The sequence below is a fragment of the Parambassis ranga genome, chromosome 10 (genome assembly GCF_900634625.1).
Source record: "Parambassis ranga chromosome 10, fParRan2.1, whole genome shotgun sequence".
NCBI classification, from domain to species: domain Eukaryota; kingdom Metazoa; phylum Chordata; class Actinopteri; family Ambassidae; genus Parambassis; species Parambassis ranga.
The window spans coordinates 19,143,386-19,194,416 of NC_041031.1; the positions used below are offsets into that span (position 1 = coordinate 19,143,386).

At 38.7% G+C, this 51,031-nt stretch overlaps 2 protein-coding genes across 2 annotated transcripts; one reads left to right on the forward strand and one right to left on the reverse strand.

Moving 5' to 3' along the window:
• Positions 1-11,792: 11,792 nt before the first annotated feature.
• aga (aspartylglucosaminidase) lies at positions 11,793-20,825 on the forward strand. Its single transcript, XM_028416560.1, has 9 exons — positions 11,793-12,057; positions 13,847-14,000; positions 14,859-14,971; positions 15,593-15,705; positions 17,643-17,751; positions 17,857-17,932; positions 18,023-18,130; positions 19,571-19,704; positions 20,641-20,825. Exons 1-9 carry the CDS (start codon positions 11,949-11,951, stop codon positions 20,739-20,741), a joined length of 1,017 nt encoding a protein of 338 aa, XP_028272361.1. The 5' UTR covers positions 11,793-11,948; the 3' UTR covers positions 20,742-20,825.
• A 98-nt stretch (positions 20,826-20,923) lies between these two features.
• neil3 (nei-like DNA glycosylase 3) lies at positions 20,924-28,891 on the reverse strand. The gene is made up of 10 exons (XM_028416559.1): positions 28,714-28,891; positions 28,513-28,628; positions 27,612-27,746; positions 27,033-27,246; positions 26,056-26,130; positions 25,636-25,802; positions 23,730-23,893; positions 21,841-22,255; positions 21,371-21,551; positions 20,924-21,196 (listed from the first exon to the last, which is right to left on the reverse strand). The coding sequence occupies exons 1-10, from the start codon at positions 28,816-28,818 to the stop codon at positions 21,014-21,016; spliced, it is 1,755 nt and encodes a 584-aa protein (XP_028272360.1). The 5' UTR covers positions 28,819-28,891; the 3' UTR covers positions 20,924-21,013.
• Positions 28,892-51,031: the final 22,140 nt, after the last annotated feature.

Here is a 51,031-nt window from a genome sequence, read left to right on the forward strand (position 1 = left end):
TTTTTTATGTAGAGAATAGCAGTAAATCAAAAAGGGATGTTTTCAATTTGTTTGCTGATGCTGCTGGCTGGGTAACACGATAAAATAATAATGCTACAATTCATAGATTTAATTCATTTTGAACTCAAGATGAATTAATGCATTCATTAATGAAATATACATGAATTGCTATGGATCACTATGAACTATTAATTCATACAATTACTGATGATGAGTTGAGCATTCAACTGTACCATTATTACAAAGTCTTATCGAGGTCTGTTATTTTTAATGGGTTGTTGCTATGAATAACAGACTGTTGCTATAGATATGGTTGTGATCTGATAAAGTACCACCAAATAAATTACATTTAAAATGAATACACTGTGCAACATTGTTTATATCTTCATTAAAAAGCTACACAATAAGTAATGTAAATAAGTAAGTTTTAATATGATATAATTACTGATGCATTATTCCTGTGCAGTTGCCTTACATACTGTTAATTGGCTAATCTGTGCGATATGAAGAATGTGATAATTAATTATGTAAGTCCCCAGTGCACAGACTGAAAGGTTGTAACAAAATATACATTTTAATCTCACACAATATTGACAATAAACAATAACATACCTGGTATAAAGACAATCATCTATTCCATGATTAAGTGTAGAAGCACAACTCAATATGAAGACAAAAATAATGTCTTCACATCAGTGCAGTGTAACAAAGATACCAGCTTCATGAAAAAATAATAATTGATTTGCAATGTATCAATCACATGTCAGACCAAGAAGACAAGTTATTGATTTGAAACTGAAAGAGGAATCGCTTAGCAAAATGCCACAAAGGTTGTGTTCAGATTTCAAACAACATGATATGAGTTACTAGAATTACCTATTCTCTCTGTTATTGATAATAATTTGAGCCTGGGGACTATTAAAGAAAAAAAATCATTTGACAAGAGTTTTTGTTGTGTTGTTTGTATAACATCATTGCCATAAATTAGTTTTTCAATGAACTCAATACACCATTCATAAGAAAGTGAAAACAAACAAAGGTTAGAGAAATAATGGTGAAATGATTGAGCCAGAAGTTTAATTTATCTGTTTGTACAAGTTCTAGAAAGATATTTAAATTGGATGTACTTTTCCAATTATTTGATAACAATCCCTTGTCAAAGAGTCTTTAGACAATTCTTAAAATCCTTAAGGAATCAAATGGGAATTTATCTTATTTTGGAACAAATCCTCCAAGATTTGTTGCCCAAAGAAAGATCTTTGGGCCAAATTCTCCTCTGCTCCAAATTTACTTTGGCACTCCGAGGGTTCAAGAGTAATTTTGAGATAACTTTCCATATTAATAAAAGACATGATGACATAAGACCTAAGAAGCAATTATTTACTCATTAAATGGGTTAGCAGGTTGGCCTAAAGCTGCAAAGGCTAATTAATAAGGTAGTTGGCTCAATCCCTAAAGGGAGCTTGTATTCCCTCTGTGAGCCAGTGACTGAGGTCTTCCAACAGTTACTCCTTTATAGTGCAGAACAACACAGATACAAAGTCACAAAGGCAGACAAAGGCCCTTGACCCCAAACTCATCAGTCATGAAGCATATCACGGATACTATACGCTGAGTGACTTTCACCACCAAAAAGGATTATGCAGGCGACAAGTAATAGTTTGATTCCATAATATCCCATTGCTACCAAATATGGTAGCCAAAGTTAGGACGTGTCTGTTTTTTCCACAGATTTCTACACTTGTTGATCTTTACTCTGTAGATTAGTGGATAGGGCTACCAAAGACCATCCTCTTTTACATTTATACCTATATGAACAATATAGAATCATCAGCTAAACATAATTGTCTTACTGTGCTGCTCTGTCTTCCTAACAATGTCTCTCTCTTGCAGGTTCGGGGGTGTCATTCTCTGGCTGGAGGTTTTAAGTAAATGTTCAGACTTGCACAGTTCAAGTCCTCATTGTCTGCAACCACCAATTGCTCTCCCTTCACCCTCTGTCTCAAAAGCACCATGCTGTGCTGTGATATGATATGATAGTGGCAGCTCATAATAGGTCATGTAGGTTATTTTCCTTCTCCTTAAGAATATGGTTGTTAGCCAGTTTAGTCTGTATTTATGTGTTGCTGTTTTTGCTTGTTAGGATATTTTATTGTCTGTAAATAAAAATGGACAACGTGAAAACTCCCCAGAAGTGAGGCCAAAATATCTTGATTGCCCCCTGATGGCTGGTTGCAGCATAGCACCTCTGACATGTTAGTGGATGGAACACGGATGCTACTTCATCTCTCAAATTCCACTCCACAGACTCTGGTTTATAGATCATCTTCATCTAGAATGACTGCACCCCAAGCCCTTTTGTACAAAGGGGGCGGAAGTGGATCCACATTGTCCATCCTTTATATATGGTCTATGGATTATTTAGAAACGAGATTCAGCAGTGTTTTTCCTAACCTCATAGTCTTTTCTATCCTGGTTTTACATTTAAATATATGTTTTGATTTGGAAAAGAGAGGTATCAACCTTTATGTTTTGCTCAGGTTTTTCCTCTGCCACTACACATGTCTTCGGACTGTGGAAGGAGGTCAGAGCACCTGAAGAAAATCAAAGCAGAGCAAAGGGCGAACACGCAACCTCCACAGAGAAAGGCCAACTAGCAGTGTATGACCTAGAATCTTTTGGCCGTGAGGCGCACATTGGTAGTACACGTGTGTGCTATTAACAAATCCTGTGAAAGGACCAGAATCAATAACTAATGACACTGCTCACAGAAAAGCTGTATAGGTTTTTTTGTCTGTGTCCTTGCATCACATCAAATGAGTCAATGACATATGTTTTCAGGGCTGTAATGAAAATACCACTGACAGTCGAGGTCTTGGGAAGGCTTGGATGTTTTAACACAGCTTGATCAAGAAGGACAAAGACCACTATACAAGTGAACACTTGAACTGCCGCCCTGTAATGAAGGACTTCTCACAGCATGGCGAATTCATAATAATATCTTAATAAATCGGGTCCAAAGTCTGTCTGAAAAGTTAGAGTTAACATCAAGCAAATCAGACTTTGGACACCTTTGTACAGAGTAAATCCTACTAAATGGGGTGTAGAAAATACAGCAAACCCCTTTAGATGTCCACAAACACTGCACTTCAGTATTAGTCGCCAACAGTGTCAGTAAAAATACTCCCATGTGTGAGGAAAGGCTGCCAAACCATCACAGTTTCTTGCTTTTTTTAAAAAAACAATGTGCAGTGTGCCCCAGTACGCTTTGGGTCATAGACAAGGGAAAAGAAAACGATAAGAAAAATGTAAAAACTGACTGCAGGGTTAGTTGCGATCAGCAGGGAGCAATATGAATGAAGGGTTTCATCACAGGGACGTAGATGTTTTTGGGGGCTGGATTCTTATTTGGTCTTCCACAGAATCAGATTTGGTCACAAAAGTCTTAAAACCAGGATGGTGCTATTTTATGAGTTTCCTCCATTTTCATAACGTCTCATAGGCATGATGGTAAAAAATACATACAAACATTGTTTCGTGGAAATAATAATGGAAAACAGAAGAAGCCTTCAAATCCAAATAATAAGTTTGTGTCTTATTTTTCTGTAGTTTTACAGCTAGAAGACTTAAATCCAATTTAAAGAGTGGTCCTTATTTGTCTTTTTTAGTAAAATAATTCTTCTTAAATTTTGGAGTCAGTTGGTCATATGACTTGGAGGTTATTGAAAAAAATATTGATATTACAAATTACAAAATACAAAGGAAAGGACAGAAAAATGACATTTCCTGTAACCACTAGGTGGCGATGTGAGTATTAGTTGTCATTAGTCTTGCGGTGTGTTTAGGAAAAGCATTTAGGTCACACATCACTAATGTCTTAAAAGCAAGCGGACAAGACCTTATCTTATTTTCCTTAGAGGAATTTGTTCAAATATGTTTGCAAAAAGCCAAATTTATTTATGTACTGTTTAGGATGTTCCAAGAGAAGTTGATGATGACCTACACATCTGTACTGATTTTCAGGCATATACTAGGTCAAATGTGGAGCCAAGGGGCCTTGCTGAGACATATGGCCATCCCCATTAATGGGAACAGTAAAATATGAAAAAAGGGACATTTTGGGGCAAGTTTGGTGTCTTTGTGAATATGGCACAGCACTTAAAATGACAGTAGTCCTTTGTGAGAATAAAGTGAATAATAATAAAAATTCCTTGAGTTTCATACCACATTCAGTGCTGAGGCAGTGCACTAAAAATAAAATATCAGCAGACTTTTCCTTGATTTTTTTTTCATCACATACAGCAGTCTTCACCAATGAAAGAATTGTTCATCCATCCATTTTCTTAACCTGCTTTGGGGGAGCACTAGCAGGGCTAACATAGAGAGACAAACAACTGGTCACATTCACAGCTACGGCCAATTTAGAGCCCCCAGTTAACCGCACACATCTTTGGTATGTGGGAGAAAGCCGGAGAAAACCCATGCAGGCACAGGAAGAATGTGCAAACTCCACACAGAAAGACCCCCAACGGCGCACTTGCTGTGAGGCGGCAGTGTTAACCACCCTGTGCCACCCTGAATGCAACATTAATTATTGCATTTTTCTGAGCTCAATCATCCCATTTTGCATTGAAACCTACACAAAAATACTTGATTACACAATAGTTTAATGACTGTTCTCTGACAGGTGCTTTTGGGTGCTGATATTTCAAGACACTTCTTTCCCTCCCACAGTGGCTTAATAGAAAATACCAGCAGCACTGTCACCACCTCAAAAGCTGCCTGTCCCATAGCAACACCTGGGAGTTAAAAAATAAAACCAGCTAATCAGTCACTCCATCAAACAATTTAAATCCCACCTCAGCATGCTAAGGTTAGTCCTCCCCAGATACTAGTGTGTCTTATCAGGACATTTCAGGCAGCAGGGAATAGAGAGAGAGAGAGAAAGAAAAGACAGATGTGTCCCTGCCAGAGCTGGGAAAAAGTGCCTCTTCTTGCTCTCTTATGCGTGAAGAGGAATTTAATTCTCCAGAGTAATACCTGTGGTTTTGTGATACATTTACCAAGATGGTTTTCCCACTAAAGATATCTCAAAACCCCCTTAAAACATCTTTTGAAGATGTTTAGGGATCAGGTTTGTGCTGCAGTTGGATCCCAGTGCAATGGAAGAACCCCAGTTTTCTCTGAAGCAGTAGTGTATACCCAAGGGAATAGGGCAACATCCACCTCATTTTCTTTCTCTATAATGCTTTTATAGTTGCTTTATTATTCAAACACTTCAACAGGCTGTCGGCTAGACTTTAACAGCTTGAAAATCTGATTTGAAAGTATCTAGTGGTCTTCAGCCTTCTTATGTGTGTGTAGACTCGCAGCTTTATTATTAGAGTGTGTTATAAACAGAATAGCAGAATACTACTGTGTGGTTAATGCTTCAGCCCCATCCTCTGGATCACAGGCACAATTACATTGTGATTGACTTAGCTGGATCACTAAAGCTACTGATGAGCACTGCTCTGTCACTTCCTTTTGTCTAAACAGCATTTTCACCTCCCAGCAGAGTGACCTTAATAGGCCTGCTGTATGTGAGGTGCATCCAAAACCTTCACAGAGGTGTTTAAATTTATCACTTGTGACAACAAAAGGAGAAGTGAGAGTGATTTCAATAAATGGAAAGAGCACCACAGAAATCTATGTAATAGAATTAAGGAGCTCCTGTCCCAGGTGTACCTTTGTGAGAGACTTTTAATGTATGTTTTTTCTAACCTGATCTGCAAGTCCTTTTTTTCCATTGATGTGTTTGATGGTCTTCCTGTTTAACTTTATTCAAATGGACTGCATAGAGATGAATGAATACTAATATGAGTAATACTTAATTTCCTGATGCCATTTTTCATATTTTCACAGCAAATAACCTGCAACTTATTGTATCATTTGTCACAAAACTGCTGCATACCAAATAGAGTGCATCCCACTTTATTATATTAGCGAGTACAGTGTGGGATGGTAATACATACTGATTATGCTTATGCAACTAAGTTGCAGGTAGGGTTGTAAATTAATCATCTACACGGCATGACTTTCAGTGGTGAAGAGTTTGTTACCATCACAGTGCTAAGAATAACTAATGTTGGAAAAGATCTGCTCTAAAATATAACATATAAAAGACATTCACATTTGCAGCTAAGAAAATACTGGAATGAAAAATTTAGGATCAGGAAAGCTTTCAAACTCATAACATGAGCAACAATGACATCAACAGAAATGTTTCCTGGGGACTACAAATAGTGCTGCACCTGGCTGGTACATGCTTTGTAACTTTTTATGTTGTTGAAGTCACTTGCTAGTGGTTTTGTTTTGTCTGTTGTAACATCCTGATTACCCTTTAGCCTTTCATTAAACCACATTTTAGAGTCCCATAATAATCTTTTCTTTAACGCTAAGAAGACTAAGGAGATGATTATTGACCCAAAGAAGAGGAGAGACCAGCACACCCCACTTAACATCAACAAGGCTCAAGTAGAGAGGGTGAAGACCTTCAAACTCCTTGGTACCTACATCTGTGAAGATCTCACCTGGATTCACAACATGCGGCAGATCATCAAGAAGGCTCAACAGAGACTCTTCTTTCTCAGGAAGCTGAGGAAATATGGATTATCCTCCAAACTTCTCAGCAATTTCTACAGATGCACAGTGGAGAGCATCCTGACAAACTCCATCACAGTCTGGTATGGGAACTGCACCATTCAGGACAGGAAGGCTCTCCAGTGTGTCATTAAAACGGCTCAATTAATCTGTGGAGCAGCCTTCCTACCACTACAGGACACCTACAATGCCCAGGTCACAAAGAGGGCACACAACATTATCAAGGACCGCACTCAATCACAGCACACACTGTTCACACTCCTGCCGTCAGGCAGACGCTTCAGGAGTGTGAAAGCAAGGACAACCAGACGAAAAAACTATCCACTATCCACAGGCAATCAGGCTGCTGAACCACTGACTGAACTTTTAACATTTGTCATGTAAAACTTGCACATATTTGTTTTTGCATGTTTGTACAAAGTAAACAAAAAAGTAAAAGTAAATGACAAGTTTGACAATAATGCATAAATAATGCACCTTAAACACTGATAACACTTTTCTCTCTGTACATAGAATTATACAGATGGTATTATTTTGCTTATTTTATGTATTCTTTATATGCTTAAAGTATTTTTTTGACTATTACTACATGTTAGGCTGACCAGGTGTGAGTGTAACTGGTTGTTTGTCACTCCATGTTAGACATACTAGCGATCTCTCCAGGGTGTACTTGGCACCAGGTTAAGAAATTGGATTGACTCGCACTGTGTTAAAAACAACCACTTAAGTGTACCTGATCATAATTTTTGCAGAAGAGACAATGAATAGTATAAGTGTAAGTTTCTTCCTCAAGCCTTTCATCCACCCACAGACATGGCTAGCTTATCACAACAGACCATAATGTGGCCCACACTGTGCGATTTTCTCTGCTATGAAACTGTTTTTTCCACAGTGAACATGACATCTAACTGGCCATTGTCTTCTTGCTACTTAAAAGTCTGACTGTCAGCTAGAAGTGCATGCACGGATTTATCATTAATCCGGCATGTCTGACAGTCTGTTCGGCAAGCTTCAACTAAATGAAAAAGCAAACACTGAATGGCCTCAAATTCCAGTTTGTAGGAGACTCAAACATTCAATCACAAATAATACAGCTGTATCTAAGCTCCTGGAGCCTCTGTAGATGGCTGACTGACTATGCAGATTTGCTAACATGATCTGAAGAGCTGACATGGTTGGATGTTTAAATAAAATGGTTTATTCAATGGATTGGCTCAAATGATGTCTTGTTATTGAATGACATTGGCTTTTCTTAACATATGTGCATAGTATGTAAAACTGCATAGGGTACTGACAAGACAGGTCTATCATGCAGAAAGATGCTATGTAGGCGTATGTGTGATTTCTTTTAAAGATGCATGAAAACATGAGAATAATGAAAAAACCAGCATCTGCTTCAAACAATAAAAGGGGGGACTTGTCAATGTTTTTGAGCAGTTTCTGACAAAGATGCATGCAATTCAAAAGTAGAGCTTTGCTTATTGTTTAGTTCTCTTGCATAAAAAAACTGTGTCTTAATGGTGTGTTTACAATGGGACAACACAACTGTACAAAGTGTGTATACTGAATATACAGTTGGCCAGAATTACCTTGACTTGATTGTATGTAAAAAAAAAAAAATTTGCAATAAACTTGGGAATAATTAGGATTTCTTGGCTAAGTTTTAAAGGGGAAAAATTGGATAAATCCTCTACCTTTTTTTTTAACGTAATGAACAAAAACTTTTCTGCTGGGAGTACTTTATTGATTGATGTTGGTTGATAGACTTGGGATAAATTTCCTCTGAAGACAGATCTGTTCCGAGGGAAAATCCGACCTGTGCCAGCCGAGAAATGTTTTTTCTTGATCTTGTGTCAGCTCACCTAACTGGCATTTTACCCCTTATATTGCCTTTGAAAGTTGAGTTGGTTTTTTAGCAGACCTGTCAATTCTACCATCAGAACTTCTCCATTGGCAACTATGTTACAAAGCTAAGTCTCTGGACAAACCTACGAACCATCTGTTTGGATAGAAGAGTGTAAAAAAAAACGAGATAATAGACAAAGATGACACAAAAAATAAAAAATAATATGATTTCCTTTGTTTCATATTTGTTTTTACAATCTTTGTGTTGTTTTTGCATCTGACCAAAAATCATTTTACTGATACTGATAGCCCCTTAGATATCCAACAAATATTTCAGAGCACTGGCAGCTAACAGGCCCACTGAAGAAACTCATGTTCTGTAACAAATTAATAATAAATCAAAAAATGTTGCAATGTCCCAAAACTTTCCCAAATGACAAAATCGCTACTGTGTGTGCAGAAAAATATCAGTTTAAAAGAATAACATTGTTTATACCAAAGAAACATTCATATTCATAAACTACAAACTACAAACAAAATCTCTAGCATTACACATGGATCTTAGGTTGGTTATTTTGAAAAGTTGGACCACCACAATAGATGGTCAAAACCTCCAGTGTTACATGTTAAAATATGTCACTATTGAAAAAACACTGAGCAATCACTGAAATATATTGCTACAATATTCGTCAGTAGCTTTCAATCAGTCCATCAGTGCATTGTATAATGGTATACGCATATATACATCTTTTTAACATGCCATTGCAATGACTCTCTTCCAGACATTGTTTGTACTGTACCTCCTATGAAGGACATCAAGAAAATACTTCAAGAATTTTGGTGATGGATGAACTTATTATCAAACAAAGATTCTTTTAGGTGCTGTTCTCTAATTTGGATCAATAACACAGGTGAAAGCAATAGTACTCTCTTTCTCTCTCATCCATTTTCCTTCCATCAGATACTTGTCAAATCACAATAAGACCTCCCATTGTTTAAGGAAAACCAATGAATAAAATATAAGTGAAAATTGTATTTTTCATATGAATAATGTAAAAGAGGGCACGGCGCTGGCGTCCACGCCTCAAGGTTAGACTATATTGTTAGTTTCCCCCACATGCTTTTGTTCTTGTTTGGTACAAAATGAGAGGATCCAGTTCTATCAAGTTGTCTGCTCTGAGGGACACTTTGCCTCCTCTGCCAGGATATGTTATTCCTGGAACTTGAAAGAAAAACCCAGCATGAGGTATGTAGTGTCAAGGCAGTGCCATATGGTATTACTTGGACAGAATACCAAAACTTTTCACCACAGTCTGTTTCCTTCACTCTGTCACAATCAAGTGCTTCCTACCAGGAGGTAAATTGAAGGAGGCGAGGAAAGGACTGATGGAATGTTGGGGTAGATTTATATGCTTAAATGATCAAAGATGACACTTAACTGATGACTTCATGCCAAAACTGTACTCCTGGGGAGTTTTAGTTTGATGAGTGACTTATAATCAAAATCTAAAGCATTAAATCTAAAGGTTTACATTCATCATTTGTTCCCCCTTCGATAGGCCAATAATCTCTCCATTGAGCAGCAGGTACAGTATGAGTAACACTGTCTGCGACCATCTGCAATTTATTTTTATGAACAGAATCCAGCAGGTAAACAAGGATTTTACAAAGGCGCCATCCTCTGTTCCCTGTGTTACTCCATTAAAAAAAAAACTTGTTTTCAGTGCAACATTTTTAGGCTCTGCTATGACAGAAGATGATTTATATTTATCTAAAATATTGAGTCACACAGTGGAGCCACATTTTGGAGTTGATAAGATGAGGAACAATAAATATTACTTTCCCCAGCTAGATATTTGTCCTATTTTTCTGTTAAGAGCTGAAGCTGTATCTGACAAAAGGCTGGTATACATTGATTAAATACATTACATTAAGATTCTTTTCCTGAATGTACTAATACAGCAAGGGACTATTAAGTTTTTGGTCTTATTTCTTCTTTTATTTTTGCTGAGATGCTGGATTACATAAGAATTTTAGAGGGAAAATCCCCCATTTGGTAGTCTGGCCAGCCTATCTAATTCTTTGTAGTCTACACAAAGAATTAGTGTAGTCCCTGTGGATTCAAGTGGATTTCCAAGGGGCAGTACCAACAGACGCAGAGTAAGATCCCTCTAGAAGCATTTGGATAGCCAGAGTGACAGCTAATATCAACAAAAAACATTGGAAATGGCATGCGATGGAGACAGTATGCCAGTGAATGACTATTGTCGGTTTTGTTTAAAGCCTTGAAAATCCGAAGTGTTACTGGCAATTGTGCAAATATTTTTGAACAAGGCAAGCATGGTTTCCATTGGTGCAATAGAGTGAGTGAGAACCTCTATTCACAGAGTGAAATTTTCTGGAGTGAATGGACCAGGCTACCCATTTGGTGAAAGGGGTAGATATCTAAAACGTGACCCTAACTACACTGCAAAAATCACTGTGAGGGTGGGGTGGGGGTCCCTGGTAAGGTGCATTGCATTCATAGATCCAAAAGCGCCAGAAGCGCCTCTGTATAGAAGCATTGCGAGTAACATTTGCCTCATCGGTGGCTCAAATGATGTGGGTCAAGAGAGCCTGCAGGGTTCTCTGCTGGAGGTGGTGTTTGGGTGAGTAGGTGGATCCCCTCCCCATGAGAGGGCCAGAAGAGGCTTTTAGGTAGGTGGTGGGACAACGGCACCTAACCTGAGGTGCTAGATGGTTTGTTCCAGGGAACCATCTGAAGAGGCACTTTCAAAATAATACTTAGCAGACAGTAGATGAACTGTCTAACAGACACAGTCTATCACAAGCTAAAACATGCTTGCTTGGTGTGAATCAAAGTTGCTGCAAGTTTGTCTGCAGATGGAGTGCAGTCACACGCCTGGTTTAACAGAAGGAAGAGGAAGCCTGTCAGATTTTCTTTATTGAGCTTTTATTTTGGTACTTTCACAGACTGCCAGTCTGAGACTGAGAGTGAGAATTTGGAAACAGAAAATTTAGATTTTAGATTTAACACTTGGATTTACAACTTAATATTTTAGCTTAGATTTAATATTTGGATTTGATACTTAGATGTGATATTTAATAGTGACATTTTACATTTAGGCTATATTTATTCATTTGAAAAAAGTTTTTTTTTGTGATTTTAAAATTTTTTAACATTGATTGGAGCTAGATATGCCAAACCTGTGCTCCAAAAAACATTGCCTGCACAACCACAAGTGTATGAGTGACTTCTCTGAAAAATGTGTACTGTCCCTTTAACAAAGCTCCCAACACGTGACACAACAAGGAAGTTTCGTTTCATTAAATCGAACCTTTACTCTTAACAGCTTGCTCTTATTTCATTCTAGTCTAGACGGGACATAAAGAAGAATTCCTGTCACTGTAACAATGGAATAATTGTGTCTTTGTAGCGTCCATGCGCCCACGGGACAAAAATGTTTCTATCGCTCCTTGTTTACTCTCTAATGTTCTTTCTTCCACTGGGACGCTCGTCGTTACCGCTTGTTATCAATACGTGGCCATTTAAGAATGCAGCGAGTTCAGGTAAGACTTTCTCTCTTTCCTGAAGAAATACCAATACATTGTGGACCTAAAGCTATTACAACAGCCTACTAAAACTGATTATACTGGGCATAATTACTTATAATCTTATTTTGTAATTATATGTGGGCCTGAGTCCAGGATGACCCCATGATTTTTGGCCTCTTGTTATTTTTATTGTTAGTGACTAAAGGTGAACAGCGTTATGTACAGTTGTGATAATTTGATCGTTTGTGAGTGACTTGCTAAACAAAATTGTCTTTAAATGTGATAGTTAAACTTGAAAATTAGGAGTATTGGGTCTTTAAAACGCACACATTTTTCATTATTATTCATCACTGATAACAAAAAAATGATTTCCTATTCTCGTATTACCTTAAAAACTAAATAATTAATCAGTTACTTAAAAAAAAATTGAAAGTGATTGAAAGTCCCCCACTAATTTATTTTGTGCAAGAATGAAGTAAGTTAAGAAAAAACTCCATCATGAAAACAGTAGGAAGAGAAGGTGTGTGTGTGTGTGTGTGTGTGTGTGTGTGTGTTGTACCGTATGTGGGTGGAGTGCAGTCCCCGGCAGGTTTAATATCCAGTATTTGCAGAATTTCCCATTCACACAATTATACATTTTTTGCACTAGTGACTTAACTGGAGCTCATCTCTACAAGTGTGTACGACTATATGAGTGTTAGATGCGGATATGAAATGGGCACAGCCCACTAGGCTTCATAAGTGCTGTTGCCAGGTCTGCCCTCACTCTATTTGATTTCCTTCAGGATGATACATTGGACATGTTCAAATTGAAACTGAAAATATTTCAGCGTTGCTTGTGACTTATCCGTCAAGTGGATTTCCACCAGGTGCACCGCTCGACATGGAGAAGTGATGAGAGAAATGGCATTCAGGACATCTCAACCAGCAGCTGAGACCTGTCTGTGATTACATTTACTTAAATTTCACAATTTGATAGATGGATGCCCTTTAATTTATCAGATGTGTGTCATTTCATTTCCCTGAGGTGGCTATGAAAATGAAAAATTGTACCCACCTATCTGTTTTGTAGGGGCGATATTTAAAGGTGTAGTCTGCGTGAGCCACAACTATTGATCCACCCATGCAGATCTCTTTTCCTTTGGGGGGCTTACAGAAGCAGCTGACAATAGCATGCCTAATCTCTTCTTCCATTCTGCAGAAAAAGAGAAAGACTGGAATGCTGAGTTTATATAAAGAAAGAAAAAATATACTCTGAGACAAGAGCACTTACATGAGTAGAATTTATGAGTGGATTAATAAAAAAAAAAAGACATAAAAGGAGAAATGTATGTTCGCTTCTTGCTAAACACAGTGTAATGGTCTTTGAATTAAGTGGCAAGCTGGTGGCAGTGGTGCCAGTTGGTATTTTGATCCTCTTGGGGGGCACTTGGGGGATCAGTGACCAAATGCTTATCAACGCTTTGTTTAAAAGGAAGTCAATGTGCTGGTCATCTTACTCTTCATCCAGAACATTCAGCCAAGATTTGTAAATTTGGCAGCAATTTAATGAATTCAATTGTATGTGCCCCACATATTGAATACAAGCAAATATTATATATATATAATACTGCAAAAGAATGGTGTTATTATTATGATATTCTGTTCAGTGTCACTTTTATATGAACTCAAACTGATTTTTGTCAAACAGAGATTTACTGACCCTACTCTTCCACTACAATAATGTGTCTGGCAGAGGTCATGTTTCCTGTCATGGCCATTTGTTTCATTGTATATCTCACGCTGAATGAATAATTGTGTGCAGCGTGGAGTGTCCTGCAGTCCAGTGGCTCTGTGCTGGATGCAGTGGAGAAAGGCTGTGCCCGCTGTGAAACGGAGCAGTGTGATGGCAGCGTAGGCTATGGTGGCAGCCCAGATGAGTCTGGAGAGACCACGCTGGATGCCATGATCATGAACGGGTAAACAATGCACATACACAGCACTGTTGTTAAGAATCAAAATAGAAAATGACAAGGATTTATTTATTTTTTGTTTGTTTTTGGATTTTAGCAGCTTACAATTACAATTTAGCTGCCATTTTTGAAGCTTTAAAGCAGCTATGAAGATCAACAAATCTTATGTTTTTGGAAGAAATTAATGTAATCTATAAATCCAAAATAACTGACATATATTAATTTGCATATGCAGCTGTAACAATTTGTGGTGTTGTGTTATATCCCGTATCTTTTAACATTTACTAGTTGACCTTTCCTGCAAGCCTTTCTTCAATAAAGCACTAATTAAGAGTCTCATTAGGATCTGAAAGGCTGCCAGTTATTAAGTCCTTAAATACAAACAATTACACATTCTGAAGTTATTAGGGGAAGTAAATGTCATCTCATAACAAAAGACAAGCAGTAAGCTGTTTAATTCTCTGTGGAATGTTCAGAATTGACTATGGGGGGGGGGGGGTAGCTATCACCAGCAGACATATTGTACACTTGTACATTTCAGGAATCTAAACAACTGTACCCTTGAATCCAATAGAAGTCTTTGCTTCGTAAAACAACATTTTAAGTATTTATTGTAAATTAAGAATTGTGTACTACTATGTGTGTGTGCTTACACCCCTTCTCCATGAAAGAAAATCAGTTTTTGTTAATGACTTTCCATCTATTTAAGGCTGCACAGAGGGGTTATAACAAGACAAAGGGAGCATCACCTGATGTTTCAGCTTGTACTTCCCCCAATCTCTGGCATATGATGGAGAGAGATTACTTCCACATACTATTTGTGCCCAGTAAACCAGTCTGAATGTGTATCATGTGTGTGTGCAGTGACACAATGGAGGTGGGTGCAGTTGCAGACCTGAGAAGAATCAAAAATGCCATTGGAGTTGCAAGAGCTGTGATGGAGTACACTGACCACACACTGCTTGTGGGAGAGTCAGGTATGTGTGGGAGTGTTGTCCATAAAAATCAAGGTTGGAATCCGGTCATTTAAGAGGAACAACAAAGAGCATGTGGATTCTTTTTTTTTTCTCTGCACTTCTGCAAAGGTTGAGAGAAAGGGGTCATCACATTATATTGCACAGGTTTAAAAAAAAAAAAAAAATTAGCATAAGTGATGAATGCAGTGGCCAGAGCTACAGTATGTAAACAGAATGAAAATAATACATCTTGTCTGCTTCTTTTCACTTATTATTATTAGCCCTTTTTTCACAAGAGCAGCAAATGAGGGGAGAAGAATAGCACGCCCCGCTGCAAGTCATTTAAATGAAACTGAAGGCCGATATTGAAAGATCATTTTTCATTCTTTTAAATCTAATCATTTGGCTTGTATGTCAACCAATCCAAAGAACAACTTATTCATCTCAGACATTCTGCAGGGAGCGGTAAGGTCACTGCTATTCAGAGCAGCAGCGATGTAAGGTTTGTCCTCCTCCCTTAAATGAGATGAGATTGCCTCCAGTCCTGTCTTTGTTTGTGACCCTTTGTTTTTCTCCTAACCCAAGGTTAGAGTGGTCCAGAGTGTGCAACTTGACCTGAAAGTATTACTTCTCTCTTTATAGCTTCTCTCTTTGCTGAAAACATGGGCTTCATCGCAGAAGACCTGACTACCAACAAATCTCTGAATATTTTCTCACAGTGGCTGAAGGGCAACTGCCAACCTAATTATCGAAAGGTGTGTGTGTGTGTGTGTGTATACACGCTTCCATGTGTTTTTCCCTCACTTGTGTTGGCTACAGGCGGGCTGCTTCTGAAAGATTGATATTAAACAGGGAAATTGACAGGCATACTAAAGTAGTTCACAAAAAGACATTTTTTTTGTGAAAACTCTCCTGTTCTCTCCGGCAGTAGCATCCCAAAAACTCCAGACCATATCAACTGCTGTCTTTTCAGATGCTATCCAGCACTCTATTGATCACAGCTGTGTTGACTACTAATAGGTTTTCTCTGTGTAAAGTGAAAACAGTGTCAGCCCAGACAAGTGTATTAAGCACAACACTACTCCAACAAAAAACATATGGGGCTCACGCATACACAGGGCTTTTACCTCCCGTGCATGTAGGCAATTTGTTGGACAGAACCAACATGCCCTACTTACTTTGACATGAGTACGGATGTAGACTTCTGCTTGATGCCATTTTACTGACGAGTACAAGGACAGACTGACAATAAAGTGTTCATAGTGTTTAACGGCAGAGCATCAAAAATTGTCATACAGCAGGGGTGAATTAGTTGAAAGAAATAATAACTGTAGCCTATATACCACACTATACCATAAATTGTATGGCCTGTATATGATAATAGCAATGGCAGTCCAATATGTGATAATTTAAAAATTCACAACCTTGCACCTCTAGAAAATGTCCTATTTCCATTTTTTTACATTGACAAAAAATGTTTCTGTGGCAGGCTGAAATTATAAAACTTCAAATTATTTGAGGTCACAGGAGGGAAAACTGTACCTGCATTACTTATAACTTAAAAGTATGTTTTCAGAGGTTTTACTTTCACCTTCATGAAAGGGAATATAACAGGCTTCGCTTTATGAATAATGCAGAGCCACTTTGAGAATGAAGGCAAGCAAAATCCAACTTTGGCATGATAGATGCCTTGTAAAAATTTAATGGTGTTATTGATACATTCCCTCTATTAAAATACCTTAAAGTAGACCATTTGGTCCACTTTAAATATATAATATATATGAAATATAACTTACGCCAAAAGTTTAAATTTTATCAGAGGGGTTGCAGCTACTTGGCAGGTTGTAGCAGAATTTCACCTACCTGTAAGAATCAAAGGCGTAGAATGAACCTTTCACCCTTACTTTCAGTTGAAGCTGCGGCACTCAGTCACTGTAAGAGCAGAGAAGACACCTTGAAGTATAGAGTAACCCTTTGTCTATGCAGATTTGCAGACTGTCTGAAAAATGCAGTTATTAGGTAGCTGACCATGCATTCTTAGTATGGCCTGCAGGGGGCATTTCTAAAGTTGAAAGGCAATTGTGTAGCATTATGAGTTCATTACCTCAAATGTTAGTTTTGACTTGTCTATAAAAATAACAAAATGTTTATTTTGTAAAATTTGGTTGCTTTCTGAGTAAAACAGAAGATAAAGCAGCATACAGGTGACAATTCTCTGATTGATAAGTGCATAGCCTTTGGTAGAAGATGAGTTATACAGCTTATTTTAACATATGTGTGTACTTCGACTGCTGAATTTTGCAGAAGATCATGTTAAATATAAATGTACTTGGCCAAAACCTTAGCAGTTGTTGCTCTATTCCAGCTCCACCCTCCGATCCAAATATGCCTCCTAAGTTCGTTACCAAAAAGATGCTGATGGCCAAAATGCCTGTTTACATTCACACCCTTTATCTGGCCACATACTGTTCAGAACAGGTTAGAATGAATGAGGATGTACAGTAGTTATATTTGACTCTCTCTACTGTATATCATTAATATCATTCTATATTACTGTAGGTATCACGTGGTGCCAATAGTGCTGATAGGTTTATTTCATCAAATGACCATAAATCAAAGTGCCTACAGCATGTCTTGCTTGTGTGCTATTATAATAATTGAGTCTCAGGATATTTAATTCTCTTGTCCACAGAATGTGAGCCCAGATTCTTCTCAGTCCTGTGGACCCTACAGACCCAAGGGGACACTAAGGCGGAGCAGGAGAGCACAGCATGCCAATTTACATTCCCATGACACCATAGGTAGGGTGTTTCTAACTGACATTGAGGTCAGCCAAGATTTTACAATAAAAAAAAAAATGTGATGTTGTTCATGGCTGGTCTCATTTTTTTTTCTATTTGTGCCAGGGATGATTGCTCTTGATCAGCATGGCCACATGGCTGCCGGTACATCAACCAATGGCCTAACTCACAAGGTTCCAGGGTATGCTGATTATATATTCCTCATACTCATATTTTTTCCACTTCCCATTTTTCATTTATATGCAACATTTTCATGATTACTGTCTTGCAGTCGTGTTGGGGACTCTCCTATTGTGGGTGCTGGGGCCTATGCAGACAGTTCAGCTGGCGGAGCTGCTGCTACTGGGGATGGAGACGTCATGATGCGCTTTCTACCCAGGTTTTCTTATTGAATTCAAAATATCTTGTTGTTAACTTGTGTACTATAATTGGCAACATCACTGCATGGAAGAAATTGAATGCTGCAAAATGATATATTTAAAAAAGTGAATCTTTAAAACTACATAATTATTTTGTGTTACGCAAAGACTCTAGTAACAAATAAGTAGCAAGACGGGTTATTTTTTACCATCTATGCTGTGATTTTCTTCCATTTTTAGACATATAGAAAATATTTTCCAATCCTAAATATGCATTTATCTTGATTGAATCCCCGCTCCCTTATGCAGCCTAACCTCAGTTTCATTTCCCAGCTACCTTTTTGAATAATAGGGCTGTTAGGTGGCTTTTTTCCTTGACAGCAAAATTGTTCAGAGAAAACCCAATGTTTGTGACGTGTGTAGATTTTAAACTTCTGGTGTGAGCCTCTGGCTCCAAGTGCATAAATAGTATTATAAAAAGTAGAGGCATGACTACGTTGCCCCAAAACTGTCATTTGTACCTTTCACAGAAGTAAGATTCAGCTAAAGCGGCTGTTTGTTTCCAGGCAGTGAAAATATGGCAGTCTCAAAAGGGGTTATTTTTTTTTTAAAGCTTTATTTATCCAGGGTAGTTGAGCACACATATCATTCTTTTAAGTTGCACTCAGCTTAACATTCGTAGTCTAGTTGCACACAGCACACCCGAGGGCTGTCTTGTTTCAATTATAGTTCTCTGACTCACTTCCTGGAACTATTGGGAGTTGTTTTTCCAAGAAAACCTTGTTACTAGTGGATTGAAGTTTATGTATCCATGCAAACATTTCAACCAGTTAATCGCGATTACAAATCCCCCTCTCTGGTCTTCAATGTCAAAATGTGGCAGTGACCCATCATCACCAGCAGGAGAAGATTTAAAAAAAAAAAATTCTGTCAGGAAAGTTGGAGTGGTGCTGCTGGTCTAAAAATCCTGAATCTTAAGTGTTTCATGTGACATATTTGAGTGTAAGAGGTGGATTTTTACTCTTAACTGATTGGTGTGCTATGTCATCTGGAAATAGCACATCTCCTGTCAAAAATATTCACTAAGGGAACAAGGTTCGTACATATTTTCAATTTTAAAAACCTTTCCTTTCACAAAGGTAGGAAATTGCAGATGTGTCACTCATTGTTTTATACAAATGACCTCAAGCTAATGGAGGTAATGACACCAGTGTCTGCAGGGAGCAGCTAAATTAAAAGTAAATGTAGTAAATGACTACATTTTCTTCCCATTTGCAGACTTTGTACACTTTGTACAAGTAGTGGCATACTTGTCAGGTATGCCATCCTCCCCACATTATTTTGCATCAGATTTATCTGACGTCATAATTTCAAGCACATCACTATCATCATCCCAGTTGGTGGCCTTGATAGCACTTGTTAGTTTGCCTCATGTGTACACCATGTAATTCTGCCAACAGTTACTTGGCCGTGGAGCTGATGAGAGCCGGGGCCGATCCCATGGCAGCCTGCAAGTCGGCCATTTCCAGAATCAAGAGGCATTACTCTGAGTTCTTTGGAGCCATCATCTGCGCTAACACAACAGGCCATTATGGTGAGTGCTCGGGTTTGCAAAGACAAACGACACTGCTTTTTGCCAAAGATGACAACATTGGCGGATGTAGGAATAAAACACATTAAAATGTTCTTGATATTTAGATAATAAGAACACAACATTTAAAAGATAATCCAGTGTAATTTCAAGTCTAAATTTGTGATGGCATCACATTTGCTTCAAATCCAGTCAAGCTATACCAAGAGTCATCATGTGCCAGTAATGTTTGGCTGCAAATGGATCTTAAGAAACTGAGGAGTACACTTCAAAACGTTAGTAGTAGCTGCCACAAGTTGCAGAGTACACTACAAACAGGATATCAAAGGATGCTGCCCCTGAATTAAGATGGCAATATATGATGAAAATATAAATGTTTGTTGATATCTAAACAAAATACTATTTTTAATGCTAAGACATAATGCCACTTTGCTGAAATACCACAAAAAACTATCTATTAAATCTCTATAAAATAAAAGTTACATTGAAAACATTTTGCTCAAAGTTCAACTAAATCCTATTTACACTTAAATTTGTCATCCACTCTTCCCTGAGTGCAGAGCTCCAAAATCTGTCATACCGTACCTGTGAATTGTTTTGCTCTCATGGCCAAATCAGTGTGTCAGCTATAGTGGCACACACTTTGTTTCCCTGCTTTTGAAAACTCATAACATTTTCACCTTCAAATAACTTACAATTTGCTCAGTATTATATCTATTTATCCCACATCCTCACAATGTTTCTGTTGCCTCCTGCTGACACACTTCCTACTTTGCACCACAGGAAATGAGATCAGAAAGTAATGAGACACCTGGATTAACAGATGTTAATAGCTGAAAGAAGATTTTTATGCCACAACTAAAATTGGCCTTAACGAGAAAGGCGTATGAAGATTTGTTCTCCCATAACAGTTAATTTTTTCCCCTTTCATCTACCCAGGTGCAGCCTGCAACAAAGTCAGTGGCTTCACACAGTTCCAATTCATGGTGTCAAACGCAGACTCAGACGCACCCGTCCTGAAATCTGTAGATTGTGAATAACTGGGCACACCATTCAATAGAGTGTCTTTTATGTTTTTTGTTTTTTTTCTAAGACTTAAATAAAACAATTAATATCTAAATTAAGGACTTTTTAATTGTCACTCCTTTAATCCGTTTGGCTTCTTTATTGTATTCATTATAGAAATCTTTAAAAGACGAACATACAGAATATAGGACATAATACAAATAAAATGAAATCCCTGTCTCTATATAATTATAAAAACACATAGGGATCAGTTTTCTTTTTAGAAGTAAAGTATGGCTGAAACACATTAGCAGCCAGGGAGAATGGAAACCCCTGGTCCATTCTCTGCCCACTGGAAAAAGTCACACTGTTTACCCTTTTGAAAGCTGCAGGTGTAGAAATTCCGACCGTTGTTGGGTCCTAGTTTCAGAACCGTCCTCATTAAACAGCGTTTCCCATGGTGACAAAAAGGGAAGTTCAAGTCTGCCCACTGCAACAGAGAAAGTTACTTAGTTGTAAAACTCTTATTTCTGTTATATAAACTTGTTGCAAACATATTACAATGTTTGCGAATAAGATGAAATTTAGTTACTTTAATTATTTATAGTTCATTTATGACTTTATTTTCTGACAATAAAGAAGTATGTTACTTTCCACTGCTTACCTCAAAGAAGTTGCACTTGGTCTCTCTGGGTAGTGAGCAGGTGTAGAACTGCCGTCCCTTGTTTTCCCCCTCCTTGTGGACCACTCTGAGGACAGCTGGACGGTGATGGGATGCACAACAAGGGGCACTGGGACTGGAGGAAATGGGGCTTGTGCTGCTTGTTGCTTTAGTTTTGCGCATACTGACAGAAAGAAAGAAAGAGTCTCATTAGGCTGAGATATATTGAAAATAAACACTGGAGTGCCTGTCACATCAACTCTTATTAGTGAGCCAACCTCCTCCTTTTAACTGTATGGTAATAATTGTATGGCCATTTATCAATCTGATTCTTTTTTAACAATGTTGCATTCAAATTCTACAGTCAGTAGTCAGTCAGAGGTTTTTTTCATACAAGCCATCTCCCTGAAGTTGCAAAAAACTTCTCTTATTATAAACTTATTCATGAATAACCAAGTAAGAGATTCACTCACCCTGAGTTGGGGGTTCCATTTTGAGCATTGTTACTGGGAAAGGGACTGTGATCAATTCTCATTTTCTTGGATGGGTGACTGTAGGAGGCCAGTGATTCCCCATTGGAGAGCTCAGCACTTTGCTTCTGCCAGCCACCAGAGGCATAATTGGGGCTTGTTGTCCCTTGGCAGACGCTGTATTTATATAAACCTCGCTCTGCCGCCAAGGAATTCAAATGACTGCCGGCTGGGGAGAGTGGGAAGTTTACAGGCTTTGGCTTCTTGCTTAAGTCAGAGAAAACAAGGGTTGAAGTCCCAAAAGCAGACCTCCAGTTGACTTTGAGCTCCTCTTGTGGTTTCTTGAAGGCAGTGCAGGGGTATTTAATCAAATCAGTTGTGAAGGGTGATGCTTCAGTGCTAATGTCGCCTTTGCGGACTGCGGAGATGGAGCCAGAGTGAGAAACTCAATACATTTTCGGCAGCTGCAGCTCATTCTGATGCACAGGCTGCTCTCATATAATGCTGGTTGCTGTTAGTGTTGTTAGTGTTCAGAGGCAGGGTTGCTACCAGTAAGCAGACTACTGTTGTATTCACCATTTAAATAAAATGTCACACAATCTGTGCTGCTAAGGATGCTTTTTTGCAAAACTCTGTGAAACGAACCCCCAACAGAATATTTGAAATTAAGTAAATGTTTTTAGAGCCTCACATCAGTCATGAACATGAAGCAGTGAGTAATAAATACAGTTTTCTAGCCCCTCAAAAATGCCATTAAACTGCCCTTGAGCAAAGCCCTTAACCCCCAACTGTTTCAGTAGAGCAGCACAGTGGGCCAATGTGGAACATGCAAATACATATATAACTAAACATATGTAAATCAGGGCATTACTGTGAAGAACAAGAGTGCTCAGTCAGCTTTTTATGGAGAAATAAGTGTCCATTATTCATTTCACTGATTTTAAATGTAAAAATACAACCACTATCATTAGTTTCTCAAACTAATGTATGCATACAATGCATATGTATTACAATTTCTAAACTACTTTTATCATACATCAATATAAAGAATTCATCTTATTAGTATAATATAAATTAATAAAACATTGAGGAAGCCCTCAGATCTAATGAATGGAGGCGTGTCATATTTGTCACCTATAATACTACAAAAATGTTTTTATTTCATAGAAATATTCTAAAATATTAAAACTGGCATTATTCTTACATATCGTCAAATATTTTCCTACAACATATTTCACAGAGTGGTACACCCCTCAAAGTCCTCTGAACCATGTATCCTCTCTAGGCTGTTCTTTCAACCCAGTGCATAGTAACGTCATCACTTCTAAGATGTCCCACCAGATGTTCTTTTTTGCCACTGTCCCAACATTTTGTGTTTTGTTTTTTATTGGTTTCAATAAGAAAAGTTGCCTTACTTTCAGTTAAATTAGTATAAATGCAAGTCAAAGGGATCTGTTTATTTGTATATACAGTGTCACTTTTTTAAATTGGTGGTTTTATTTAACTTTTAAATGTGTGAGCCTTGGAAATACATATAAAATCTAAACTATCACTGTGGTTTGACACACAGCAAGGACATTTCTTTCAAACACTAGTTCTGGCAGCGGCTGACACAATGTACTTCAAAACAGACAGCAAAATGGCCAACTGGCAGACATGGTCATTATTTGTGCTGCCAAAGTACAGAGAATTCAACCCACTTGACTGCAGTGTCATTTTTTTTTTTTTTTTGCCATGTTGCTCAAAAGTACCTAAACACCGATGTCAAACCATACCCGTTATCATTCTGCTAAACTTCCAAACTAAATCCACTATTATTTTTATCTCTTGTTCACAAAGACAGTCTCACCCCATTAAATTCAGTGACCATAAGGACAGAACTTTTCACTCACCCTCGGGTTTTGGAGTGAGACAGGCATCACAGGCTTTTGTTCCTGGCTTGTTGATGAGCGTGCAGAGTTGACAGGCCCAGTCCTCTTCCTCTTTCTTGGCCACATTATCACTGGTTCTCTCACTGTAGGCCCAGCTGATCAGTGTGTTTCTGACTGGGAGTTTACTGGATAAAGGAAGCAGTGCATCAGTGGTGATCCTAATAAAACTCTGCTGCTGAAACAGCTTGACACAGTGTTTTGTATCTGCCAGCGAAGCTAGGCAGCCCCAGACTGCATGAAAACGTAACAACTACATAGATCTATGATACATATGGAAAACACCGACTTTGGCTAAGCCCACATCAAAGGCTTAAAAACACGAGAAGCTTACCTACATATTAGCATATAATACCCAAAATGAAAGCACACTTTTAGCATTTATAAGCAGATGTTAAAATCAGTAAAGATGCTTGATTGGGATAGATACATGATTATATTTTAACTATTACACCAATTTATACTACATTTTCACTTTTGCACAATGACAGTTCTATACAACGTAATGTGTGATAAATTACATAAAATGTAAACATAAGAATTTGATAAAGAGCTCTTTTTGTGGATTTAGGTTGAAAATTCAAAATAAGCTCTCAGGTTATTACTGAGATGATAGAAAAGGAGGCTTCACAGCAACTGAGATTTAGATTAGCATCTTATCTTAAATAAATAATAGGAGGTACAAGAGACCAGAAACTTGTATCAGTAATGAGTCAAAAAGGTGATGGTGATGGCTCATTGACTTATTCATGCATCTATTTTCCTGACATTTCAGGTCTGCTTTGTATTAACATTTAACGAACTGACTGCAAGGTCTTTCTTTGTGGAAAGAAAACTTGAATATTGTTAATGTTTGATGTAAAAATGTTCCATAATGCTAAAAGAGCTGGGCTGCAAAATAGCACAGTATTATTTTACTGAAATTGTATTTATTTCTATGCAAAGTGTGCATATCTAAACCAGTACCTGACTACTTGTATTAAAAACACAAAGGGACACTGCAAACCTAAAATGAGTAATAAATATACATGATTCAACAACTAATCTGATTATAAAGCATGCAGACATGGAGAAGACCAACTAGAAAAAAAATTTGGGAGTTGAAGCAGAGGATGAAGATGTGTGAGGATGCAATGTGTTTCATATAATTGCTCCAAGTGTACACGTTAGTGCTCTGACATGAAGCTTGACTATGTTTGACAAGAAGGCAAATCTGCAATGCCAACTATCATGGAGAAGGAAAGTAGCTGCGGCTTTCAGGAAACTTCTCACAGATTGCTTTATCAGCTGTGTAATGTGTTGTAAGGGCTTTAGACTCTAACCCCTTGCAAAGCTTTGCTCAAACACAGCCCAGGAGGTGTTGAGCCTGTGCCCTGGCTGGCAAACACAGCCTTATATGCGCATTAATTTTCCCCCATAACACTTCCCACTCCCTGCCAAGCCCATCTGCCTTGCAAAAATGGCCTCTCTAAATTTGAACATATTATCTAAAGAGCTTTAGAACGTTTTGCAAAGATGAGGTTTTGAAACATGGCACCTAGCTTGTTAGAAAGCTTGGTGTTGTGTAAAGAGTATGTTGTTTTCTGTGTGTTTTTTTTTTTAGCTTTTTAAATTATTTCAGTATTTATGCATTCATTACGGCAACATTTTTATCTAGAAAAAAACAAGAATATTATGTTAACTGATAAAAATCTGAAAAATAAATATCAGCCAAAAAGGACTACAAAAAAAAGTACTTTCCATTTTTAGCTTTTACCACTATTGGTATGAAGCCGTTTTTCAAACAATACCCAAACAAAGGTGTAACCCTCACCAGAATGCAACACAATACTTCCTCAGCAAAAGTGCCATAGTCTACAAGGGTTTCTACCTGATGTCAACCCCGCTGGGATCTCCTTTCTGACAGCACTCACAGAAGTAAGTCATCCTGCCGCCGTCTCCAAGACGACAGACTGTGATGACATGAGAGCACTGGCCACACTGGGGACGCTTGTAGACTTTGTAATGTTTGTAGAGAGGGGAACCAGATTTGCGACACTGATAGAGATGAGGAGGGCAGACAAGAATAAATAGAGGGATGAGGATAAAGAGAACAGACAAAAGAAACACTGCTTTCCTTACTTATCTATTATGTATGGGCATGAATATTTGTTTTACCTATTCTCTGGGTAGAGAGGTTTTGACTTTTGCTCTCTTTTCTTGGCAAAACAGAATTTTAAGTCAACTTTTTCTTGCAAGTAACTCCAAATGAAGTGACGACTAAAAAGCAAATGTCTACAAAAAAACTAACCTTGTAAAAGAGAAGACTGAAATCTCGAGTCATTTTCACCAAGTGGTGCATCTGCTCGGCTGTCAGCTGTTGAACCTAAAAAATGAAGCAGCACAGTTAGTTACAGTTCACAGCCAGAGAGGGAATAAACCTTATTTGTATAGCCCTTCATTTCAAAAAAGACGAAAAACACTACACAGTCAGCAAATCAATAATACAAGCTTCTAAAAACACCAGACATCCAAAAAATGGATTTAAAATGATGCAATGGAGAAAAATCACATACAGTATATTCCATAGACTTCTAACAAAGGTAAAAAAAATCTCATTCTGGCTCAGACAGCACTTGTTGCTCTTTCAGGACACCTACGGGCTGGGTAATGGAGGAGAAGTTCATAGAGATTCAGTGGTCCCAGAAGAAGAAGGGGCCAAAAGTCCTAGATTAATGTTTTGCTCCAGTGTGCTATATTCTTATACCCCATGTAATACTTTCTAAGGGGGGGCAGACATTCTAGCAGAGCAGAGCCTCTGGTAATAGTTGAGTAATAGAAGTATTCATGCTGCAAAGTGTATTTTACCTGCAGTGGATAGGTCACTGTAAAAATTTTTTTAACCTCCAAAGATTGCTTAATAAAAATGTTCCCTGAGAGCTTTGACAAGCAGCGGGTCTTTCAAACATTATGTGACATTATTTTCAGATCAGGCTGAGACATCTTTTATGGATTTTTTTTCATAAACATATGCTATGAATCGAAGGGAAAAAAACATTTTTTGATTCTCAGTAAAAGCCATGAAACAAAAGATTTCTCAAGCTAAAAGCGAGGGGAAAATGTGACTGTGCTGCAATGCGCTTGTTTATTTTTTTCGGATTTCACCCTCCTCATTGCAATGCATCACTCAATAACACAAGGGCTTACACTTTTTTTCAGGAATTGTCTTGCATTTTTACCCTCTTTTTTTATTCCTCTGCTGAACACAATCTATCATCTTTTCCATACCTTCACGGCTGGGTGGAGGCCAGAGTCAAACAGGGCTTCGTTTTTAATGATGTTGCCTACTCCCGGCATGACGGCTTGGTCTAAAAGAACGTCACAGAGCATCCTGCTACTTTGACTTCTCACTGCTTCCTCAGAGCGAGAGAAACTGAACTTGGAGGAGCACACATCCAGACTCTCCATGGCCTTCACCCTCTGCTCACAGTTGTCTGTCAACCTGCAAACACAGTTTTTTTAGAGCTGGAAGAATGTAGAAAATATACAGCTAGTTTTATTTCATATGTGCCATGAGGTCAACTGGTGCTCCTAAGGTTACACATTTCAGAATCGTATATTCGGTTTTGCTGTGTTTGTTATTAAATGGGAAAGCATAGGTGAAATAAATGAGCGTCTGACTACTGAACAGGACCTTCTGGGCAATGATCAGGACAAATGTCGAGCAAAAAAAAGGCAGCATTTTTCATACAATAGCCACTGTCTTCAGTCAGCCTAATGTAGGACATTCTCACTGAATGAGACTCATACCCCAAGGTGAACTTCTGTCACCTCAATCTATCTAGGCTACGCTGGTGTCCCCGTTACCTTATTTCTACTGTGCTGTCAAAGAAGCACACAGTGTCGTTGGTAAGGTGTATTTCCAGCACCGGTGAAGAGCCCGTTCTATCCTTCCTCTCAGCAGGGTTTATACGCATTGATCCATTCATACCAAAGTGGACTCTAGAGGATGAATAACAGAAAGAAAAGACAAAGTCTGTTTAAGGATAGCACATCTCAATTCATATAAAACCTGAAAAAAAGGGCAGAAAGGTGGCCTGCTGGATGAAGACTCTCCTGTGTATTGTGTTTTCATATGGCTTTTGTATCCATACGATTCGATATCTGTATTTACTGGGAATTTGTTACACTAAGCAACAAACAGACATTTCTCTAGTTATCTTGTGCACAAACAGTTTCTCAGTTGAATTTCTAGATAATAGAATAGAACAGAATAGAATACATTAATCCACTTCACTTCAGGTACCAGCAGCAATACACACCGACAGTCAGAGCAAGAATTAAGTAGAATAAACTAGAATACAGTATAATAAAAATAAGAGATGAGAGGAATTATGTAAAAACATTGCGCACCAGCATGGTTATTGATACACAGATGGGATATTGCATATAAGTTACTGCACATATTTAAATTATTGCACGTGTTGAATCTGGAGGGCTGTACTCCTCCCTCCTTCTCCTTTATTCTCCCCCTCCTGCCAGGCCAACATGCTACTTTTATACAGAATTTTATCAATATCAGCCAACATTTGTGCCTACAATTATGAAGGATATTAAAAAAACTGAAGCTGTTGGAGCAGTTATGAAACTAATTATAATATCAGAATTTTATTATAGACATTCATAATAATTAGATAAGCAGCTATGACCAGCTTTACTCTCTAGTAACTGAGACTAAGCTAATGGCTGCTGCTGACAGGTACGTTACCTCAAAGCTCTTGGACCAAAATACATGAAGAGCTCTTTGCCCAGGGTTTCAACGCCAGTATACTGACTGCCGTAAAAGCACTGGAAGGCATTTGAAACTGACACGGAGCAGTTTTTCTGTAAAGGGATGCAAACAGATGAGCAGAATCAAACAAACAAAACTGCGCAACAAACTTGTATGACATAACAGAAGATAACTTACAGCTGATGTTGTCAAACTGCCTCGGATTTCTTTCACTTTCTGTCCTTTCTGAACTTTAGCGCGGATTTTCTCTCCGTTCAATGTGCACCCAGGACCTTCAACCATGTTCTTGTTGAAGATATAAAACCTAAACAAACTCTCAAAATGTTGTTGTCGTTTTCTTCCTTTCCCCGCCACAAGTGTTTCAACTTGGAGCATGCGCACGGCATGGTCTATACCCGGAAATGGGCGTGGTCAGATCATTCTGACTTAAAGGGACATGAACACATTTATCTGCAAGATTTGATCTGCGCTTAAAATTAATTTTTACTGTATTAGGGGCTGTGATCCAGAATCGTATATACGTACATATTTACAGAAATAAGAAAACAAGAAATAAAATATTACACTATGTAAATATCTATGCACTGTAGACCCTTGTATTAATATCCTTTCTTACTTCTCTTCATCTTTTAAACGTAGAACCAGATATAATTATACAAAAATGTTTCAATAATGATATGTGCGGTCAGACATTGTGGAGAGGAAATAAAATTTCAAGATTCATTTTCTTCTTCGCATCAAAATGTTCTTCCTTTCTGCCTGTGTCTATGCATATATTAAAGAATATTAGGAGGGGAATGAAAGTAAATAATAACCAAGCAAAATATGAGAAGATAAATTAGAAAACAGATTCAAAGCAGTCTAATAATACACCAAGCTGTGGGTGAGTCTGCCGACTTATTTTATGATTTTATATCATCAAGCAGCAAATATACTACATGCACTTATAGTTGGTCACCTATTAAGGCCTACATATAGTATAGTATTGATTTTGCAAAAAGCACAGACTGGCATTAATTTCTGTAGGATTCTCAAGGTCAAGCTATTGAAATTTAAATTCTATATAGGTTATATATATTATAGTTTTTTTATCCTATTAATCTAAAGAGATTGGTCTGTGTGCAATGCTTTTTATTTTTCACTTGAGGGCGCCAGAGTACAAGTGTTGGTCCTTGGCCTGCAACCAGCATAGATAGATAGATAGATAGATAGATAGATAGATAGATAGATAGATAGATAGATAGATAGATAGATAGATAGATAGATAGATAGATAGATAGATAGATAGATAGATAGATAGATTGTGTGATAAATAGATAGATTGTGTGATAGATTGTGTGATAGATAGATTGTGTGATAGATAGAGTGGGTGATAGATAGAGTGGTCATGCATATAAACACTCATACATGTTTTTGTAACATTCAAATGTTCTTAATTGTTTAATTGTATATTAGAGTTTGTCAGTATTATAATTTGCGACCCCTTCTCACAAAATCTGAGAGTTCTCTTAAGTAGAGTCATTATTATTCCACATTAAAATTAACTACCAGATGTGCGTGTAATGGCCTACCGTCTCTACCTTGCCCAGTTTAGGTGTCCCATCTGGCTGACAACAATTCAAACGAATTATAATTTTCATTATTGTCAAAAGATTTTCTGCATGGCTTACCTGCATAATTGCAACAACTTGTTTGCTCTGCAGTTTTACCACCCAGAAACCCTTCTGTTGGCCCAGATAAAAATAGATTGAAGTCCATGTTCTCCAGCCAAGTGTACAGCCATGCCCTCCTTTAAAAAAGGCAGTACTCAGCAATAATATGTATTAAAATCTGGTGCAGCTCTCTCACATTGTCTCCAAGGGAAGCAGATACATGAAGCCGGGTCTCACTCAAAGCTAATACTATATACTGGCTCCTACCACAGGAGTTATACAAGCAGCAGGTACCTGCAGAGTTTTGCTCCCCTGCAGACTGAGGCATATAAAAGATTAGAGGGAAACAAGTCCAATTCATGTCAGGTGATTAGGCTCTAATTGTTCAAGTTTGAATGTTTTCTTTTGAGGAAAAGACTTAACACAACAACTTCAAAATAAAAAGCAGCATATATTAATAATTGCTTGTTTTATTTTCCCCTCATTTAAGCAGGTTAAAACTCTTTGAGATTAAAAAATCTCTTTTACAGGGGCAACCTGGTGCTGTAAAAGAATGTATTCACATGGAAAAACAAATTAACACACTGAATAAAATCACATCTTGTAATGTTATAGTGCTGTTTTTTCAATATTTAACTTTTTTTAACTGCAGAGTCTTCACAGGTCCTGAATCAGTCTATGCATCATAATATATGTATGGCATCTGCACTGTTTGTCACTGCTTCAAAGCATAAATAGATAAATAGTGCATGGAATACTGATCTGTCCTGTGATATTTACCCTACTTTGTACTGCATGTCCTTCACTTTCCCCTTGCACTGTGTGTTTCTGTTTTCACATGCTTTGCTGTATTTCCCTTGCTTTGCTTTGTGCACCACAGTGTTTGTCCATATTGGCAATGTTAAAGATATTCTCTCTCTCTCTTTTTTTGTACTGCAATACAAAGGCTGTGACATCTGCTTTGTGTGAGCATGCTGTGGGATCAACACAGGGCCTGCAGTTTGTCAGCTAAACTATAAAAAGTACTGCTACAGAGGTTAAGGACTCCGGGAGCTAAATGATCATCCAGGTATGGACAGGAAACTGATGACTACTGGGAATAAAAATGTCAAGGTGTGTCAGCATCAGTGGACCCACAGAACAGGAAGATGTGCTCATGTTTATATGTTCTTGCATGTGTGCTGATGAGCTACAATTTGATGCAAGTTTCTCATTTAACTCTAGTTTTGATCATTCAGTATGGCCAAATACTGCTTAATATCTGATAACTATAAGAGAAAAATATAAATTTGACACATCTAATAATGATCCGGGGCCTTGCTTGCTTCAGTATCCCAGGAATGTATTCCTGTTATAAGCTGAAATAAGAAACATGGCCACTGCTCAGCCTATTCTGACAGCAGTATTTAGTCTTGAGACACAAAGCTGTGTGCGGACTGTAATCTGTATGCACAGGTGTAAGATATTATAAATGCAAGTGTGACATGCTTGCACAGCATCTCCAATCCACAAATTTCATTAAACCATTATTACACTCCTAATAGAGGAAGTAAATTGTCTTGAGCCGTGCAGCAGTCTCCTCCTAATTGCTTAAATGAGTCCTCTAATTGTTAAATAAAATTTGGGGATTGCAGTTGGTGCACAGCTGTTTAAAGATTCATAAAAACATGCAAATATATATTCAAATAGCATGTGTTTTTATTTATGGGCAGTTTGTGTGTATATATGCATACACACAAATGATACATCAAGGATATTCAATAAGATTAGTGAACAAAAAGGTTGGGTGTCACTGTGATGAATACCTGATGAGGTCTGAAGTGAAATGAGATATTATTCATTAAAAAGGAATCAAAAGCCTATTCAAAGGCTGAGCAATGAGGCATGAAGTCATGAGCTGACTGCTCACTCACAGGACATAATTAATTAGTTTAATGTTAAGATAATTGTTCTCCTACTTCTGTGCTCATATCACACCTTGTATTTCTAGTTTTTTTTTTTAAAGAAACACTTTTTTATTTGGATTCTTCTTTCAGTTGAAGCGAGTATTCACTGCCAGACAGCATCAAATCCGTGGGTGTTAATTGCCTGCAGTAGAAAGGATGAGTGCAAATGGCACGATCTATTCAAAGTGTAGCGAAAACAGGCCCACACTCCTTCAAACTGAATGGTGTTTATGTTTTTCTGTAGAAAAGTTTTATTGTATAAAATTGCATGTGAGGCAAAAAAAAAAAAATGACAGTTGTTTCTTTGGTGGAGAGAAGCTAAACTGCAGATGGAGATGCGTTGCTATGCAACTAGGATTTCAAAAGTACTTGCAGCACCAGGGTCACATTTCAGTGTCTGTCTCCACCAGCCTGGCAGGAACTGATGACTGCTAATAATGCTATTTTTAAAGTGTCTCATTTGCAACCCTCCAAATGTGAATATTCGACATGATGTGGGGATATTTACTGTTTCTGTGTATTATTCAGAAAATAGACCTTCTGACTTTTTCTTCTTCGTTCACATTTGGCACTTAATTATTATTCTAGGGAGATAATGTTGTGATATACCAAGTCATGTGGAACTAATAATGCTGGCAAGATTTACGTGTCAGTAGTAAAGAATAATAATAAGAAAGATCTATGAATGTCTGAATGTCATCGGGTTATATTATCTTTAAAAACATTTTCATTCATGAAAACCTCCCTTAAAGTCCATTTATCAGTGCATTAATCCCGGAGGGTCCTGCTCCTTCATCTACAGGGTGTATTGAACGTTCCTCATATATAATGTGTTCGTTGTGTCATCTTGGCCAGAGGATTTTTATTATTGTTCCATCACTTACCCAGCCAAGACTTGTGAATACATGCACACACTGAGGTGAGGAAGTAAGGAAGGGAAAAAAAACAGCACCAGCCTGAACGCATGCACACACTGCCAGTCCCCAGGTACCTTTGCCAAGAAAGTCCCTCTTGTTTGGGATCTCAGCTGGAAACATCCTGAGTAGCTGTGTTTCATCCATAGCAGACATCACGCTACTCACAACTTAAAATGTCCAAAGTCAGTATTAAACGAATAAAGCAACATTTCAAAAGCAACTTAGAGTCAGTTCATTTAACTGTTAAACATCTTCAGATCACTTTTATTTTCAGGCCAAATCTATAGCTCTACAACTGTTTTCATAGTGAGCTGCTGCTTCCTCTTGGCTCCCAGAGTTCACAGTTCACCACATCAAACAGCACTCCACCCACAAGCCACCTTTCACACATGAAGGTCTACTGGGAGATACAGGGGTCAGCCTAGTGCTGAGAGTCAGTGGGCTTTTTCCACATTTCCCGTATTTGTGCGTCATTATCTGTCCCCTTTCCTCTGACCCAGACATTGACTTCAGGACACCATATTGAACGACGTCTCAATCAACTAAAACGCACCTGAAGGAGGGATAAAGGGTCAAGCAATGCAGCTTTGTACAGATTGGAAACCACCCCCTACAGGACACGCCCATGGAGTGCAGTGACCACACTCAAACATGCAGCATACATCATGTGTTAATGGAAAAACATGGCAGGTTCTAATTCTAAAAACACTATATAGCTGATTTACTGTTAACTAACATACTAGCACCACATGCTACTATACTTTTATACTTGATCATTCTGTTTGTTGGCTTCTCTAAAGTAAATGCATTGAGGCCTCTAGTAGAGTAGGCACCAAAATGCAGCAACATGCAGCAACATTTTGTTCTTCAATAAATCAAAGTGGTTCATTAAGAATCATTAGAGCAGGGACAGAGTTATCTGACAGCAGGCTGGATCGATTATCATCTGGGTTTTTAATGCCCGAGACGGAATCTATAGAAGTGTGATTAAGTATTATTAGTATACACAGTGGTAGACTTTAACAACAATATGTCATATTTAATCGACATCACATCCAATTGCTTAAAACAAGGAGTTGACGTCTCATTTTGTCACAAAGAGAGGAGGCGAGGAAAGAAATTAGGGAGGAAGATCATAAATGCCTTCACTGTGAAGTTAGGTATTGAGTCGACTATTAACCTGGAATATACAGGAAATGCTGTAACAAACAAAACAACCGACTGACAGGTGCCAAAAAGGGAGATATACTGAAATAAAAGCTAGAGCTGACTCTTTGACATATTACTGATGTTTCCAATCAGAACAAAATGGCTGCAAGGAAAAAGATAAAGCTACTCTTTGCTGTTAATGCATTTCTCCTCTAGGTGGCAGTGTCTCCTTCTTCATAAGAGATGGTCTCTTCTGAGAAAACTGGACAAAGCCAGGCTTTTGTCATTAGGACACCAGTGATACACACGACTGCTTTGGTTTGTCATTCGAACACTGCTGCTGTCAGAGGAAAAACTTTATTGTCAGTTGACATCATAACAGTAATCTCTATCACCCACACAGAGCAACACACAGAGCCAAGTGTTAGACTAATTTGATAATGGGACATTTAATTAGATGTAAACAATGGCACTTATTAAATAAACACCAAGCTTTCTCAGTGAGCAACATATATGCATGTGTGTGTCCAAACTTGCTGTACTTATGGAAGTATAGTTATATATAGTATAGTTATAATAGAAGGAGATTAGTTATGGAGGTTTTGCAGTAGAGCAAGGTGCAGTTCAACTATTGGACAAATATGCAGATTAACAAAAAAATAAGAATGGCACACACACACACACAGTTCTTTAAAGTCATTAGCAGTTTTGTATATTTGTTTTTAGAATAAATTCCAATTAAATTTTGAGAATTGGTAGTAATTTTTGTACAGTAGCTGAGGACAGAAGTTTTCAGTGCTGTGTAACACTGTCTAATCCATTTGAAGATTTCTCGCTTGACTTGAATTGTTCAAATTCTTAAAAGAGGAACTGATGCTGCACTTGATATTGATTTGATCATATGTGCATATTTTATGTTTTCCATGGTTAGCAGCGATGCACACTGTCCCAAGTCATCATTTCATGCAGCTTGTGGTACCCACGCCTTCTTTGAAATGTCTCTTCTTTTTGAAGCAGACAGTACAGGACAGTTCCAGGGGAATTTGGTGTACATTCAGATGCACTTTGTCCCAGCTGCAACTCCAGCTCAGTTTGGCTGACATTAATCTTGATTTTGAACTGAAACATGTCTCAGTCCTCAGCTCTAGACAATAAAGACAATTGAACTCTGATACGATCCACCTGTGCCTCTTTACGCCTCAAGCCTCAAGCCTCAAGCCTTTTATACTCATAGTGCAACACACAAAGCGATACAATCTGTAAACGTTAGTGTGTTTTCCAGCCACTGAAACATCTTTTATTGTGTTTTTGGGCAAAAAATAAAAAAAAAACTATTTCAAGAAAGGTACTTCTGGGTGGCCAAGACAAATTGTGGGACAGGGCAGGGATTTATCCAGCCCATCCTCGCCAAGAGAACATCACATGAGGTTTCACTCTTTAGAAATGGAACCCGAGTGCATATTCTATAGCTGCATCTCTACGTGTTTATGGGGGCCTATGCAAAAGGAATGGTTTTCCTTATTGTTATGACTTTATGTGTATTAAAATAATCTTTACCTAACCCCTCACCCTGTTTTCAATGCCTAACATTAACAAATAGTTTTTATGCTGAATCCAGCTGTGGTTAAAACTCAGTGTATCAGGTAGGAGAACCTGAACCCCAGAGTAAAAATCCAGCACATTGCATTTACTCTTACCATCCTCAACCATACCCTCTCTCCTTACTTTTTTTTTTTAATTTAGCAGAGGTTATGCTAGTAAACATTATAATATTTACTTTTTTAATGACTGACCAAGTAATATACTCAAAACAGAAAATAACAATGGAAAAGGGTTTAGGGTATCTCTCTGCAGTCCTTATCATCCAGTATGCTGAGGACTTTCATGCATGAATACCATCAGCCTGTACCTAAGTGAAATATGATTGCTGGCTGACAACGACAACACATTATAATCAGTCCTGACTCAATTATTGCAACAGGTACACCTTCCATTTGCCATTTTTTATGTGTATCTGTCGCTCTACGCCGCACTTACACAGTTCTGAGCTAATCACACACCCACGCGTACACTTACCCATTAGCACACGGTCATTATTCCGTGCATAGATTTCCACAGCTAATCCTTTGATCTGAGGCCTTGATTTTTTAGGGAGCTGGTGTGTTCGTCAGCTGCCTCAGGCTGCATTTGAGCTCTATTATTTATCACAGAGTGTCAGGGGGCCCAGAAGAGAAGGGAATACGAGCGAAAAACAAGGTTCATCTTCTATTATTCTTTGATAAACCACTACAAAAGCAGACAGAGAGGCTGCTGAGCTCAGTGTCAGTGTGAGTTTTAATTGGTCTGTTCCAGGAGGTGTCATTGCTTTGGAAGTGTAGCATCACTCATTGCTGCCCAGAAAAGTGAACATATAAAATAATAATAACAGGGTTTTCCAAACCATTGGTGTGTCTTGTGATTATAGGCTCACATTCAGTCCTTTCTGATAGGTTTGTGATTGATTATTGTTTATTAATAGACACTTGAACGCCTCATCTATGCTGTGTCTGACAAAAACTCGGCCTGCCTCTGTCCAATAATGAAATAATTTGCATCCCAGCTTGTCTAAAACTCCTTCAATTAACATGCTATGTCTTTCTAAAAAAGCCAGGGGACACTGCCTACCTGTCTCTGCTGGTTGCCTGGCAAGTGCTCAAAGCCAAGACACAGTCAATCTAACAGCAACTTGTTGTTTTTAAGCTGATGTCAAAGTTTAGCTTTGAGCATTAATGCACATACTAGTTCTAATGAAAAGTGAGCTTCCTTTCACTGTGAGACAAGTCGATCGATCACTGAGTTATTGATTTCTAAAAGACAACAAAAGTGAAGAAAATAAGAACTGAACTATGCTGGAAAATAAGAGAAAAGGTGTAATTTAGTTCCAGAAATGGCACACTGCAATCCAGATGCATGCAGACATAATTATTCTCCACAGTCTGCTGTAGTAATGACTTGGGTTAAGAGAGTAAACAAGTCCTGTGGTGTGCAGACAAAGACAAATGACATACTCCTTCTCCTACCCTTAACCCTGATGTTTGTTTTTTTTTCCTTCTTGCCCGTGCATCCTCGGCCTACAGCAAAGACGTAATTCTTTTTTTTTTCTCCATGCTCAACCTCAGAATTTTAGTTCTGCTTTTGCGTTAAAGGACAAGCAGAGGAGACGACATGGAAAAAAAAGGATGCTCTAATTATCTAATTAGCCACTTGTGGTCACGCCTCTGTGGAAATGGTCTTGTAACGGCTCTGTAATGGGCTCTGCTTCACACAGGTGCTTTCCCAGCACGACTCCAGCCACCGACACAGATGGAGGAACTTCATCTTAGTCTTCCTCCCACAGTCATTTGACATCTTTTTTTTTCATTGCAGTGCTATCCTCCTTTTTTAAGGTCTCCTATAAATCATCTACTAATGTTCTTCTGTCTACTACATTTGATAGGGTGTTTTAAATACAACACAGCAAAGGATGTCGGTAACACAACACAGAGAAACAGATACAGTAGGAAGCAGGAAAACAGTATTACAGGTTCTCAGACTACTGAGAAATAACACAGCATTCTGAGCACCTCCACAACATCAGTTCTCTTCTATATTGAAACCTCTGAGAGAGCATGATTACAAAGACCAAAGGAGAAAAAAAGACAGACAAGACGAGGGTGTGGGTGGAATTTATCTCTTGACCAGACAGCAGGTCTTTAACGAGGCCTGAAACATCTCCAGGCATTTTAATGGACAGATTTTCCAGGTCTCAACACTCACCCACAGGCACAACAGTGCATAATGTCAGTGCCAGCAAGTGCAGGAGAATTGAAATTGAAGCATGATGTTATTATATCACGAGTGCTGGCCTCATACTGTAGAAAACTAAAAAGTACTTTGATATATTAAGGTGAAATTCCGAAGACAGGGAGCGAGGATATAGCAAAAACTTTGAAAAATGGACTGTTTTTGTGCGACTTGATAAAGACTCATTTACGGACATATTGGTCTTCAGAGGAAAAACTCCAACCTCTAAGCAGAAATAAATGTATTGACATCGTGAATGCAGCTTCGGAGATTTATTTTGAGATTACAATGCTGAGATTTGTGGGTGGGACAGGAAGCTAAATCTTCACCTGCAGTGGGGGAGAACATTTATCCGCTTGTTTCTTTAATGTTATTTGCCTTTGGAGTTTGATACATTTAAAATAACAAGGGTTTAAGCACGGATTTAAATTAAAGGGCTTTGTAAAAGTTAAACCTTTTCATCTGAAATTACACTTTTAAAAATACAAACAAAAACCTCTTCTAATGCTCATCGTGATTATACTCCTAACATTATGTCTCTCATTAACGTTCTTTTTGCTGTTTGTGTTATGTCTGAACACTTAACATGAAACACTGGAGCCTTTTAGTGAATTAAAGGTGTTTGTCCACAAAGTTTCATGAGAACTGACTTTACTGAACACTGTTATCACTGCAGAGCCTCCCTCACTGTCGACTAAACATGCAGTTGTGAGCTTGGCTCTCAGTCACAGGGTGGAACTTACACATAAGTGTGTATAGAAACACAACACCTTGAAGTACTAACAGAAATGAAGACAGTAGTACTGACTGTGTATGATCTGTGCCTGTGTTTAATTGGCTTTTAAAAATCCACACCCCGTTCGTTGATGCTGCTTAAATTAAATGTCTGACTTGTGTGTTTGGATGGCTTCCTGTTGAAACCTGCTGTGCAGGAAGTTTTAGCTGAAGTGACTCCAGTTCCAGCAGCTCTCACTGCGGTTGCCTAGTAACCATTTATATAGTCTCAGACCATGGGCTGAAAGCTCAAAAAATATAAAGCACACTCTTTTTTAAATTACCAAGTAGGGAGTTCCTCTCTGCCAACCTGGCATTCAAATGTCCCTGTAACTGTGGACTATTTCATTTGATTTGCTTCCATAAAACTTTTATGGGAGCATGAAACATGCGAGATCCATAAGTGTAATATGGTGTGTTAGAGTAAGACTGTAAAGTCACTGCTGGGATTCCTTATTCCACATGATATTTGATGCTTCTTAGGTTTATGCTCAATCACATGTTTTTTTTAAACATATTTGTATTATGCAGGCCTTCCTACGCTTTCACACTTACCACACAACACACAAGTATATGAATACAATCCAAAAACTCTCCCCAGACAGATAATCTTCGAGGTAATCTTGTCAGTTATGATGGATTATGGAAATAGCAAGAAGAATATAGAGGCGTACCGTGTGGAATCCTACAACAGGCTGAGAGCATGTGGACCCAGGTTGTCCCGCTATGCAGAAGATAAATGCTGATTCAGCCTGTTTACATGAGTCGCCAACATGTTAGCTGTAAATGGTGGTGAAGGATGGAACATTTTGCCTCATAAAGTGTGTTTAATATTGAATTCATACCATGATCTTTACCTAAATCTGATCGGAATTTAACACCTACCACTTGTTTTCAACCCCAACACTGAGTGAATATGAAACATTCTCAAAGTGTGACCACTTTAAGTGACACAGGTGTTTCAGAAACCTATGGGTGATGTGGAAGCTTCGTCCACAGTTTATCAGTGTAAATAGTATCCTAATCTTAGGAATTACAGGTGGCCAGTATTAGTCCTCTGATCATGACGTCAGCCATGATGTGCCATTTTGACAGCTCCAGTAGATGATAATTGCATAATTGTGTGGTTTATTTTTGATTTTCGTACTGATGTTCACAGCAGAATTCACCATAATAACGTTTTTTCGCACGTTGTTTTGTGTAGCAGAGGTAAAGTAAAGGACCAACCAAATGAATGAGGATTAGTTTTAGTTGGTTTATTATACATATATGTATGTAATATATATATATATATATGTATATGTTCAAATGGCAGCAGCAGTTACAACATGCTGCATTTAGACATACATTCTGCAGTTCTCACTGGGATTTATTAAAATGTCTTTAAATTAGAGGACATGGTACACACAGGGTCACACAAAGGCTGGATGTCAGAAAACAGTGGTGAGCTCTTTCATCCAAAGGTCCTCATTATCGCCGCTGAACATGATAGGATTCTGTGGGGCGGTAAAGGCAGAAGCAGTCCCAGACCGCAGATGCTCCGAAGCAACACTCTGTCATTTATGTATGAATGCGTGTGAGTGAGAGATATGAATTAATTTCACACTCACTCCTGTCAGCACATCAACCATTCATGAGTAAATCCATCCATGTATGACGGTAGTGTGATCCCTCTTCAACCACCTCAGGCAGCTTTTTTTTTTTTTTATGTGCTGCCGGAGGGAGATGTTTGCATACAGTAACACTGCTTATAGAGACTGTCTCCCTTGTGTGCTAGCCAGGATGCTTATTACCATGGCAACTCAATCTCCAACAAAGCCAGAGTGGGGCTTTGAAGACACAAGCAGGCTGTTGCACTATTCCTGCCAGTCGTTTGCAGATATGCCTGATCAATGAAAGAAGAAAGAAAGACGGTTCTTTAGTACTTAAAACTGCACTTACTGAAGGCCTACAGTCATGATATGCACATCTTAGCTGAGATAGACAAAGCAAATATGTCCCTTTTTATGATTTAGTTGCTTATTCACTTATTAAATAACCATTTTTCTGTCACCATGACCAGAAATCAGCCAGCTAGAGGACACAATTGCACATGTTTTGTATATAGTTGCAATACTCCCTGTGTCTACTTTGTATTTTGGCACAACACAATGCAAAAATCATCACTAAGGTATGTCAGACATTGCCATTGCATGAGAAAGAAATGTTTGTAATTCTCATTGGGAGACTTTCCTCCTCCTGCCATTGCAGTAAATTTATTGTGGTGCTACTGCTACTACATTTCAGATGTTAACTTAGCGGACAGCACTAAAGAAAATTCTTTGTTCTCATTTTCTCACGATTAAGAAGGCCATTCTTGGTTATTTTCCTTTCATACTAGCACAGATGTGGACACGGAGTGGTCAGAGCTCCAGTGGTCAGGGGTGTGGCAGACAGCATGAAGGAGTTTGTTTTAATATGTCCACTTGGAAAATCCTCTGGGGAAATATCATGGATTCTGGTGCAGATGTTTCACTGTGTTTGCATGCTTGGAATTGGGGTTGGGCCCCTTTGATCTGAAATGGAAAGGCACCGCAGAGGTTTGCAACGCTGGTGAGACGAAGTGCTGCAAATCAGGAACTGTTCCCACCTCCGGATTTTCCCAGGTCTCCCCGCAGTGTCTACCTTCTGTGATCAGAGACATGGGAATACCACGGCCCATCGCCTTCATACATCTCTCTCTTGGCACAACCTGTGACCATTTGGCATCTCCAGTGGAAACACTGGGAGTCGGTGCCAGCAGTGGCAGCCAATCAATGCCCGCATGCTTCCTCCCACAGAGTTCATTTTTATATCAACTCTGCTCTATCATCAGCCTGTTGTTTTACCACACCGGATTCTCTTTTCAATTCAACACGGATAAACATACTTATAATCTACTTTAAATTCAGCTAGCACAGAGAGAGTGAGCGGCACCATTAAAGGCTGCCCACAGATTGACCTGATGACCTGAGTGATGCTCAGAGAGACTGGTCCCCTGGCAGGTGACTGTGTGGCCTCTGCTGATGTTCCAGAGCTCTGTTTGACTGCTCACACGTGGGGCTGTGTGCCTCCTGTCTGTTTCCTCTGGGATGGTCAGACACTTTCTTTTTAAGTTATTTTAGGAAATCATCACCTAGACCACTTCTCAGTTTTTATTACAGCATGTGCAGGAATCTCTCCTCATACCTAAGGCAAGCATAACAACTTTAAATGTCTTTGTTCAAAAATCTGGCACTGGGTTAAGTGACTCATGTTTGTGGTGTAGTACTAAAAATTAACCTAAAACAGTGATTTGGAGAAGACAGTTAAGGACCAACAAATTACACAAATTACAATGGGTTGGTGGAGGATGTCTTAGGTTTAGGAATAGATTGAACGCAGGACTAAATAAAGCTCTCAAACGTCCACTCTATTGTCTTGAACTTTAACCCCTTCTGTTGTTTCCATCCCTCAGAAGTAAATCTCACTCTAAAACGCTCTGAGCATAGGCCATGTCTTAGCCTCCTGTGGAACCTCACCAAGGTGTACAGAGCTCTCTCGAGCCTTCATCCTTCATAAGCATCAGATTAAAATGTCATGCTTTGAGAAGGTTTGATATTCTTTGCCTCTGGGCAACTTTGCTTTATAAACATCCTCTGGGGGCTTCTTGCTGCATGATAAACACAGTGTTCACATCTTTTACACATAAGGCAGCAGGCTCTCACTTCACTTATACACGGAAGCTGTTTCCTCATTAAATACAGGCTTATACCACAGATGCACTGAGTTGTAAATGAAGGCAGCCCAGCTGAGGGCTTCTTAAATGAAAATTCCCATCACATTTGCCATGGTAATATCAAGGAGATCTATTACTAGGGTGCGCTGCTATGAACTACCAGCACCTCATGCATCATGAAATGTTGTAAAGACCTGAAACACATGTGGGGGAGAAGCTTTTATCATTTAGTGGGAGAATAAATGCTTGTTTTGTGGGTGAAATAAATACAAATGGGCTCACTCACCACTGAAGTTAAAAGCAGAGTGAGGACCTCACAAGCTATTTAACACTACGGGCTATGCCTGCTCAAGCTAAACTCACCATGAGCCAAGCACTAAGGAGCCAATAAAAACAGCCTCATTTAAGCTGCAGTAACTTGGCACACTGTGCTCTCAGATGAAAACAGTCTCTACGCCCCGTCAACTTCATGTACTGCTGTGCGCGTACAGTGTGCAAGCTGAGCAAAAAACATAGTCAAACGTACAGTGAAGTCAGTACATGTTCTTTGAACAGTCAGTATAAATTACCGCAGGCCTAAACACAGCTTAAGAATTACAGTTCGTCAATGCCAAGCTACCCATCTTACTGCTATTTAGAATCTCTTTAACTGACAGGGGACAGGAAATGTAGACTGCATTGCAAAGCAATGATGGCAGTGTTGACCCCTTGTTGAATTCAAGATAAATAAATAAACAGATTTGCGTTTGTGGCCTTCATTAACCTCACACTGATTGAATACCTTCAAAATTACACCACTGAATCTCGCAAAGAGTTTACTTGTTGGAAATACATAGCTCCAGTCAGGCAGCAGCAGTGCATCACTGATGCACAAGTCTTGTCATGCTACTTTAACCTATTCAAGCCAATACCTGAGAGAGTCAGAAGGCTTTGATGCAGACAGAGAAGTGGGTTGATTCTTTTAGCACATTCTGTATTTAATAATTCTGTAACAGTTTTACATTAAAGTGTTTGATCTTATCTGAGACAAACTTCAAAGACAATTTTATTAGGGGAAAAAACTTTGCTGTTAATGTAGTGTAAAAAGCCACGCAGTGCACAGAATGCTAGATAGTCTCAGGAGGGGAAAAAAAGGACCTGACTAACTTTCAGATTGAGGGGTGTGTTTTGTCATTCTGAGATCAAAGATACTTCTTCTATTGCACGTCCTGAAATCCTGGTGGCAAATCTTTTATGGTGACAACGTTTTCAGTGGACAGTGTGAGATCAGCCAGCAACAAAGGGTGGCATCAATTTGCTGAAATTCCCTTCTACGGAACACATTACTGACACAACTATGATGCAAGTGTTACAGTAATTGCAGAATGAATTGCAGTAACTGAGGATGGCTTCATTTTTATTTCAGCATTATTAAAAAAAAGTTTCAAAAAGATGAGGTGGAATGTAGAAATAAATCCTAAAACGTTGTGTAGAACTTTGATGTTTGTGTGTTAGTTTATACTTAAATAGCAGAAATCCTTTATGGCGCTGCAGAACAAGTTGACCCAGGACGATGACGGATGTTCAGCATCCAGTATCTGGGAGTGTTTGCAGGCGTTATACAGGACAATAGCAAGCATTCAAGTCTCAGTTGCATTTGATGAAAGAGTGTGTATATAAACAATAGCCAAGTCCCAGTTCAGGGACTAAACCTTCAATAAGGTCTGTCACATTCAATAGAGCTTTTTTTTTGTTTTGCTTCAGTTTGGAGCATGAAGCCAAATTTCCTTTCCCTCAGTAGCCTATAGGTCATTGTCCATCTTTTTATACATCATCTTAAGATGATCCTTCACAGTAAGTAGCAAAGGGAGCAGCCCAACTACGCAAAAAAAGGTCCAATATGGTGTCTTTTTCCAACATGGCAGCATCTTGTGTTTGGTCTTACATTTGTACAAAGTGCAGACTTGAATCCACGTGATCCATCTTTATGTAATGTTAAGTTGTAGTTCAGTTTAGGGAGGACCAAAACGCAGACAAACTCAAATGACTTATACATTAAACAAAAATCCAAAGGCAAACACTTGAACAATCAAAACCAAAGTTCAACCAAAAGAACCAAAGAACATTTATGCAAAACATGACACAGGACATACTGACAAAGACAAAGGGAATGACAAGACTCACATACACAAGGTTAACAGGACACAGGTGAATACAATCAGGGCGGGCAGGCCATCAAAAATGGAGGGAACACAAGAAGAAGTAAAACAAACAGGAAGACACAAGGAAACTTCAAAATAAAACAGGAATCAGTATAAATACTGCTAATATACAAGACTAGAGAAACAGGGAAACAAAGGATTACAAAGAAAACCAAGACAACTATATACAGTCAATGAAGTGAGGACCACACCGACAAACCTTCACAAACACCATGCAACACATCTTTCTTCCTTCTCATCCATGGTCGAGCTTATACCTGAAGACGTAGAGGATGACAGATAGAGTGCAACGTTTTAAAAAGATCATACAAATGTGCCTTAAAGATATTCATCAAAGTTCAAACCACTATGCCGGTTACCAGAGCACGAATGAGGAGTATAAATGACTTTACACACACTCCTCACAAACTTCAAATGATGTCAGCTGAGTACATTAACTGTACCAACACCTGCAGTTTCTGTAAACCCCTCTCCCCTAGCAACTGCTTAGAGGTACACAGCTGGTGATCAAAGTCAAGCATTTCCCAGAGGACCGGACTGGGCACCGGTGGAGAAAAGAGCTACCACAGAACATCAACAGAATGGAGAAAAACTGTGAGCAAGCACGAAAAAGATTAAGAATGTAAAAAGTAGAAAGTTATTCTAAGACTTTGGTAGCACAGACACACACTTGGCATCTGTTTGCTCTCCCTTCAAAGCACATGTTGCCCACCATTATGTTTTAGAAAGAGTGGTATGTTCAAGCATTGCTCCTCCTTCCTTAGAAGGAGACAGGCTGGTCTGTGTTTATAAGGTTACATGATGGGAGAGTTTATTTTAGCTTCTCTCAGGACTTAATTTAAAATATGTGTGTAACGGAGAGGAAGCTGGAAACGCAGACTTATTCAGAGCTCTTCTTTAGTGTGTGCCTCATTATATAAACCAGCCTATTTATTGGCTGTCTGGAAAGTTTGGCAGTGCTTGTCTGATGTTAAGTAAAGTTCCACTGATGCTATCAGCACTGATGTTGGGTGTTCACCCCGGTACCTTGCATAATTATGAACAATATTGTGTTGAGGTTTTCCAGGAGCTGAATGACTGGAAAGTGTACTACAGGAAAGAAGACGCCCCATGTCATCAGCCGAGGCTGCTTTCCTAAATTTGTACACCTTCGTTACTAGAAGGTAAACTGAGCCCGTCCGTTGTGTTTTTTTCCCCCCAGCGACCACATCAGTCGAGTAAATTTTTAAGCACCCTCTCAGCAGTGCCTCATCATGAATGGGACATTTAGTGGACTGCTGACTGGGACCTGTGTTGTGCCTCACATGTGGTCTCTGACCCTCATTTCAAACAGTGTCGAATAAAGAAAACAGGATGCGTAAACCATTTGACTCGGCCCATTTGTGCGGCTGTGTGACTCAAAGTGAGGCGATGGGGCAAGTCCAGGCATGTAGAAAAGAAAATAATTCATTGATAGTCAAAGTCTCCTTCAGTTCATGTTCTAATGCTCTGCTCTTTAAAGCTGTTGGACAAACATTTTACTCTTTTTGTGTGAAACATTCAGAGAAAGAGTTCTCCGGCATTAAATAAAAATGTTTTTTTTGTCAAAGGACCACAAAGAGTTAGAGTTAAAACCATTCCAGCAGATAAAAGTAAAAGTTATTTGTTATTATCCTCTTCTATTCTGATTTTCTGTATGTTTTTAACTTGGCTTTGTTGTTCTTCTATGCACATATAGCTCTGTGCTGGCTTGCTAGGGCGTCCAATCGTTCTTAGATTTGGTGGAAACTGCACAGTAGTTTCCTTTTTGTACAATGTCACCCCTTCACCTTTGAAAAAGAAACACAGAATGGCATTTAAAGACCATCAATCTCTGTCATGTGTTCATCATAGAGCCGCTGTGTTTGGCCTTATACTTAGATGGATCAGCAGTGAGTCTCTCCCGTGCTTTCATATAAAACATATATGCCGCAGCACAGTACAGCAGAATAACACAAGTTGTCGGTGACTCTTCCGCTCATGTTTCCTCTGTTAATAAATCAATGAGTCTGGATGGATATCTGTCAGTGTCAGAGAGATTTGAGGATTCTGGTCCCCTGGCAGCCACATGAAGCTCCCAGTGAATGATTATCCCCAGACTCCTTGGAGACAGTGTGACCTTTACCCCCCCAGAGCCATATGGAGCTAACATCTGTCACCTGTGTAGCCACAACATATCACTCACCTGCAACGGCCTCTCTAACTTCTCCAATTTAATATGCATGATTTTCTCCCCTATTTTGCACTGTATGTGCAAATACATGACTAAAGCTTTTCCGCAGAAGATGAAGGAAAATCAATTAATAGTGGCTCTTGAGAGAGCATGCATAAGCTTACATCCATCCATCCATCCATCCATCCTCTTAACATGACCTATCCTATAGCTGCTATATATCCTATATATCTATCCTATATATCCTACAGGGTCACAGTCTGCATCAGTAAGGCCTTGCTTTGTGTACCCAATTGTGTACCAATCATTATGTTATGTCCCTGCAGACTAAAAGTCCCAGACATGTTTATGTGGACTTCAAGAGCACCAACAACCAAAGACAATCAAACGTATATGGGGGACATTGTCCCTGACTCATGGAAAAAAATCTGTACCATGTTATAGATGTTTCTGTGCCTGTGGTATCAATATGCTATTAATATATTTGAAATAACTGTTAGATTAGATTAGATGACATTCCCTGTGATATGCATGTTAAGAAATGTGTTTTTCCACCATTAACCAAATTTTTGACTCACGGTGTGTGACCTGCAGTTTTTGTTCATGTTTAGAAAATGTTTTTGCTGGGGGCCAAGGCGTGTTTTGTTTTACTCTGAATAAAAGTAAGGCAAATCTTTCACTCCTAGGAAACATATTGTACAACTTGTATTTTTGCCCTACAGAATATTAAAATAGCACAACAATGAGTAAAAAAAAACTGCCTTCCCTGACTTTGAATTCATCATTACAGACCTACAAAGTATACCTCCAGGGTTAGAAAAACACACTGCCAATTAACTGGATGACACAGGAAACAGTGACTTTTGACCTTGCTTTCTATTAAGGATGCAGTTTCCTTATGGCAGTGAAAAATAGAGTCAGCTCTGAGAGGAATGTCAGAGCTTATCAGTCCCAGAACATCGGTATGTCTACACTGCCACCATGTTGTGTGTGTGTTTTGTAGAAGATATGCTATGACATGAATGTAGCTCACACACTATCACTGGCCCAGAGGGACATGGGCATGGCGTAAGGTGCTCAGTCAGAAGGCATTTGCTTATCATTTTGAAAGGGACATGATACCAATGAGACAGAGAAAGTGGCTCAGCGGACTCACATTTAAAAAACAATACTTTCTTATTCATGTGTAGAGCTACACTCAGGCAATGGCTTCTCAGTTAGGTCAAATAGTTGTATATACTATCTGTTTACGTATTTGATTTATGGCAGGATGTTTAATGCACAGTGTATTATAGAGTTCAGGGTGAATGTGAAAACCTTTCATCTTGTTGTGGTAAGGTGGGGTGGTTAAACCTTAGACGTAATGAGGAGATGAAATGGGAGACATCTGTCAAATGATTCAGCCTACAGTATATTTAACATAGAGCGCTCCTCTGTTGTGCTGCTCCGTAAATGATTTCCTGACCCATGATTAATACTACACTAAAGTTGAGGACCTTACATTCCCAGCAACAACGGCCAGTTCTCTGTAAACCGCTACTACAGCACCCTATAATTATCAAAACATAACATGCACCCGTCAATTTGGCCTTTCCATCCATACACGGTCAACCAATTAGGGATGCTGGAGATGTCATCTGGATGGGGTTTGCCATATTTTCCCCATCAGTCAATGCTCAAAGATCTGGCACAGTTATAAATGACCTCAGGTTGAGATCGATTCCCAGGCTGTACGTTGAAATTTATAGTCAGTTGCCAGTTGCAGGAGATGGATAGTTACTAATGTAACAGCTCTGCAAAGGCTGTGGAGAGTCCTGTTGTGGATACAATTACATAATCGGATTGTATGCTTCTTTTTTTTGTAGAATTGTGATGACTTTCCGGAATGGGTGCATTGATACTTTGACATATATCAAATGTATATGGAGTAGTCAGACATGGTATAAGGCGTTTTGTATAGGGTAAACAGTAAAATGGGTTCTCGACATAATCAGCATTTAGAGTGATCCTTCCATCCTTTCATTGTATAAAGGGAACTGCTGGTGCTTCTGCCATAGGCTAAAGTGCCGGTGGTTGAAATTTGAAACAATACCAAGGGGTTTTTGAGCTTGTTGGAACAGACAGAAGAAATGCACTCACTGAATTCTGCAAAATAAGCAGAAAAAAGGCCAGTGAACAAACATGGCAGGAGGCTCGCATCTATTCGCCATTTTTTTTAATTAGAAAACACTGATGATAGAAGTCTTGTCACAAGCAGTTATTTATTGTCTAGCTGTGATCCATTGTTTGTTGACTGTATGCTAAGCTAGGCTAACCAGTTACAGAGATAAAAGACAGATATATGAATCTTTTCATCTTAATATTGGCTGAGAAATGTTTTTACTTTAATTTTACATACTAAGATAAATGAACTTTTCCTATTAGCAACAATACGATTTCTTCACAGTCTCACATAAGGGCGCATGGCTTCATAAGCACTGGTCTTTGTAATCTTTTGCACCTAAATAATAACTTACAATTTGATTTGTCTGACCAACAGCCTAAGGGAAACAAGAAGAAAATGAAAAATATAAAACAACATCCACACTTTGACAGAAAAATGTCAACAACAAATCTTACATCTGTGGAGCACTGCAGTGAGGAATTCATTTATTGTGTTCTTATGATTATTTGTGTGGAGGTGTAGGAGGCCTAATCTTTTCAGCTATTCAGAATCGTGAAGAGAAGGTCAGACCTGCAATTTATTGGAGTTTAGTTCTGTGAAATGCTGCCGTCGGGTGTGTTGTGTTGTAAAGATGAATCATTTGCAGAGGAGGCAGACAGAAAATGTTGCTGTGCCTCAGCCTTGGTTGGATTAAGGACACAAGCTCCTGCGAAATTTTTAAGTGCTATTAGTCGTTGATGCACTGCACGCAAACTTAAACAGTTTATTACTTTAAAGGTCTAAATGAGGTGCAGGTTAAGAGTTTGTTTTTCGACTGAGACAAAATGAATTTAAATGTCGGTGGTTGTCTTAAGCGTGACACATAAATTGCACCATAAGGCTGTGGTCTGAGCCTGACTGAGACCGCTTTGGTTTCACAGCATAAGAGGCAACGAGCAGAGGGGGAGCATGCGAGTGAAGGGTGGGAGAGTCAAGTGCTGGATTGTAATAGAACACATCTACGCAGACTCACACAAACACTGCCCATGCTGTGTCACATCTTGTGCCAGTACAGTGAGGTTTCTTCTGCAAAGAAACGCTGCACCCACCGGGGAAGGCAGCCAGTTTAATATTATAAAAACCACACTGGGAGCCGGCAGGTTTTTGCAGTAGCATCTGGCGTCACCACAGATGCCTTCCAGGGTGAACATTAGATCAGAATAATTGGCCGGGACAGCAGTGTGAGATGGACAAATGAGAACCTCCTCCTGGGTGACCTGATGGCCGATGGGGGAAATGAGCAACACTGCTCCGTGTCTGATAAGAAGCTTGAGGGATAAAGAAAGATATTTTTAAGAGAGAAGTGTTTACTGCTAGTTTTTTTAGGTAATGATTGCAGGATTGAGTTAAAGGGTAACACACGCATACACAGTCCTAATTACACAGTGCCAAATAAGAAGTGATGTTCTCTAAATCATTTCCTCACATGCACACACACATCCACACACAGATACACACTAGTCATTTGTGCAGAAAGTCAACAGTTTCTGTGAGCCAAGTTTTAACTTCTCCACTATCACACTGAAGGTGGACAAAAGAACATTCCCTGTTTCTGTCATTTTAAATTGGTACAATTTTTAAATGCATTTGTTCGAAACAGGCGACATCTGCGTATAACAGAATAAAGGTTTGGATCTGGGAAAAACTAGATGGATTGTTAGCAGAAAAGTAAACTATTCATGATTTAATTTTCTATGCAGACGACACCATGTTGTACGAAACAAATAAAGCAAACCTGGTACAACTAAGCGAGCTACAAATGTAGCTCTTAGCGTAAGCGTTTCACATGTGGTCTTCACAACGGGGTCTAGGACACCAATGCACAAACTTTGTACTTAATAAATCTTTCTCATTCAGTTCGCTGAGTCTCTCATGATTGAAATACATATATCTGGGTAACAGAA

Excerpts from the sequence above, each read along its gene's own strand:
- aga (XM_028416560.1), top strand. The coding sequence starts at position 11,949 with ATGTTTCTATCGCTCCTTGTTTACTCTCTAATGTTCTTTCTTCCACTG. Across the intron at positions 15,706-17,642 it reads GCCAACCTAATTATCGAAAG|AATGTGAGCCCAGATTCTTC; the intron begins GTGTGTGTGTGT and ends TCTTGTCCACAG. Across the intron at positions 17,752-17,856 it reads ACATTCCCATGACACCATAG|GGATGATTGCTCTTGATCAG; the intron begins GTAGGGTGTTTC and ends TATTTGTGCCAG.
- neil3 (XM_028416559.1), bottom strand. The coding sequence starts at position 28,818 with ATGGTTGAAGGTCCTGGGTGCACATTGAACGGAGAGAAAATCCGCGCT. Across the intron at positions 23,894-25,635 it reads CCCAGCGGGGTTGACATCAG|TAAACTCCCAGTCAGAAACA; the intron begins GTAGAAACCCTT and ends TCCTTTATCCAG. Across the intron at positions 21,552-21,840 it reads AATGGAACCCCCAACTCAGG|TATGCGCAAAACTAAAGCAA; the intron begins GTGAGTGAATCT and ends TCTTTCTGTCAG.